The following is a 71,029-nucleotide window of genomic DNA, read 5'->3' as shown; positions in this document are numbered from 1 at the left end:
ATACCAAATCATAGTTTTAAAGGTCAAAATTAAACATTAGTAAGCATATATCTTTTTGACTTCTGGAAGAAAGTCTAGTTTTTTTTTCCCCCTAGACAATAAAAAATTAATAATTTACAAGAGAAATGTCCACTGCTTTTGTCCTGCAAATGTTTATGGAGTATTTCTATGGGCATTTCCTTCCTTACTAATATCAGATACTCTCAAAATATAGTGATTTGATATTGAGGTATGTACCCTCTATCCCTATAGTCTGAAGAGTTTTGATCAAGAAAGGATGCTGTACTTTGTCAAATGCTTTTTCTGCATCTATTGAGAGGATCATATGGTTCTTGTTCTTTCTTTTATTAATGTATTGTATCACATTGATTGATTTGTGGATGTTGAACCAACCTTGCAGCCCAGGGATAAATCCCACTTGGTCGTGGTGAATAATCCTTTTAATGTACTTTTGGATCCTATTGGCTAGTATTTTGGTGAGAATTTTTGCATCCGTGTTCATCAAGGATATTGGTCTGTAATTCTCCTTTTTGATGGGGTCTTTGTCTGGTTTTGGGATCAAGGTAATGGTGGCCTCATAAAACGAGTTTGGAAGTTTTCCTTCCATTTCTATTTTTTGGAACAGTTTCAGAAGAATAGGTATTAATTCTTTTTTAAATGTTTGGTAGAATTCCCCTGGGAAGCCATCTGGCCTTGGGCTTGGAGGGTGGTGGGAGGATGGGTTAGCCTGGTGATGGGTATTAAAGAGGGCACGTTCTGCATGGAGCACTGGGTGTTATACGCAAACAATGAATCATGGAACACTACATAAAAAACTAATGATGTAATGTATGGTGATTAAGATAACATAATAAAAACAAAGAAAAAAAATATAGTGATCTATTGGTAGTGGGAATTTTTTAATTGATTTTTTTAAGTTGAAAACTGAAGTAACAGAAGTCCTGTAATACTTTGCTTATCAATTTAACTAAAATTAATGAATATGTATCAGTGACAGAAAATTATTTTTACTGAGATTTCTTGGTTTAGTCCAGGACCAGAATATCCATTCAACAAACTTCTGAGTCTCCACATTGTTCATTTTTCTACCTCAAAAATATTGTTTACTGTATTTTAGTTTAAATTTATGTATTTAAGGTATTAGGAATTATTTTGAGAACTGAACTTCCTATTGATAGTTAGGGAGTAAAATATATGAAGGAGAGATGTGTTTTCATCCCTACCTAGAACACCAATAATTATGGTACTCGAGATGGAAGATTAGCTGTTATAGGTAAGCAACCTCTTCATGCTCTTTCCTTGATGCCCATGGGAAGTTATCCCATTTGGTTATGCTTCATTTTCCTGCTGGGCAAATGAAAATAATAACACTGAATGTTGCGCAGTTTCAATAATTAATGACTATAAAACAGTCTGAAGGGCACAAACATTTTGTAAATGTTAATTATTTAAATTATTATAATAAAGTGAACATGTCAGACAGGGTCAGGTCTCTATGACTTATAATGGTACAAATTGATTGGTTACTGATTATAGGTTTAGATTGTTTTGAAACAGTAATTTTTTTCTGAATGAGATTTTTCAATGTGGTGTGTATCACATACTTTGAAAAACACCCAACATTACTGCTCTTAAAAGATATGTAATAATGGTGGGCCAGAATGTCTGGAATTTTTTGACTAAAATATTTTAAGATAATTAATATAAAACTGTAATTCAGACCATTGCTACAGGTTTAGAATAATGTGTGATAAGAGTTGTAGCTCGCATTCAGAGACTTGTTATTGATGTTGTTGTGACCTGGTCACAATTTTAATCTTTTGTCCAAACTTCCCATGAATAAAACAAGAAAAACAGAGTATGGGGTCAGTGTAATCTTGAGTCTCTTGGATAAGAGGTATTATGAGGCTGCAAAGTATTATTAACATAATCTACTTATCTCTAGATATTTTATAAATACTAATTAACTTGTAATCTTTTGGGGAACAAGTTAAGCATATATTATTAGAATCTTCTGGGGATGAGTTGGCTGTGAAGCTAAGCGGCAACACAGATCACAAAGCATTTTTATATCCCAGCAGGACTGGAATGAATGATGCTTAACTCCTTCCAAAAACACTGTCAATCTGTTTACTCATCAGGGCAAATCTCTTGACTTTTCTTACTCATAGATTTCCTCTACACTAACAATTGTTACAGAAGTTTAGGTATACTTTAGTCCTTTCCAGAAGTGGGAGATAGACTTAATGAATTCTATCCATACATTTCTTCCTTGAGAGTGGCTATTTTATTCATAGTAAGAAACACGTATTCAGCCACATATCATTATCCTTTCTTCTATTAGGTATTATTAGAACTGTATTAGATATTAGAACATTCATTATATAACGTGCATATTTTAGGTACTCAGAAATAATTGAATTAAACTGTAAGTTATGCAGTGTAAATGTCTGCTCACCTCAGGATAAAGACATTTATCACTTTATCTTATTCTAACAATAGTAGGCTAATTTGCCCCCAGTAAATTTAGTGTTTAGTTTCAAACATTCTTAAATACCTTTTTAAAAAAATTTTATTTAAATTCAATTTAGTTAACATATTCTGTATTATTAATTTCAGGGGTAGAATTTAGTGATTCATCAGTTGCATATAACACCCAGTGCTCATTACATCAAGTACCCTTCTTAATGCCCATCACCCAGTTACCCTATACCCTCACCCACCTCCCCTCCAGCAACCTTCAGTTTGTTTTCTAGAGTTAAGAGTCTCTTATGGTTTGTCTCCCTCTCTGTTTTCATCTTATTTTATTTTCCCTTCCCTTCCCCTTTGTTCATCTGTTTTGTTTCTTAAATTCCACATATAAGTGAAATCATATGGTATTTGTCTTTCTCTGACTGACTTATTTCACTTAGCATAATACCCTCTAGTTCCATCCATGTCATTGCAAATGGCAAGATTTCATTCTTTTTGCTGGCTGAGTAATATTCCATTGTGTGTGTGTGTGTGTGTGTGTGTGTGTGTGTGTGTGTGTGTGTGTACCACGTTTTCTTTATCCATTCATCTGTCGATGGACATCTAGGCTCTTTCCATATTTTGGCTATTGTGGACATTGTTGCTATAAACATTGGGGTACATGTGCCTTGAATCACTATTTTTGTATCCTTTGGATAAATACCTAGTAATGTAATTGCTGGGTCATAGGGTAGCTCTATTTTTAACTTTTTGAGGAAGCTCCCTACTGTTTTCCAGAGTGGTTGCACCAGTTTGCATTCCCACCAACAGTGTAAGAGGGTTCCCCTTTCTTTTCATCCTCGCTAACTTCTGTTGTTTTCTGAGTTGTTAATTTTAACCATTCTGACTGGTGTGAGGTATCTCATTGTGTTTTTGATTTGTATTTCCCTGATGCTGAATGATGTTGAGAATTTTTTCATGTGTCTGTTAGACAATTTGTATGTCTTCTTTGGAGAAATGTCTATTCATGTCTTCTGCCCATTTCTTGACTGGATTTTTTGTTTTTTGGGTATTGAGTTTGATTTTGGATACTAACCCTTTATCCAATATGTCATTTGCCAGTATCTTCTCCCATTCCATAGGTTGCCTTTTAATTTTGTTGATTGTTTCCTTTGCTGTGCAAAAGCATTTTATCTTGTTGAAGTCCTAATAGTTCATTTTTGCTTTTGTTTCCCTTGCCTTTGGAGATGTGTCTAGCCAGAAGTTGCTGTGGCTGAAGTCAAAGAGGTTGCTGCTTGTGTTCTCCTCTAGGATTTTGATGGATTCCTGTATCACTTTTAGATCTTTCAATATCTTTGGCTGTTGTTTAAAATTTACATTCTACATTTCTGTTACCCAAGTTGAAATGGTATTTTTCTCGGACATGAATGAGGTTTGTTTTGTCATTAGATACCTAGTTTTTCTAAGAATCAGAATCTGGTGTGCTAACTCTTCCCACAAAATGGCTTCCCTGGTTTTGATATTCCCACTCTGCACTGAAGGGAACAGCAGACCTGAGGAATGAAATCAGATACTATCCAAAGCCACTCTGCAGGGTCCCTAACTCTGATAATGGCTTAATCTTAGATTGAGTGGAGTTTAGAATGCACTTAGTTTTTACCTCCCTTCTCTTGCTAGAAGGAAGGTGGAATCATGAGGTTCTCAATAACATGGTATTATGTTGGAGTCAAGCACAGACTATGAGCCAGAATGGCTGGATTAGCGTTCTAGCAACTCTAGTTATTAGCTGTGTGACCTTGGGATAGTTACTCAACTGCTCTATGCCTCAGTTTCCTTATGTATAAAAAGAGGATGATAATAGTATCTATCTCATAGGGTTGTTCTGAGAATTAAAATGATGCTTAGAATAGAGTTCAAAGTGCTGGGTATCATGATTATTGATTCTTTCCTGGAAGTTATATAAAAAGTCCTGCATATACTTTGGTTTTGTTGCCTTTATTTTGGTGTCACATCCAAGAAATCATTACCAAGACCAATGTCAAGGAGCTTTCTCCTATGTCTATGGCCATACCACCCTGAACACATCCAATCTCATCTTTCGTGTTTTCTTTGAGGAGTTTTACTGTTTTGGGTCTTATGTTTGGGTATTTAATCCATTCTGAGTTGATTTTTGTGTATAGTGTGTCATAGGGGCCCAATTTCACGTGGGGCCCTTTTTACATGTGGATATTCAGTTTTCCCAACACCATTTCTTGAAGAGACTATCCTTTCCTCATTACATATCCTTGGCCCCTTTGTCAAAGGTAAGTTGACTATATATATGGATTTATTTCTGGGCTCTCTATTCTTTTTACTGTGGTAAAATACACAGAACACAAAATTATTATCTTATCTATTTTAAAGTATACAATTCAGTGGTATTGAATACATTTATAATGTTGTGCAACCAACATACATCACTATACTGTTTTCATCTTGTAAAACTTAAACATACCCATTAAACAATAACTCCCCATTCTCTTCTCCCCAGCCCCTGGCAATCACCATCCTACTTTTTCTCTTTATGAATTGGTCAACTCCAGGTACCTTATATAAGTGGAATCATATACTATTTGTCTTTTTGTGACTGGCTTATTTTACTTAACATAGTGACTTCAAAGGTTCATCCATGTAATAGCATGTGTCAGAATTTCCTTCCTTTTAAAGGCTGAATAATATTCGATTGTATGTATACACCACATTTTGCTTATTCATTCTTTGTTGATGATCACTTGGGTTGCTTCTACATTTTAGTTGTTGTGAATGATAATGCTTGGAACATGGGTGTACAAATATCTTTTCAAGATCCTGCTTTCAATTCTTTTGGGTAAGTACCAGGAAGTGGAATTGCAGGAACATATGGTAATTCTATTTTCAATTTTTTGAAGAACTGCCATACTGTTTTTCATAGTGGCTGAACCAGTTTGCATTCCCACCAGCAGTGCACAAGGGTTCTAATTTCTCCATATTTTTATGTCTTCCATGCTGTTTTATTTACTGTAGTTTGAAAGGTATTTTGAAATCAGGAAGGGTGATTTGTCCTTTCTCAAAATTGCTTTAGCTATTAAAGGTCTTTTTTTGTATCTAGATGAATTTTAGGATTGTTTTTTCTATTTATGATAAAAAATGTCATTGGGATTTTGACAGGGATTGCATTAAGTCTGTAGATTGCTTTGGTCGAATGGCCCTTTAAACATTATTAATCTTTGGGTTCATGAACATGGGATGTCTTTTGATTTGTTTGTGTCTGCTTTAATTTCTTTCATCACTGTTTTGTAGCTTTCAGTGTACAATCTCTCATCTCCTTAGTTAAATTTATTCCTAAGTATTTTATTCTTTCTGATGCTATTATAAATGGGATTGTTTTCTTAATTTTCTTTTTGGATAATTTATTGTAAATGTATAAAAATGTAACTGATTTTTAATATTGATTTTGTGTCCTGCAACTTTGCTGAATGTATTTATTAGTTTTAACAGTTTTTGGGTGAAGTCTTTAGGGTTTTCTATATATAAGAGCATGCTATCTGCAAACAGACAATTTTGCTTCTTCTCTTCCAATTTGGGTGCCTTTTATTTCTTTTTCTTGCCTAATTGCTCTGGCTAGGAATTCCAGTATTGAATAAAAGTGGTGAGTGGACATCCTTGCCTTATTCCTGGTATAGAGGAAAAGCTTTCAGTTTTTCACCACTGAGTATATTAGCTGTGGTAATTTCATATATGGCCTTTTATGTTAAGTTACATTCCTTCCATACCTAATTTGCTGAGCATTTGTATCATGAAAAGGTGTCAATTTTTGTTAAATGCTTTTTCTGTATCTATTGAGATGATCATATGATTTTTACCCTTCCTTCTGTTAATGTGGTGTATCACATTTATTGCATCCCAGGGATAAATCACATTTGATCATGGTATATGATTCTTTTATGGTGCTGTTGAATTTATTTTGCTAGAGTTTTGTTGAAGATTTTTGCATCTATATTCATCAGGGATATTGGCCTGTGATTTTCTTTTCTTGTAGCATCTTTGTCTGGCTTTGGTATAAGAATAATGCTGGACTTATAAAATGAGTTTGGAAGTGTTTTCTCCTCTTATTTTTTGGAAGAGCTTGAGAAAGATTGGCATTAATTCTTCTGAAACCATCTGGTCTTAGGCTTTTTTTTGTTGAAAGGGTTTTTGATTACTGATTCAATCTCCTCACTCATCATTGGTCTGTTTAGATTTTCTATTTTTCATGATTTAGTCTTGGCAGGTTGCATGTTTCTTGGAATTTATTTCTTTTAGATTATCCAATTTGTTGGCATATAAATGTTTCAGTATTCTCTTATAATCCTTTGTATTTGTCACATCACTTGTAATGTCTCCTTTTTCACTTATAATTTTTATTTGAGTCCTTTCTCTCTCCCTCTGGCTGGTCTAGCTAAAGATTTTCAATTTTAACTTTTCAAAAAAACCAACTATCAGTTTTGTTGATCTTATCTATTTCTTTTCTAGTCTCTATTTCATTTATTTCTGTTCTAATCTTTATTATTTCTTTCCTTCTGCTAACTTTAGGCTTAATTTCTCCTTTTTCTAGTTCCTTGATATGTAAAGTTAGATTGCTTATTTGTGAACTTTCTTCTTTCTTAATATATAATTATCACTGTAAAGTTCCCTCTTAGTACTGCTCTTGCTGCATCCCATAAGTTTTGGTATATTATATTTTCATTTGTCTCAAGATTTTTTTTTTTTGATTTTCCTTTTGATTTCTTCTTTGACCCACTCATTGTTCAGGAGTGTGTTAATTTTTACATATTTTTGGATTTTCCAATTTTCCTCCTGTTATTGATTTCTAGTTTCATACTATTGTGGCCAGAAAAGATACTTGATATGATTTCAGTTTTCTTTAGCTTGTTAAGATGTGTTTTGTGGCCTAACGTTGTGGAATTTCCCTATCTTGCCCTATCTAGTTCCCATATTTCTCTCTCTTCCTTTCTACCTTCAAATATCACCATTTACAGTTTTTTCCCTTTATTTTTAGGATGTTTTTGATTCTTCTTATTTCCACTTCTATAAGCATGTTGCATTCAGGAATTAGATTTTATAGACTATTTTATTCTCATTGCTAGCACTTAGCAAGTGCGCTTAACAAGTATTTATAGAAGCCAGGAGGAAGATTTAAAATTTTACAGAGATGTGAAAAAGACTCCAACCAGTTTACCTGTTAAACTTACTCCTAACTTGTGAAGGCCACTGAATTAAACAACAACAACAAAAAAATTAAAATCAGATTCAGCTCCCCTTGTGGGTATGTTTAAAATGCAAAGATTGACCAGAACCAGTGAAGATGACTTGCAACAGGAAGAACTTTTATTGACACACCACCATAGAGAAAGTCAAAGAAATGTTACCATTCTACAAACAGCTTGTCTTAATTCATTGGAAGAAAAGCAGAAAAATAAGAGGGCTTTCATTTAGGAACCTAGCTTCAGTTTGGTATTTTAATTCGGGGGCTCTTCTTCTGGGGCTCAGGAAGGCACCCTCTGTTCACTCTTCACGTTGTTGGCTTTGGCTGCTTTCTCTTCCACAGCGTGAACTCTGGATGAGAGAACTTTGCCACGAGGATCTAGTTCTTCAACAATTGTTTTAACCATGGTGGTTTTAGATAACTCTAAAATGACACATGAATTGTTAGAATTTATCAGATCCACGAAGGGGAAATAATTAACTCATCATTTGAAACTTATACAAGTACATTTTGAATGCTCAACACAGCTTTTGTTTACCTTTGATCTGATTTCCTGGTCCTCCATAGCCTTTTGATTTAACACAAAAGCTGTAACAATATAGAGAGCTTGCATTAATTATTTCACTCTATTTTGCCGAGGAAACTGGAAAACAAGGATTTAAGATGGGAGATCTCTGGATTCTGAAATAACACTAGAAGGGGTTTAGTTATACATGATATAGGTCACAGATACTTTGTACTTGATTTCTAAAAACGTTTAATAACCTTAAAATAAAGTATAAAGTGTTTTCTCAGTAGAAGCTGTGCTTACCCATCCTCTCCATCAATCAGGCGGCAGTAGGTCTCGATTTCCTTCTCCAGGTGGACCTTGATGTCGAGCAGCTGCTCGTACTCCAGCTTCTGGCCCTCCGTCTCGGTTCTGACCTGGTGCAGCTGTTCCTCCAGGGCCCCGATCTGAGCCTGGATCTGGGCGAGCTGTGCACAGTAGTTGCCTTCGGTCTCGGTCAGGGAGCACTCCAGGGAGTGTTTCTATGGACCAGGAAGACATAGTTTAGTAGAAAGTGTCACAGTGTTGGCAGAGCACTTAAGAGATATTTAAAAGAGTTATCTTACACGATGCAAATAACCATATTTACCCCCAAAGAGTCCCCCTTGTTCAATATTAATTGTTGCCTTTATTAGATGTCATACTGTTTTTCTGTTTGAGAGTGACACAGTTGGTGGTGAATGTCACTCATAAGTCCAGGAGTGTTAGCAAAGATGAACTTGTTTCTTCATAGGGCACAGTCTAAATATGCCCCTGCCCCACCTCTGCTTCGAGAGTCTGGCACAATTTGCCACATTTCCCAGGAAGAAAAGTCCCCCTACAGTTTGCTACTTTGTTTCTAATCACATGACAGTCTTGTCTCATGGAGATTGTAGCTCTTCTATAAAAATTAATAAGCCCATAGTGAACTGGATAAACTTTCCCGAAGTAGACTGACCCAAAGAAAAGAACGACCTTTTTAAGCTTTAAATGGTTTGTGAATCCAAATGGGTTTATAAAGTGTTTCTCCTAAAGAGGGATGCTCGGTATACTTTTAGATGGAATGAAGATAAAAGTGTCTTCCTCTTTCAGCTGCAAGAATTTTTATGCCACGTCCTAATTTTATATACATTCATACCCTCTTTTGTGGATAAACTCTGAAGGTTTGTGTACTAGCCATAGCGGGAGAAGTATAGACGTGGGAGTTAGGTAATTTGGAGAGAAGTTCAGGTTCCTTCGTATTCAACTGTGGGGCTCTGGGAAAACTGCTTAACTTCTTTGAATCTCAGATTGTTCTTTTGAAAATAATGATAGGAATTATAAAGTCTGCCCTGCCCAAGCCCCAGGGTTATTGTGGACTCAAGTGGGAGAAAGTGCTGGGCAAAACCTTAATGAAAAGGTTACTATTATTATCAAGGGTGTTTAGCTTTAGAGGCAACATTCATGCCTCCGCTTTGCTTCTTGTTTATGCCACTTAAAAAGGAACTTCTAAGTGTTCTTAATTAAGTGGCCCAAAGGAATGCCAGATGAAGAAGATAGGAGGGGTGCGAACGCATTTTTGCATTCGGCGGAGAATGGTTTTTTTATCTTTTGACTTGGGAGAGAAGATTCAGGGTAGAAACTATTTTCTTTTCCGAGTACCTCAAAATAACTGTACTTGCCAATTTCCAATGTTTCATAATTATGAGCACCTAGGTCTACTTTTCAGGCCAAGAGGGTTCTGCTGTGAAAAATGCAAATGTGTCTTATGTCAAGCCCGGCAGTTAACGGATAAAAACGAAGGTAAGTAGTATCACGTGGAAGAAATGCTCTTTACATTTCTTCCCCACTTCTGAAACCAATCTTTTTTGGTACTTTTTACTGACCATTGCCAAGAGGGACTGGAGTTCGATCTCCAGGGTTTGAAGAGTACGCTTCATCTCGGTGAGCTCATTCCGAGCTGAGGTCGTGGCACCGGCATCATCAGAAATCTGCTGCTGCAGGGAAGCGCTCTGAAAGGTTGGAGAGGTGGGGGGTTAGGGTGCTGCGGGCCTTGCGTCAGCGCCCAGAGCCCCGCAGGCGCGCCCTGGCGGGGTGTTACCTTCTCATTGAACCAGGCCTCCGCGTCCCTGCGGTTCTGCTCGGCCAGGTCTTCGTACTCCGCCCGCATGTTGTTCAGCAGGACCGTGAGGTCCACCCCGGGCGCCGCGTTCATCTCCACGTTCACGTTCCCTCCGGCCGCGCACTGCAGCGCCTTCATTTCCTGAAAGAAATTTGTCCGACCACGTTAGGAGCTGAATATTTTCAGAGGAACCAGACCGACAGGATGCATGAGGTTAGAAACTTTTTTTTTTTTTAAGATTTTATTTATTTATTTGACAGAGAGAGACACAGCGAGAGAGGGAACACAAGCAGGGGGACTGGGAGAGGGAGAAGCAGGCTTCCCACGGAGCAGGGAGCCCGATGCGGGGCTCGATCCCAGGACCCTGGGATCATGACCTGAGCCGAAGGCAGACGCTTAACGACTGAGCCACGCAGGCGCCCCGAGGTTAGAAACTTTTTAAAAAAAGGTTTGCTTCTTTGGAGGCTTATGGATAGAAACATTTCCAAACAATCTAAGCCACGCAGAGAAACTGACGAGTTCCTTCTGGAATATTGGTGGCGGACATTGTTACACTTGTCACCTGAAATTCATTTTTAAGTTTTGGGAGCAAGGCGGATCGTGGAATCGGGGGAGACAGAGCACCTACCTCCTCGTGATTCTTCTTGAGGTAAGCCAGCTCCTCGCTCAGGGTTTCCAGCTGGATCTCTAGGTCGGTTCTGCAGAGAGTCAGCTCATCCAGCACCCTGCGCAAACCGCTGACGTCCGCGTCAACGCTCTGGTGAAGGGCCTGTTCATTTTCAAACCTTAGAAAATATTTGACAGTTGCATCATCTTAGTCCCATCACTTTCTGGGTCATCATAAAACGCCAACCATGTTTCAAGGTCAAACTGTTAAAATACACTCAAACCTTCAGTTACACTGCCCATAATGCAATGGGCGAATTTCTTTCACTCAAAATTCTTTCATATGATCTTGACATTCACTTGTGTCAGTTCCTAAACTTCCCAAGTAAAATATATCATTCAGCCGGTCATTCTTACATGCATTTGGTTTAAAGCAAATAAACAAAGTCAAACAATGGAGGGGACCTCCAATAGCTTAGATTAAAGGGGAAATGTTGAAATAACTTCTTTAGTTTCTCTTCAGCTCTACTTACTTTAGCCTGAAGTCATCAGCCGTAAGTCTTGCATTATCATTTTGCAGGATAACGTTGGCATTGCTGGTAGTTGCAGAAATGATCTGATAAATGGAAAGTTAGTTAGGAGTTAGGAAATGTCACATTTCCTTGAAAGAAAGTCACCTATGAAATTATAGTAATCTTTCTGGCATTCTGTCTCCAATAATAAGATGATTCTTTTGCAAATGGGAAATTAAGTATAGCCTCATTTACCCTTCACCCCACCCATAAAAAAACCCTTTCTATGGAAAAAGTTATAAATAATATAGCAGGAGATGGTGGGCAGTTTTTGATATTTTCTTATTACAAAAAGCATAAACATGCATACCTCGTACCAGCTATGGGTGAGCCATGTTCAAAGATTAGGATTTGAATAGAAATTATTTTTAATATTCATAATGCACTACGGGAAATCCGAAGCTGAGAGCAAAGCCCTGCTGTGTGTGACAGCTTACACACTTGTGGGTGCTTGTGTGGCTAAATATTCTTAGCGGTATTAACCCTCACGACATTGTGCTTCTTACCTGGTTCCTAAGGTCATCAATTATTGGGAAGTATCTGCTGTAATCATGATCAAGACCACGGCAAGAACCAGGCCCGAATTTCTCATACCAGCCCTTGATCTTCTGCTCCAGATCGGCATTGGCCTCCTCTAGCGCTCGCACATTCTCCAGGTAGGAGGCCAAGCGGTCATTGAGGTTCTGCATGGTCACCTTCTCGTTGCCCGACAGGAGGCCGTGTTCATTCCCGGTGAAGGCAGCGCAAGAAGCACTTCCCCCGCCCAGTCCCCCACCATAGCCTCCTGCAGATGAGCTGCCCCCAAAAGCGCAAGAAAAGCCACTTCCAATGCCTGGCGCACTGCATGCATTTCCAGCCCCAAAACCTACTCCCCCGCTGGAGCCAAGCCGTCTGGATGCAGAAGAAAAGCGCACAGACATGATGTCCAGACCCAGAGAGCTTGTTCCTGGAGTGAAGCTCTGATGGCAAATGTCCTGCTCAAACAGTTGAGTTTGTCTTTATATACACATTATCAGGGTGTTTCTTGATGAACCTAGCTACCCATAGCAAACTGGTGTTTGCCAGCTCATCATGAATTATTCATAATTGGGTGATTTTTTTTTTTTTTTTAATGAATGCCTTCACCCTACTGTGTCCATTTCTGTAGGTGGATAGTTACCTTGGGGTTATTTGTTATCTCCAAAATGGGATAGGGAGGAGTATTATCAAGATTATTATAGTGATGCATTTCAAATTTAGTATGAGCAATCCTTCCTGTCTTCCAGGTTTCAGGACTACAAAACTCCTATAAGAATAAAAAAGTGTGATAGACAGATTTCTCTTTCTCTTGCTCAAACCAACGACATTACATTTTCTCCAGCAAGTGAGCCATCATAGTCATGGGTCTCAGTGGATAATATGGTCTTTCTTTCAGATATATTAAAAATGATTTCAAGGCTATGGGCTCATAGTACCAGAGGAAGGAGGCATCTTAAATGAGAAATGAGGATTTAAATGGACTCTTCTTTGGAGACAGAAAGTCTTCCTTGATCCTTATCCCTCCTGAATTACCATTTCATCTTACTGGTTTTCTGTCTAAGGTATAACTAAAGGTATTGGTTAATTTCTCTGGGCCCAGTTTTCTTATCTGTAAAATAGTCTAGTCTATGGCCTGTATGTTCCCTTTCTATTTCTAGATTTCTTGTATTTTTACATTTCTTCCTTTCATTATTTCTAGAAAAATTTTCTGCGTTCACTTCCCATCCTACTCACTCCTGAATTGTGGTCCCAGCACTTTATTGAAATTAACTCACAGATTGCTAATTATCCCACATCCAATCCAGTCTTTATTTCTCATGTTTATTCTCCTACACCCTCTTGGACACATTTGACACTGACCAGGCTTACTGAATTCTGAACAATTGCCTTCTAAAAATACTTCTATTAGAATATTTCTGTTTCCTCCTCTTCTTTCTTACATTCGGTGCATCTGTGCTCTAGATCTTGTCATTCCTTATAGTTTTGTGATTCACACTCTTGTTTTCTACACATTCTCCTTTGGTCCTGTCATCCCTTCTTGTCACTTTGACTGTAGGTGAATCGTTTCTAAATATACATCTTTAACACTGACCTGTGTCCCATTCTAGACCCACGCCTCACCATGCCCACCAGACATTTCTACTGGGTGATTTCTAGCTCAACACTCAATCACCTTGTCATCAAACTTTGATCTTTTGTATCTTTTTTTCATTACCTGTTGGTGGAATTACCCTGAGTCATGCTCATGATTGCTAAGAAATATATAATTTCTATCATCTTCTACTAGCCTGCATCCAGTAAGTCATTAGGTCCAATTGAATCTACTTCTGCAGTGTCTCTTGAAGCATTTTTCTCTTTTCTATTTTTCTTCTATCATTTTTTTTTTTTTTTCAGCTCATGGATTGGATTTTTGGTTCAAGTCTTTTTCCTTTCCATCCTAGTTAGGCAGAGCAGTAAGTTAAGGTACCATTGCTATAATAATACACTACCATTCATGTAACTGAAAGAATGTGAGTTCTTGGATCAGCATTCATATCCCAGTTCTGCAACTTTCTGGCTGTGTGACCAATGCAAAGTTCCTTCTCGCTAAGCCTCCATTTCTAAGATGGAGACATGACTTGTGTTTTTGTGAGGCTATTAAATGGTAGTTACATTTGTAAAGCAACTATGCTTGTCAATAATATGTAGTCAGTAAGTATATCTTTCCTTTTCCCACTTTCCTACAGTTTAAAATCAATGGCCTATAAGCTAGATAAAGCTTCTTTGCCTGACACGTAAGTTTCTTCTTGAGGGAGGTCGTACCTACCTGACTTGTTCATTCTTTCATTTTACTGTTCTTCTCCCCTCCCTCCTTTTGGTCTTTGCCCGTGTTGTTCTCTCCAGTTGAGATTATTTGAGATCTTGCATTTGCCAAGAACAATGGACATCACTTTCAATTATATAGATTGAAAATGAAATTGCTAAAAATATAAATTTTCATGACCTAATAAGTGAATTTGCAGAAAAGCAAGCCAGAAAAATCTGTTGATCAATCAAGAAATCATAATAATAAAGCATTAGAATTTATTGTATTACATGAAATTATGACATCAAAAGTGTTATTTTTTTGCAATTTATAAGATTATATTATGTATGTATTACTACCACCTCTACTACATGTTTTAAGTAATAAGATATTTTTAAAGAAAAAAATGTATGTGTTAGTACCTCTAACTGAACTTCTTCCAGACTTTTGAACAAGGGACCTGACTTTTTCATTTTGCACTAGGCCCTACAAATTAGGTAGCCATCTCTGGTTGTTGGGTCCTTCTCTGGGGTAGCCAAAGAGTTCTAGAGAAAAGACCTGCAGATACTTGAGTGTTTCCCACAAAAGAATGCTTACTACCCTACCCATCCACCCTGGAGTGAAATACACACACACACACACACACACACACAGAGCCTCCAAATATTTTTAGGGCCTTACTCTTAAAGATGAGCAGAATTTTAAAAATCACCATACATTAAAAAACACTCCAACATGAAAGACAAAGACTCAAAGAAAGAAGCAAAAAAATGGCACTTGAGAAATAGACAATAAAGGAAGCTGAAGAAAACTTAAAAAAAAAAAAGAAACAGCCAGGGATGCCTGGGTGGCTCAGTCGGTTAAGCGTCTGCCTTTGGCTCAGGTCATGAACCCAGGGTCCTGGGATCGAGTCCCACATCGGGCTCCCTGCTCAGCAGAGAGTCTGCTCCTCCCTCTCTGCCTGCCGCTCCTCCTGCTTTGTGTTCTCTCTGACAAATAAATAAAATCTAAAAAAAAAAAAAACTACCTATGATTAATGCCCTTAGAAGTAACAAAAATACTACATATTCGAAACATGAATACAGTATCGTTAAAATTAAACAGCAGAGCACAAGAATGGGCTCTCAGAATGAAAAAAATAAGTCCTAAAATAACTTCCAAAATAACTTCAATGGCTGGGTTGGAAAATAAGCTTCAAAAAAACCCCACAAAAACCAAAACTCCCTAACAGTTGAACAAAGTTCAAAAAGATGGATAAAAGAAAGGATTAGAAAATTAGAGGCTTAGTCCAAGAAGAGCAACCTTAAGTAAATCTTTCAGAAAGAGAGAAAGGAGAAATGATGAAGAAATTATTTTATAAACATATCTTCTAGTACTACTTGGAACTAAAGGACTGAGCTTCTAAATTGAGAGAGGCCATCAAGAACTATGAGTAATAAATGAAAAAGAATCACAGCAGAGCATGTGCTCAGTTTATTTCAGAGAACCATGGAGAAAAAGAGAACCCTTAAAATGTCAGAAGAAAAGACAACACCCATTCAGTGATGGGGAAATCAGAATGGCTCTAGACTTCTCAACTACCCTGGAAGCCATGACTCCAGTGAAGAATGTTTTGAAATTCTACTTGAAAATGATGTCCAACCTAAAATTCTCTACATTGACAATTGATCATGAGTGAGGGTGGAATAAAACTATTTTCAGACACAAAAGGTCTCAAAAAATCAATTTCTCTCACACACTTTGTCAGGAAACCACTAGAGGGAAAAATGAACAAGAAAAGAGAAAGCTTAGAATCCGAGAAATGGAGTCCCAGTACAAGTGCACCAAATGCATGACCCTGATGATAGCTGGGTAGCAAGTCGGAAAATCCAATACAAGATGGGAGGATTCGGAGTGTGAGGTCTGCAGGGGATAGATGAAAATGATCGATGGTTTTGTTCATGTAGGAAAGAGGCATGAGAGATTAAGATATACAGGAAACCAAGTTAGTAAAAATGTTAGAAAAATATTGCTTGTATGAAGAACAAAAAGTTGTACAAGAAAATGTGGCATATACTGCTCAACACAACAATGAACAATATCTACCTAGTCATAATGGTGAGACGACTGAACATTGATTTAACCAAATATTGTGGTATAGCTATGTTAGGAAGAGAAGAAAAGTGGTAAAGGCAAAACTCTCAGCTTTCTTTTAAGAGCACAATATATAATATGTAAAACTGGTAAATCAAGAAATATTGAATAAAGCCTATTATTTAAAAGTCTAGAGATAAAGATGACAATGAATAGCTAAAAGAGTTGTAAATGGTTGCTTGTGGAGAGCAGGGCTTGAGGCAGAGGAAGGCAGAGAAAAAGACACTGTTGTTTTTTATTTTTACTTTTAGCATGATATAACTGTTAAAGTGCATTCATTACTTTGATAAAAAGTAAAAATTTATTTAAAACTAGCCAAGAAAAAAAAATTCCAAATGCATGTCGGAGGTTTCACTGTAAAATTTACAAATAAAGTTGATACAGAGGTGGGAGGATGGGTTAGCCTGGTGATGGGTATTAAAGAGGGCACGTTCTGCATGGAGCACTGGGTGTTATATGCAAACAACGGATCATGGAACACTACATCAAAAACTAATGATGTGGGGCGCCTGGGTGGCTCAGTCGTTAAGCGTCTGCCTTCGGCTCAGGTCATGATCCCAGTGTCCTGGGATCGAGCCCCGCATGGGGCTCCCTGCTCGGCGGGAAGCCTGCTTCTCCCTCTCCCACTCCCCCTGCTTGTGTTCCCTCTCTCGCTGTGTCTCTCTCTCTCTCAAATAAAAAAAAACAAAAAACAAAAACTAATGATGTAATGTATGGTGATTAACATAACATAATAAAAAAATAGAAAAAAAATTAAAAAATAGACACTATGGCATCTCCATGTCTAGCAGTTAAATAAGACTAGATGAAATACCCTAATGCTGGATAAATTATTGTAGAATGCCTTTTAAATTCATATCTAAGTTCAAAAGAAAATAAAGGAAGACATTAAAAAAAAAAAAAAACATAGAGCTGAAACATGAGTGGTGAGCAGACACAGAAGCTTGAGCTGCTCTAGAAATACGCTCAGAACAGAAACAGATTTTTCTGGTTAAGAGCCCCAGTGAGGAATAAGATTTGGACCTGACCAAGTGTCATAGCTGAACCTGAGACCCCACTTAAAGCTGTATACCCCAAAGTCTATGTTGTCAGTAGAAAGGATGAAGTTAGAAAAATCTCCATGCTGGCAAAGTGGAGAAATCAGCGGGTCATTCTGTTGCCAGTGGTACGGAATAAAAATTCAATACAATGAATATTATTAATATTTGATAATGACTTATAATCATGGCCTTACTCTGATACAGTCTTGCAATTTGAATTTATGCCCACTTAGTCTGAGAACCCCAATCCAAGAAATTCATTTAAGATGTTTTCAGGTTGGGGTGTCTGGCTGGCTTGGTTGGTTGTGTCCAACTCTTGATATCAGGTCAGGTCTTGATCTCAGAGTTGTGAGTTCAAGCCCTGTGTTGGGCTCCACGCTGAGTGTGGAGCTTACTTAAAAATAAAAAAAAATTGGGGCGCCTGGGTGGCTCAGTCGTTAGGCGTCTGCCTTCGGCTCAGGTCATGATCCCAGGGTCCTGGGATCGAGCCCCGCATCGGGCTCCCTGCTCAGCGGGAGGCCTGCTTCTCCCTCTCCCACTCCCCCTGCTTGTGTTTCCTCTCTCGCTGTCAAATAAATAAAATCTTAAAAAAAAAAAAAATAAAAAATAAAAAAAAATTTAAAAAGATGTTTTCAGGTTGGTACTGCTTCATAGTATCCTGGAGAAATCATCTCAGTCCTGGCCCTGCAGGACTCCCAAAGTTAAATTCTAACCACATATGCAGTCATAATAATATAAAATAAACATGTGAGGAAACAAACACATATGACTAAGAGCCAACACTAACTACAGTCTACAGAATAGAATGTCAAAGACCAATGATAATGAGATTACAAGAAATTGTATGCAAAAAAAGTGTGGTTTTTTTTTTGTGTGTGTGTTTAGAGAAGTGAAAGAGAGAACTGGAAGTGTTCCAAATGAATAACTCTTAAAAATGACTGGGTAAATTTTAAATGGGAAAGAAATGGATGAAGAGGATGAGGAGTGCACTTTTCTAGATGAGCACTGAGCATCCCAGAACTGTTGTATCACCATGTTGTACACCTGCAACTAATATAACACCGTGTGTTAATTATACTTGAATAAGAAAAAGAAATGGGAAATATAATAACTAAAATTAAAAATTTTAACTGAGGATTAAGCAACAGATAAGACACAACTAAGGAGGATAAGTAAATTTTAGGAAAAATAAAAGGTTATTATTCTAAATGAAAGAGAATGAGACAGAGGGAGGGAGTGAGGGAAGGAGGGAAAGAGAGAGAGGGAGAGAGAGGGGGATTGGAGAGAAACTCTGACATACTTTTCATTGGAGTCTCCCTAGAGACAATACTAATGGGGCAGAGGGTAAGAATTTTCTAGAATAGATTAGAAACAGTCCTCCAATTGAAGAGGCAATGTGAATTTAAGAATCTACTTCTAGTCACATCGTAGTGATGTGGAAGAACACCAAAGACAAAGAGAAGACCTTAAAGCAGCCAGAGAAAATAGCGATCACCTACAGAGGAGCCATAATTAGACTGTCAGTAGCTTCCACTAGCAACAACAGTGTCTTACTGGAATGACTTCTACAAGATATATTTTTTTAAGGATTTATTTATTTATTTTAGAGAGGGGGTAGGAGGAGCAGAGGGAGAGAAACTCAAGCAGACTCTGTGCTGAGAGCAGAGCCCAATGCAGGGCTCGATCTTACATCCCATGATATCATAACCTGAGCCAAAACCAAGAGTTGGATGCTTAACCAATGGCACCACCCAGGCGCCTCTCTACAAAATATTAAGAAAAAATAATTATCACATTAAAACTGAGCACCAAGCAAAGCGGTCTTTCAAGAATAAGGTATGGATTCTGGGAAATCATGGCAATGGTTGCAGAATTTTTGAATCCTCACAAAGAAATCACACAGAACATTTATATCACAAAACCAGAGACCTGTGTACAACTTTTATAACAAATCTAGGTGACAAGGTATTACCATGAAACCCAAAATGTAAGTTGGTAGAACAAATTACCATTAGCCATTAGACTTCTGTGGGAAGAAGAGGGAATCCAGAGGCATCTGAAGGGTCTGATTATTGGAGAATTATGGAAAGCCAACTGAAAAGGACAGCAGGTGAATTTGAGAAGATCAGGTAAAACTATAACCTGAAACAGGGTTTGCCTCTTGGTAGGTGTGGAGCCAAGACACAACCAAGCCAAAGAATAGGAAAAGAAAGGGTTTTACTTGCAATAAGTCAGGAGAACATCCTGGATATTTTCCAAAGCTGTGTCTCCCCAGACAACAAAATTAGGGAAGTTTTAAGGTAAGAGTGCATGTGTATTCACGGATGGGGCTTGGTAAGGGAGAATTCAGTAAAGAGTTGGGGCAAAAGTCATCCTAAGGGGACAGAGTCCAGGTTCTAATTGATTGAAGTCATGGCGGGGTCAGCATCACCAATTCTCTGCTCTGGTGAGTCTGGTGTTTGAGTGCTCAAAAGGGTTTAAGTCCTGTAAAAAACAACTCAAGGATGTGCATTAGGTCAATCTTTATTTTTGAAATAGCACTGGAAGCCTTATCCTTGATTTGATGTTTCTGATATGGTTAGGCTATTTCCTGGCCTGGTAGAGACTTAGTTTCTGCATTCCTGTTATTCCTTTAAAATCCTTAACTACTGAGATTTTTGCATTTTTGGTCATTCCAACGCTTCCTAGGAAGTTCTGCAAGAAATGTGCTTGGGCAAGGAGTGCTGGTAAGCATAGATCACAAAATGCCTGGTCAGGTACGGACCACAGAATGGCTGGGGACCTAAAATGACTTCTCTTACGTTAAGAAAGCTATGACTTGTTTTTCCTTTTCTGGGGATCACTAACCCTATCTACCTACAAAACTGGGAGAGTTTTGCCCATTCAGAAGTAGGTGAGTGAAAAGAGTCTTGCATGAGCTCAGACGGAAATAGTCTAGACCTTGTGAATTCTCAAAACCGACCAGCTGTGTTTCCCTTCCAGGAGAGTGCCCCACCATGAGAAGAAACCCCCGGAAGAAGAATTGAAACTGATCAGAATAAGGTCAGTAGAGACGAAGGGAAGAGAAGGTCCAGATACAGTGGAGGAGAGGAAAGGAGACAAGAAATTTGAAATCAAGCCAATATATTTTTGAACCCTAGACGAAAAATGAGAAAAGGGATCTATGTGAAGTTAGAAAAGCCATGTGGAACTATACTGATTCTACAGGTTAAGGAACATGACTTGCCTATAAAAATGAGCAGAAGAAAAGGATTGAGGTAAAATCCCATGAAATGGTAGCACACAAAAACAAAAAAAATTAGGAGCTGAATTACATCTCTATAGAAAATGAGAGTAGGCCAGAAAGACATGTCCACAAAACAGATTAAGATATAACTTACCATTTCAAAGTGATCCAAAATGCATTAAAAATGATGAAAGAAAAAACAATCAACATAAACCATAATTAGGACACTTAGAAATGAGAAGACAGAACTTAGGAAAGGATTAGAAATAAAACAAACAAGCAAACAAAATCATTACACTGAATAAGATCCAAACACAGGCAATGAAAAGTTTAGGGGAAATCAGTTCCCAGAGAAAAGACGTATTCTGGTAATACACAATCTTAAGTCAAATGTTAGCAAATACAATTCAATAGTATATTAAATAGCATATACTATTCCAAGGGAGTGATTTATAGGAAATGAGGATGGTTAAATATTACATGCATAAAATGTCATATGACAAAAATCCTATGATCATCTCAAAAGTACTAAAAGAAAAACATGGGCAATTTTACTTATCATATTGGAACGACAAAGACCTTTCTCAGCAGATGTAAAACTCCGAATCTATGATGGAAATTTATCTATATTTATGATAATGTATTATAAAATTCTGTGTGACGACAAAAAATATTAAAAGAGAAACAGCAATAGCAACACCCAACAACAAATGGTAATTCACTTCTTTTGTAATTAGCATCCACAAATCTTGGGTGTTTGTTAAAAGAAGGGATATCAGTTTGGGGCTTCTGCTTTAACAACCTCCTAAGCACAATATCTGAAGTCCTTCTCCTTCAGATGGCAACCGATTCCTTGGAAGCTCCCCACAGCAAAAAGTACCCTTCAAGGATTGGAGAAAAACATGTAATTATTAGTAGAACTCTTGAAGAACTCAGGAGCCCTAGAATTCTGCCGGGTGAAGGAAAATCATAGACCTAAAGGCCATGGTGAATTCTTACTCTCCTCTAAAGGAAGAACAGATTTAAGACTAAATTCTGAGGATGGGATTTTTGCTTTGATCCTATGAACTCAACAGAACATAAAGGAAACACACCCAGAATTTAATTTTACATCTGTTCCTTTGTTAAATACATACACAGGAATTCTGGTTTGTTCTCTTGGCAAGAAATTGTTAAAAAACAAAATTCAACGGAGTAAATCTGAAGATCTAATTGGCTTTATGAAGCGATGCATGAATTGGGCAGCATCCCATTTTACAAGCAGTGAGATGCTCTGAGGAGCTGTATAAAATGAAAGGCTTTTATAGGAAGGAGGGTGGGGCCAGAGGTTATTAGCAACAGAAAAAACAAAAGGATTGTTACTTCTTCTTTCCGGGAGGGTGGGGGGCGGGGAAGAGAAGGGCAGGGTTTTTTTAATCATGCAGAGGACCTCACCAGTGCGGATCAGGAAATTTCAGATTGACTGTTAAAATGTCACATTCCTGGAAAAGGTTGAAACTGTAGTTAAGTCTTGGTCTGCTGTTGTGGGGGGCATATGACTTCATTATAGGCTTGTAATTTCTTTCTTTTTTTTAACAAAATGATGACTTAGAGTCATCTTACCCATACCCTTACCACAAAGTGCAATGTGTGCTCCCCATACTACCTACCGTGAGAGTACAACTCTGATTTCAATTCCAGGGTGTGGGTTTTCTCCCCCCTACACCAAGCAATTCTTTGACACCAGCAACAATTCTCCCACACTCAATTCTGACACTGTCTACCTGGAGATTGGTGAAGTGTTCAGTCCTGTAAGACTGCTTACTCTACCTCCAACTAGTTCAGACCCCAATCTCAAGTCTGGAATGTCATTTATGCATCTAACCCACTGGCTGTAGATCAAAGATTTTCCCAGGATCCCCTCCGTGGGTTGATTAATTTGCGAGAGTGGTTCACAGAACTCAGAGAAACGTTTTACTCACTAGATCACTGGTTTACTGTTAAAGGATAGAACTCAGGAGCAGTCATATGGAAGAGATGCATAGGGCACGGTATGGGGAAAGGGTGTGGAGCTTCTGTGCCTTCTCTACGTGCACCATCCTTCCCAAATCTCCACATGTTCATCAACTTGGAAGCCCTGCAAACCCCGTCCTTTTGGGTTTTTATGGAAGTTTCCTTACATAGGTGAGGTTGATTAAATCATTGGCCTTTGGTGATTGAACTCAAACTCCACCCCCCTCTCCCCTCCCAGGAGGTGGGGTTGGGGGTGGGACTGAAAGTTCTAAACCTCTACTCACATGGTTGGCTCAACTGACAGCCACCCCCATCTTTAGTTTCTTTATAAGCTTTCCAAAAGTCACCTCATTAATATCACAAAAGAACCTTGATAGCTCTGGACATCTTGGCAGTTCCAAGGGTTTTAGGAACTCTGTGCCAGGAATGGGACAACAATATATTTCTTATTATAATTCACAGTATCACACCATGAAAAGCTGATCGCCATGAAGACAGTGTTTTTAAAGTCAATGTGTTATGAGCACACCTGATAAGCAGGGCTGGCTTCATCAGCGTGAAACCTGTGCAGGACACACGGTCTCCTGTTCAGAAGGACCCCACACTTGGTTTAATGCTCTTCTGTTGCCAACTTGGTATTCTTAATAATTTTATTTCCTGAGCTTGTGTCTTGTAAGTGAAGCCTGCTGGGACAAGCGTTTGAGCAAAGGAGTATGGATGGAAATAACATTTGTCTGCAGTTTTTCCTTACTGCCTCAGCAGCATGTAGCATATGCAATGCCCAGGTGCACAGCATTCTGGTGCACCCATCCTGCGGAGTTTGCTGAAACTCAAAGCAACTGCAAGGTAAGTATGTCTATGACTGAGTAAGTAAGGTTTCTGACAACCCCAGGAGGTTTTCTATTCAAATGGCATTTGTTTCAAATGCAGAAAGAAGGCAATGGTGTTCTAAGGAACAGGAACTACCAAGGAACCTTATCACATACTGTTACATTCCTGTATGAGCCAACCACTCAGGCTGAAAACAGTGCTATAGAAGAATAGGGCAACCCACAGCATCTTTTCCTGTCTTTTTTTACTCATCGGTATGCCAATGGTGGGTAGTGTTGGCAGAATGTGAGCAGATAAAGGAGTGAAAGAAAACCCATTGAGTTGGTTTGGTGCAGTGTTTCCACTGTTTTGGTAAGAACAAAATACATATGCATGTGTAGGGGCCAACCAAAGGCAGGCTGCCCCAAAATATGCCACCTTGGCATATTGACTATTTTATTTTTTTTTAATTTTTAAAAAATATTTAATTAATTTATTTGAGAAAGAGTGAGTGAGAGAGAGAGAGCACAAGAGGGGGGAGGGTCAGAGGGAGAAGCCGACTCCCCCTGCCAAGCAGGGAGCCTGATGTGGGGCTCAATCCTGGGACTCCGGGATCATGACCTGAGCTGAAGGCAGATGCTTAACCAACTGAGCCACCCAGGTGCCCCTGGCATATTGACTATTTTAAATAAAAGCTACTTAAGGGATAGCCTGTACAAGAAGGACACTCAGACCTCCTCTGTCCCCCTGAAAGCAGGAAATAAATCTCCCATGTGAAACATACCCTCCCCTCTCTATACTAAGAGGTAAAGAGACGTCCTTATTACCGAAGATGGAAAATTTAGAGCCAAGATGGTTGTATAAACAACTCTTCTTACTTTTTACTGATTTACTACCACAGCCTGAATTCTGTTTAGAATTCTTTACTAACTGAAGTTCCCAAAGCTACGTTTTCTTTCTACTGTCAATTGCTCACAGATTTATTTTCTCTTTGTCTAAAAAGTATAAAAACTGCCTGCCTTGGTCAGTCTTTGGGTCTCAAATTCATTATTGGGTCTCTGTGCACACGTACTAAGACTTCATTTTTTTCTCCAATTAATCTGACTCATGTAAATTAATTCTTAGTCTAGATGGAAGACCTTGAAGAGTCGAGGAAGAATTTTCCCTTCCCTTCACATGTATCAGCCACAAAATACGGATTGTGTTATTTTGGTGATTCTGTACACAAGTTAAATGTTCTTATATTTGAATTTAAAATGGGTATCTCCCAATATAAAAATGAATGGCAAAAATTATGCCAATAACTTAACATTTTAATTTTTATTTACTTAGAATGACATTAAATGACAAATTAAAAAAGAAAAAACAAACCATGACAAGCAGAGTGCATGACTGCAGAAGGAAGGAAAAAACTTTATATTTTAGTGCCTTTAATGACACTTTCTCCCCCTGATTTTTGAACAAGGGACTCTACATTTTCATCCTGCCCTTAGCCCTGCAAATTATACAGCTGCTCCTGTACACTGTATATTTGGGAGATTATTTCCCCATGAATTTCTAGTATTTGCTTCATTTGATACCTTTTGGCTCAAGATTTTGAAAGCATCCCATCCTTTGCCACTTCTTTGAACTCCCATGTGGCTGTTGCCTTGTTGGGTAGAAGTCCCGCCTTCACTGGAGCTTCTTATTAGAATCAGGTCACATATTACAGAAATAGGAGAGCTGCTCTCCTTTTAGGGAATTTAATGTTTGTTAGGACTCCTTACCATACATTTTGATCCAGAAACATAGAAAGACACAATAACCATAATGTTCATCAACCTCATGAGATTTTAAGTTCTAGACCAGGTGTTGGCGGGTTGAATCTGGTCTGTCACCTGTTTTTGTACAGCTCATGAGCTAAGAATGGTTTTCACATTTTTAAATGGTTGGGAAAAAAATCAAAAGAAGAATAATAGTTCATAATACATCAAACTTAGTTGCAATTCGAGTATCAGTGTCCATAAATAAAGTTTTATTGGAACACGGTCATGCTCATTCATTTACCTATTGTCTGTGCTGTTTTCTGCTACAATGTCTTAGCCAAGAAGTTGAAATAGAGACGTTATGGCCTGCTAAGCTTGAACTAGTTGCTATCTGGGGCTCGACGGAGTTTGCTCTAGGAAAAAAGTCATTCACATGAGGCTCATTGCTGTGGATCTTTCTAGAGTTAATCCTGATTATATGGGGAACAGTGTCCTGGGAAGTATGCAGATCTCCAGAAGAGTTTGGTAAGGTCATTGGTAAAATACCAGGAATGCGCCATCTAGTGATGGGATTTTTCAATCACAGAAGAATTTCTGATTTTTTTCCCAGATTATTTGCCCATGCAAAATGGTGAGATATTTAAAGATTATACCTAGTGAATATTAATATTTAAATGCCATATGGTATTGACTATTATTTAAAACTAGAGTGAAAGGCAATGAAAATAGATTCCATAAATGAATGCCCGTGAATGAGATGTAGAAAAAAAATAAATCTTAAATAATTGTTTATTAGTTATGGGTGAATGGAAATAAGTGCACATCTACTTTTTTATTTATTTGAAAACAAACGCCCAAGACCCTGTAAAAGTTAACTAAGAAAACAAGTATTTTTGCTAAGTAAATTATTGGTAAGGGTAGAAAGTTTTTTTTTTTTTTTTAAATTTCCTTGATATTTAGAATAATGCAGTTGTATAGGATCCTTTTCCCCAGATTGTTTTTTCTCGATGGCGGCTAGAATGGAACCTTTTGCTCTGTTTTGCCACTGGTCATTTTAGATGTCTTTTCTTCAATGGCGTGAACTCTCGATGAAAGAACTTTACCACGTTGATCTATCTCTTCAACCACTGTCTTTACCAATGTGGTTTTGGGTAATTCTAGAAATAAAACGCCTGTGAATACACATATTCCAGCTAAAAGATTACATGAGGAAGAATTCCAGTGCTGTTTATAACATATTATGTACACTTCGGTGAGAGAGCATGTATAGATTTATTATAATAGTTTGGGATAATTTTATCCACTTAAAATAATACTTTAAGTTCAGGGCACTTTAGTTAAAATTACTTAAATACAGATGTTGCCACAGTATATGATTGCCATTAATGTGAAAGTACAGCAGAAACAGAACTAGATTTTATTACCTTTAGGTAAATTCCCTGAGCCTCCTGATCCAAAGCCCTTTGATTTGGAGCATGAGCTGCAAAAAAACAAAAACAAAAAACAACAAACAACAAAAAACAAAAAAACCCACCCCAGTTTATTCTTTAATATTTCGGGTTATCACTTAAGAAATATTCATTGAGTCAAATGATGAACATGAACTCAAGGGAACTTTGTATGCCAAAAACAGATCTTAGTTTTCTGTAAAGGAAAATATTAAAATTTTTGTGTCTAGGAGGTGAAAATAATTAAATGTCTTCTAAAGAAAGGATATAAAACTACTTTGTTTTCATTTGATTTTTTTTAAACTCAAGAATTTAAAACCTACAGAGAATATATATACATATTCATATACATACGTAATATATTCTATATACACATATGTGAATATATACTTTTTTAAATGAAAATAATACTTTTTCCTTAGAGAGGGAGAGAGGCGGGGGAGGGGCGAAGGGAGAGGGAGAGAGAGTATCTTAAGCAGGCTCCTTGTCCAGTGGGGAGCCCAATGAGGGGCTGGATCTTACAACCCTGAGATCATGACCTGAGCCAAAATCATGAGTTGGACGCTTAACTGACTGAGCCACCCAGGCGCACCTACTTCTTTTTTTCTTTTAAGTGTTTTATTTATTTAAGTAATCTCCACACCCATGTGGGACTTGAACTCACAACCTTGAGATCAAGAGTTGCATGCTCCTGGGGGAGCATATAGATCCTGGGGGTTTGTATAGAGTACGTTTATTTCAGAACATTGATGATATTAGGAACGGAGTGAAAGATGGGTAAAGCCTGGTGGGGGGTAATCTTGAGACCTACAATGATGAACATGGATACCGAATGGGATCTTCTGCAGGGACGACTGGGGTCATCCAAAGCAGATGAGGAAGGGGCTGTGATGTATAAAATATGGAAGGGATGACTGCAGAGGGAAGAGGTAGACACACGTCTCTGCGGTGGGAATGAAGAAGAAGAGGCTTGGAGGCATGGAACATGGATGGACAGTCCATAGCTGTGGCTTAAAAGAGGTAAAAACCTATCCGGTAAAATGCCGGATTTTCAAATGGTGTTACTTACTTCCCGTCTCCATCAATCAGGCGGCAGTAGGTCTCGATTTCCTTCTCCAGGTGGACCTTGATGTCGAGCAGCTGCTCGTACTCCAGCTTCTGGCCCTCCGTCTCGGTTCTGACCTGGTGCAGCTGTTCCTCCAGGGCCCCGATCTGAGCCTGGATCTGGGCGAGCTGTGCACAGTAGCTGCCTTCGGTCTCGGTCAGGGAGCACTCCAGGGAGTGTTTCTGAGGACAGGGGATGTCACAGCAAGGATGAAGCCACTTTGAGGACTATGCAGACCAGAGCTTCTCAGCAAACGGCAGCATGGCTTCCTAGGTGAGTTTTGGAGATCTATGGGGCTCGTCACAACAACAGGGGAGGTGCAGAGGAAGGGGAGGTCACAGGCATTTCCCCGGGTGGGGGCCCGGCACGCTGGAGGACCTGATGTGGCATAAATGACCCTTGCCCACGAGACTTTTGACTGTTCCAACGGACTTTCATGATATTTAGGTAATATTTCCTATCATGGTCAACCTACACATTAAAACTCTTTTTGGGGGACAGCGCAGTAAGAAATCATATTGGAAATTTTATAGATTGAAGTTACATACTTATTTTTGGGTTTGTTTTGTTTTTCAATCTCATTCTGCTCCTGTCTCCAGAGACCTACCCCACCACTGCTCCAAGGCCTTGCACGCTGCTTTTTGTTTTTCTGATCTGTCCGGGCTTTGCTTGTTGTTATTCAGAGGCCTTTTCATGAAGCACTAGAGATAGAATGAATGCCTTACCAGGGGTGGGCTTTCAACACAACAGATATATTTCACTATGCTCCAGGTCGTTATTTCCCCACTACTCTTATGAATATTATACCTCCTCATTTCCTCTTGCACAGCCTGTCATCTGTCTCATCATGAGATGTCTACTTCAATTAAAGTAATTTTCCTCTCCCCTTATCATAGGTAAGTACCTCTGGGTGGTTATTACTTCTCCTGATATTAGTTATTATCTGAGGGTCCAGCCCCATTTGCACTCTTTCATTTTCCTGTCCTTCTTGTGTGGAGCCACTCCTGATCTTACCTTGTTTAACATAAAAATTTACTTATCAAGGGAAGGGTAAGCCTCTGTCTCTCTCATTACATGTCCTGGGGGTCGTTGGGCCCAAGTGTTTACATATTAAATAGATTTTATTTAAAAATACTTTTAGTTTTCCTTTTTATTGCAGTTATGGCATTATAGTGGTTTTTAAAATTTTTTTGTATTGACTTCATTCTAGGATAAAGAGGGAGTTATAAAATATTCATCATAACAGGCGGACATGGGGTTTGATGGGGCTAAGAACCACTGACTTAATAAATTGGCCAACTGGTGCATTACATGGGTGGTGCTGGGCTCTCCAGGGCAAAGGAGTGGAAGGTGAACAGCATGGTAATGGGGGAGGAGGAGGCACCAAGTGGCAAGACATCAGTGAGGTGTGGGCTCAGCTGTTCAAAACTTTAATTTCCCTGATGTATTCTCATACGGTATTCATTTTATTCCTTTTTTTTTTTTTTTGAGAGGAAGAGAGAGGGGGCGGGGTAAGGGGAGAGGGAGAGAGAGAATCTCAAGCCAGCTCCCCACCCAGCGCAGAGCCTGATGAGGGGCTCGATCTTACAACCCTGAGATCATGACCTGAGCCAAAATTAAGAGTCGGATGCTTAACCGACTGAGCCACCCAGGTGCCCCTGGCATCCCTTTTTAAGGTTGCTAATACTCCTCTTAATCAGAGGGCACAGCATCCCTATCTCTACAGCTGTTCCCTGTAAAGGTTAGCTTGTAGATACGGAAGGAGGACAGGATGAACTTGCAAGTTTGCATACTACAGGAAGCATAGGAAAAGTTTACATATTTAGACCAGTCCCAACTTACACGTGATTTGTGTACTAAACTACAGAAGATCCTGCTTAGAATCCATCTGTGACAAAAGAATCTCAAGCACGGTAGTTAGGTTCACTGTTATTCTAGAATTCAGTTATGTTGTGTGGATTATCTCTGGAGCCCAAACCATGGTACTCCCGGTTGCACAGAATTAACTACTTTCTAACATCATCTCCTACGTGAAAATGCTTCCATTTTGATCTGGGAACTCGGGAGTTCGTTTGCTTCAACGTAGCTCAGAAACACGAGGGCAGATTTGTGCTCAGGGATATAGCAGCAGGCACGGGTCCTCGGGGTCCTAGTCGCAGGGAAGAAGGGAACGGGGCAGAGAGCAGGGCTCCAGGAGCCCAGAGTGGCAGCGGGAGGGTTGGGTTACCAGCCAGCAGTGGTGACCAGGGTCAGGACGAGAGGGGCACCCTGGTTAAGTTGGGGGTTAGTCAGTGGTCAAAACAAGTCTCTAATCTAAACCTTATAATGGTAAGAGAGCACTGTACCTTTTTAGGGTGGCTAAATCAAAATGGTCTTCCTGTAGTTTTGAGTCATCCTTACCTGCTCTGCTCACTGCACTCATTTGTATAATAATGGCTCTTTTCTTTGGGTTACAACTTCCAGTCCTCAGGAAGCATGAAACCCCTGATGAGGATGGGAACCCTTGTTACCACAGGTATGTGGTAATTCTCAAAATCAAGCTTTTTGGGTGCTGCCAGCTCATACACCAGAAGGGAAGCCATTTTTAGTCCTGGATTATCTCCATGGTAACCTCTGAAATAATTGGCAATAGGTGCCAAGCTGGCTGAATGCCCAGCTCTGTGAGGTGGGTGGGGATGAAGGGGCTGACAGGGCTCATAGCGATTCACATATGTACCCTCTTTTCCTCTGCCTGATGACAAGCACCAAGTGGCTTTAATTGGCCTTCATCAGTACTAGGAGATGCTGATGATGCTAGGTCTACCTGTGTGGCCACCTGACATTGGCGTGACACTTAATTTTCAGGCGGGGTAATACCCCTGCTGCTTGCTCTCCGGCCTGAGGAAGGGACGGTGTGAAACGTCAGCTATTTTCATGAAAGGGACACTGAGCAGAGGCCAGGAAGGAAATCCTCAGTGACCTCAGGGAGGAAGAAATGCTTTGTCTGTCTGTCTGAGTGTCTCAGTGTCTTCTGTCTTCCCAGCTCTCTTTTGGGAGGTAAAGCTCTAACAGGAAAGAAGAGGAGGGTTTCCGCGAGAGTCACAAAATGCAGGCTGACCCGCGCTCTCTCGCCTACCATTGCCAGGAGGGACTGCAGCTCGATCTCCAGGGTCTGCAAGGTGCGCTTCGTGTCGGTCAGCTCGTTCCTGGCCGAGGTGGCCGCGCCCGCGTGGTCGGAGATCTGCTGCTGCAGGGTGGCGCTCTGCAAGGTGGGGTGCAGAGGGGTGAGCGGGCCTGCACCCACCGGGTGGGCGGGGGGGGGCGGGGGCTGGGTGGGCGGCCTCACCTTCTCGTTGAACCTGGCCTCCGCGTCCCTGCGGTTCTGCTCGGCCAGGTCTTCGTACTCCGCCCGCATGTTGTTCAGCAGGACCGTGAGGTCCACCCCGGGCGCCGCGTTCATCTCCACGTTCACGTTCCCTCCGGCCGCGCACTGCAGCGCCTTCATTTCCTGCAGGGAAACGTGAGCGGGACTCGAGGGGCAGGTTATGGTCAGTGCACAAAATCGCTCTGCCTCGTTCCTGCCTTTCCAGCTCTCTGCCCTCTTTCTCTTTTCATGTTTCCTGGCCTTTCCGTCCCCCATAATTCTCTCCTTGGGGGCAAGTAGAGCTGGTGTTTTAGGCTTTTCTAACCTGTCTTAGGGTGTTTTCCGAAAATTTTTCATCCATCGTTTTGGAGACTATTTGGGGGATAGGCATTTTTTCCCCCCCCAGGGGGTTTGAAGCGGGCTGGTATAACGTATCAGGTAATGGGTTTATTATTGTGCAGGGTTCATCATTCAAGCAAAGCCAGGCTCATGAAGTGGAGAAAACATGTTTTCCTAGTCAGAGAGGTCTTTAGGAGAAGGTGGACCTCAGGATAGGCTTTTATGAATGAAAGAAGTAATCTAGTGCAAACAAAGACGGGTGTATCAATGCAAAAGCAATGCACCAGTTTCCAAAGGATAGGCTGTTCTATCCGCCTAAAAAATGGAAGGGTACAGATCAAATGGTTAATATTTATAGCCTTGGGGGATGAGATTAGAAGGGCAGAGAGCAGGAGAAAGAAAATTCTTTCTCTGTATGCCTTGGCATTGTTTAAATGATTATAATGAGCACAAAACACTGTTATAATTTAAAGTCCCCCCCAAAGTATTTAAAATGTACAGAATCACGATTTGACTAGAAGTACAGCTTCTCCTACCTCTTCATGGTTCTTCTTGAGGTACCTCATCTCTTCGCTCAGGGATTCATACTGCAGCTCCTGGTCGGTTCTGCAGAGTGTTAGTTCATCCAGGACTCGCCGCAGCCCGTTGATGTCAGCTTCCGTGTTTTGGTGAAGGGCGAGCTCATTTTCATACCTTGGCGGGCATTAAATGAATTTCAGCACCAGTTAGACAACCTCAAGAGGCAGAAAAATAAAACCTCAGTCGCTTTAAGCAGCACATCGGAAATTGAAATGGGACTCAGAATGTTATAAAAGTATGCAGTGAATGCCTTCCTCCACTCCTTTTACCCAGTTCTGTGCAAGGAAATTGGCAGTTATTTAGTGACACAAATTCTGATAAAGGATCCCAGTTAATTAAAAATACGCCATTTTAGATTTTTTTTAAAAGATTTTATTTATTAGAGAGATTGAGAGAGATAGAGATAGTGACAGAGAGAACAAGCCAGGAAGAGGGAGAAGTGGGCTCCCAGCTGAGCAGGGAGCCTGGATCTGGGGCTCGATCCCAGGACCCCGGGATCATGACCTGAGCCGAAGGCAGATGCTTAACTGACTGAGCCACCCAGGTGCCCCCCCATTTTAGAATTTTATCTTAGTGACTATTTTTCCTTACCTGATGCATATTTATGAGCTATTACTTTGTGCTTGGCACTATTCCAGGCAGGCATAGAAATACAGTGATATTTTGTCCCAAGAATGTAATAAATATATACAAATTGTGAGTGTAGCTGATTGTAAGAACATGCCTTGTGTCATAGGGTATTGTCATATTATAACATGCATTACTTCCTTTAATCTTTTATAGTTTATTCTACTTGGGATGAAATTGAAATTTTATATAGCATATTAAAATAGACAGGAAACTTTTTCGAGAGAGTGATTGTTTTCTATCACTTACTTTAGCCGAAAATCATCAGCAGCCAGTCTGGCATTGTCAATGTGCAGAATTACATTAGCGTTAGCAGTAGTAGAAGAGATAATCTAGGAGAAACCAAAAGGGAGGACACAACAAATAAGCCCGCTCTCATAATTTATCTTGGGGAAATAAAAAATGTGACACGATTCACTTTTGCATAAAAATTTTATTTCCTTAAGTGACAACCAAAATATTTAAAGTGTTAATTTTTAAAAATTACAAATGTGGTTATTTCTTCTCGTCTACTCACTTAACTTTTAGAATGCAACATTTTCTTATCGATGAATATATTTCAAAACCAGTAACATTTAAGCTACTTGAAATTCATGCATCAAAGTGCCTATTTTTGACTAATAGAATGATTTATGAAAATAAATAATAAATAAATATGAACATAAATGACAGATAATAGTTACGAAGCATTTCCTGTTCATGTTCTGTGTCTTTTGCTAGGTCAATCTTAGTTTTAAATACTTTGAGTATCTTCAGATTTGTGATTTCTCACCTTATTCTTAAGATCCTCGATGATTAGGTGGTATCTGCTATAATCATGATCAAGTCCACGGCAAGATCCTGGTCCATATTTATCATACCAACCCTTGATTTTCCTCTCTAGTTCAGCATTTGCTTCCTCCAGAGCTCGCACATTATCCAGGTAGGATGCCAAGCGGTCATTAAGATTCTGCATGGTCACCTTCTCGTTCCCAGACAGAAGTCCCCCTTCACTTCCAGCAAAGCCAGAACAAGCAGCGTTTCCAAGGACACCACCAGCATGGCTCCCCCCAGGAAGACTGCCCAGGCCCCCTCCCAAGGCACAGGAAAATCCGCTTCCAGCAACAGAGCTGCCACATGCATTGCTGCCTGCAAAGCCCGAGCCTCCACTGGATGGTCTGACAGATCCAGTTCCAGACCATAACCAAATATGCCTGGACCCACTAGAAAATCGGAGAGACATGATAGAATGAGCAACGTTCACCTTGTCTGTAACAAGATAGCTGTAACTTCAAAGGAGAACAGAATATCATGGGCTGATGGTTTCTTTGGGCTTTTATACACAATTATTGGGGTGTTTCTATTTGAGTTATGCATGCCAGAAGAAAAATGGCATCATTCCGATTAGCATGAAATTATGTATAATTAGGTGATTTTTTTTTTTTTTTTTTTTTGTAAATTGATGTCTAACATCTCTGGCTGTTGCTTCAGGATATTTGTTATCTTAAATATAACAGGGTTCATTCTATATTAAGTTAATTATTTTAACTTCTAATTTTGGGTGAGTAATCCTTTACTTTCATCTAGACCCTAGGAATATACCATCATTATCTGGCACCAGATATTATAAAGTTTTAAAAGTTAAGTAAGATTGTGATAGGGTACCATCAGCTAGCTACAGTAGGGTCTTAATTACCAGAGAGGTATATAAAGAACCATTTACTAAAGAAACACATATTTTATCCTGCCAGGGAAAAAAAAAATTGTGTTATTTAAAAAAATATGATCCTGGTAACTTCTCTGGTCTGACCATGATTGTGACATCTATGTATTACCTTGAACAATAACAGTAAGTATTAACTGATTCCTTTGTTGAACATATATGGCCACTATGGCTGGTGTTCAAAGCTAAATGCAAAAATGAAGACATGATGGTAAATAAATGCAAAGATGAAAAAGATATGGGTCCAGTCTTTAAGAAATGTATGGTCAGGATCAGGCAGAAGCTGGATCATGTTTAGCCTTCTGTGTCAAAGAGTTTGGAATGACTGGGTATGTGTGTGGAAGGGAGCGGGGTGGGGGTGGGGGGTCCCAGCTGAGAGGGCAGGAGAGGTGAGCTGGAAGTGACCTGAGGAGCCTCCTTGTGAGGCAGTGGCCAGGAAGGTGGGGGTGAAGAAGGTGGAGAGGACAGGAAAAAGAGAGATAGGAGGGATTTGGTTGGGCTTGACTGGTTCCTGGTTCTGTGGAGAAGACAGGTATAAAATTGTTTTGCCTCCAGATCAGTCAGGTGTCTCCTGGAACTGGGCTGGCACAAGCATTCTGAAGCCTGGCTAGCTGGCTCTGTGGCTGTCATCCGCATGGTCTTTAAATGCATTTTCTGGGCAAAGTTGTAGGATTTTTTTTTTTTAGAGCAGCAAAGGGCCTTAGACATTACCTAATTCAGCCTCTTTGTCAGATGAGGCCACCGAGACCCACAAATGTTAAATGATTTGTACAGAGTCACCAGGAACATGCTGGGTGAAGACTTGGCATATGTTCTAGATAGCCTAGAGATTCTGTCACCATGAGTGTATTTTAGATACAAATAATTTCTCTAAATGATCCATGCCCATACAAATACCTATTTTATATATTGCCCTTAGTAGTCTTAACATGTTATATTAATTGTGAAATTATTCTCTTAAGTTATTGAATTATTGAAATTGAAATAGGAATTAGAATATTAAAATATCTGAAGAATTGTAAATTGTCAGTGCCTGATTAACTGTAAATAGTAATTAGACAAGTTATTGGTGTAATGTGTATGCATCCTGCATATGTAAAAAAAATTTTCCAAAGGACATTTTGTGACAAAAAAAGGGAAAGAAGGTGTTTTTAAAAAAAACTTAAATTGAAATAACTTGTTTCCCTGGTTAGCATCGCCCCTGGTGATCCCACACTGTTCACCGCCATTGTCCCTGCCCTTCTATTTCCACCAGGGGGCAGGACTCGCCTGCAAATGGATGTTGCTTGGGGCTGACTCGCCACTTCAGCCTGGGTTCTGCAAGCCCGCAGCTGGAAATTACTAAGCCCCTAGTAAGAAGCAACCTCAACATTTATCTTCTCAACGTTCCAGAGCACAATGAGTATGAAGACAAGATTTCCTTACGTTTATATGGTGCTTTACAGCTTCCAAAGGGATTTCTTGTACATTATCTCGTTTGAAGCTTACAAAGAATCTGGGAATTTGGAAGAAAGATTTCCTTCTTCTGATTTAAGGATGAGAAAACGGAGGACAAGCACTGTTCAGGGACACACAGCATGAAGCAGGGTGAGTCAGGCCAGAATGGGCCTTGGGATTCAGTGTGGCGGTCCTTTTGTTAAATACAGTTATCTTAAAGTCAGATAGAAAAGCAACTTCAATGATGCCAAAATCTCTCTTTAATGAAAAACATAAACATATTTCTTACAAAATTCTTTTCAGAATTTCTAGTTAGTAGCAAAATGAAACTTTTGACTACAGTTATGCTGCCTATGAGGTGTCATTCATTCGTTTTTTGTTCGTTCAAGAAGTATTTAATGAGCACCTACTATGCACAGGGCACTGTTTTAGTAGCGGGGCATACAGAGGGGAAGAAAACAAATGCCTTCAAGTTTTTACTGTGGAAAATGCTGCTGTGAACATGGCACATACAAATATCGCTTCGAGACCTTAGTATCAGAAGTGAAACTTCTGGATCATATGGGACTTTTGTTTTTAATTTTCTGAGGAATCATCATACTGGTTTCTGCAGCATATGTACCATTTATCTCCACCAAGAGAGCACAGAGATTCCAGTTTCTCCACAACCTTTCCAAAACTTGCTGTTTTCTTTTATTATTATTATTATTATTATTATTATTATTATTATTATTAATGGTAGCTTTCCTAATGGGTGTGAGGTGGTATCTCACAGTAGTTTTGATTTGCATTTCCCTAATGATTAGTGATGTTGAGCATCCTTTTATGTGCTTATTAGCATACCCCTTGCTTTTATCTTTACAACTGTTTTCAATCTACTGAGATGCATTTGGTACCATTTTGTTTTCTAGTCTTCTCTTCAAATTTCTTACTTTAGAAAACCTTCCAGAGGCTCTATAGATCAAAACTTGAATGAGAGTTCTTCTTCCAAAAAGGTCATTAGCTTTGTCATGGCTCAGCTAGCCTGTGAACCTATTTATTCATGCTTTTTAAGCCTTTCTCCTGAGGTAACTTATTCAGAGTAGGAAATTAGAAGCTTAAGTATGAGATTTTTTTTCTTTGCTAAAATCCTGAAGGACAAACCTATTTTCAGAGCACTACTCAAATTCTTCCCCTAGGTAATGTCTAATATTTGTACTAACTCACAATAATTCCCTTTCTAACTGGTACTAGGCTGCAAAGATCTTTTATTCAGTGTTGGGGTGTGAGATGATGTTTTATTTTTAGAGACACTGAAAAGCAATGTGACAACTCAGAGTCCTTCCTCCTTTGGCCAGAATTTCTGTGGGACAATCTGGTTCAAAAAGTGTCCTTAAAAAAAAATATATATATATATATATATATACACTTCATACCTGGTTTCCAGACTGGATTTATTTTTGTTGTGATAACTTGTTTCTCTTTGTCACTCAAAGATGCAGCATGGGTCATTTGCCTCATGATGAGGGTGACCACAGCTGTAGCTTTTAGGGATGGTCAATTCTCTCAAACCTTTGGGACAATTATCTGGTCCTTCCCACTTACCTCCACCTCTGGCTCTGTTTTATTGAACCTCAGGTTCGTAGGACTACATTTGTCCTAATCCTTTGTGACACACTCTCGCCACTATTCCTGCTGTCTGGAATTTTGTTTTGCAGCCCCAGGACAGCAACCTGACCTTGATCTCTACCCTGTGGCAGACCATGTTAATGATCACCTACTCTGACAACCTATTGTGATGCTCATGTCCATCTTTGGAGAAACTAGATTATTTAGTCAATAAACATATTTCTCTGAGGATGAACAGAATACTGTTGGTTTTTTTTTTTCTTTATAAAACCCTCATTTATTTGGATTTATTTAATACATACCAGAAGCACACATTATAAAGGCAGAATAAAAGCAGATACATTGAAGGAACACAATTAAAAATTTATAGCAATTACCAAATTTCAGGACTGTCTTTTTCAGTTTTTTTGATAATATTTTGAAAATATTTTTCAAAATATATAGTATTTTTTGTTTTTTAATTGAAGTATAGTTGGCACACAATATTATGTTAGTTTCAAGTATACAACGTAGCAATTTGACAACTCAATACTTAGGCTGTGCTCGTAAGTGTAGCTACCATCTGACACCATGCCATGCCATTACAATAGCATTGACTATATTCCCTATGCTGTACCTTTCATCCCTGTGACTTATTCATTCCATAACTGGGAAGCCTGTATCTCCTATTCCCCTTCACTCAGTATACCCATCTCCCCACTGCCCTCCCCTCTGGCAACCATCAATTTGTTCTCTGTATTTATGGGTGTGTTTCTGCTTTTTGTTTTTTAGATTCCACATATAAGTGAAACCATATGGTATTTGTATTTCTGTCTGACTTATTCACTTAGCATAATACCCTCTAGGTCCATCAATGTTGTTGCAAATGGCAAGGTAGCTCATCCTTTTTTATGGCCAAGTAATATTCCAGTAGTGGAATTACGGGATCATATGGTTTTCCTATTTTTTATTTTTTGAGGAAACTCCATACTGTTTTCCACAGTGATTGTACCAATTTACATTCCTGCAAATGGTGCACAAGGGTTCTTTTTCCCCACACCCTTGCCAACACTGATTATTTCTCTTTGTCATTCTAGCCATTCTGTCAGGTGTAAAATGCTATCTCACTATGGTTTTGATTTGTATTTCCTTGATAATTAGTGATGTCAAGCATCTTCTTATATGTCTTTGGAGAACGGTCTATTCATGTCTTCTCTCACTTTTAGTTGGATTTTTTGTGTTTTGAGTTGTGTAAGTTCTTTATCTATTTTGGACATTAGCTCCCATTAGATATATCATTTGCAAATATCTTCTCCACTTGGTAGGTTGCCTTTTCATTTTGTTGATGGTTTTCTTCGCTGTGGAAAATAGCATACTGTTTCTTCAGTGTCTACTCCATGGTGAGCATTTTTTAAGGGTTTTATAGGCATTAACTCATTTTATCCCCACAATAATCTCTAAGTAGCTGTTGTCCCTATTGTATAGATAAGAAAACTGAGACTCAGAAGGGTTGAAGTAACTTGTCCAAACATTACATGATTTGTAAATGCCAGTGCCAGGATATGAAGAACAGGAACCGTTGATTTTGAAATGGATGCTTAAAGCCAGAAATGACCTCTTTCCCTAATTCTCACTCTCCAGATGCAATGTAGATGGGATACTAGGTGGACCTTATTTAGTTAACCTTACTCAAGCTATTTCCCTTATAAACCTGACCGTAACTAAGTTACTTCGCCATGCCCTAGCAAAATTGAGCCATCACAGACATCAGACTCATTGTGCAAAGCTTTAAGCAGCATGATGCAAATCCTTCTGGTGAGACAAACTTTTGCTGTTTAGTAGGATTCCACATGAGTACCAGAATTGGCTCTGCTAGTCTCACTGGACGCTGTCCTGCTTAAACAGCGGGACTCTGTAACAACTTTAGAATTTGTAAGAATGTGTACAGGATTTTTTAAGCAGCTACATGATAAATCCATGTTGTAAGAATAGTGATCTGTATAGTTATAACAATAATTTTTTTAAACTATAAATACCAATGTCCTTGTTAAAATTAAACTTGTTTAGACAGACTGTCTTTATTAAACTATAGTTTGAGTCCAGTTCAGAAAGTTCTATTTAAAATTTTTTTCAGTTCTATTGAGATATAATTGACATATCACACTAAGGTGTATAATGACTTACCTATACAGAGAAATGATTACTGCAATAAGTTTACATTCATATAGTAGTTCTTCTTCTTCTTTTTTTTTTTAAAAGATTTTATTTATTTACTTGAGAGAGTGAGAGAAAGCATGAGAGGGAAAGGGTCAGAGGGAGAAGCAGACTCCCCGCTGAGCAGGGAGCCTGTTGTAGGACTTGATCCTGGGACTCCGGGATCATGACCTGAGCCAAAGGCAGTTGCTTAACCAACTGAGCCACCCAGGTGCCCCAAAAGTAGTTCTTTATCAGAGAAAATGTAATATAAATAATTGTTTAAGAAGGTATTGGAAGACGGAAAGGTAAGAAGCAGGACTACCATGATTTAGACCTTTCAGAAATGAAGGTTTGGGTTACCACCCAACAGATGAAAAACTGTGACCAGCTGAGATCGTGGCTTGGGGTGGGGGGCTAGGCAGGTGGTGGTGGTGGGAATGGGTGAAAAAAGACAAAGTTTAATAACAAACACAACTATCTCACAGTAACATATTTATATTTATCATTGAATATGTAACTACTTATTTCTTCAGAATAAGGAGAATGGCCATCTCAGATTATTAATGCTACTCTAAATCCTAGGACTTGGCTAACTTTGTTAGATATTTTGAAAAGGTAGTGTTTCTGAAGAGCAGTCAGTATATACACAGTGGCAGCCCAGAGGCCTTACCCAGCATCATCTCTGTTTTAGGGTTTTGCAGTGTGGCATGTTGGGACTTCCAACAGTGAAGCTTAGGAGACTGGCTCCCAAGAAGGGAGGCTGGTATCCACATAAAAAGACATGCCAACTACAGTGGACAGTTTCTAAACTACGGTAATATTTGGTGCTAGACAGGTCATGGAGCCTTGACTATACGGAAGTCCATTCATTTTGAAATATGGCTCTGGTCATCAGTCTGGAGTAGAGGGTAGGGTTTACCCAGCGGGAGTCCCAAGTAAATGACCTGGGGACCAAGGCTCAGGTCTTGGGGGAAACAAGCTCAAATCAGTAAGGATACAGAGGAAGGCTGCTATTTGGTAGACATGGGTAATCTAGGAATTTACCAGGGAACACAAGGTAATCTTAGGGGCAACAAATAAATCCAGCCTTTAATAAATCCATCTACTCCATATACTAGCAGAGTACTAAGTAATGTCAGTTGGGTTCTTAGTGGCTGAAGGATGTGATTGGGTTGACAAGTACCAGGTCTTTAGCCCTTATCACTAGACAGAGTTTGGCGAAGGCAGGGACCTTAGTTGTCCCTTTGGTAAAACTAGCATCATCATGTCTTGACAGTGTTTCTCCTGCTCATCTGATATACACCAAATAATTTTGTTGGGGTGATACGATTTTACTGGCCTGGTAAGTGGTGGATGATATCTCTTAAGCTATATAGCCATTGGGCAGAAATGAATGGGAAGAAAATGAGGGTAGGTAAATGTGAGAAGCCAAGTAATCAGAAAATGTGAAACTTCCGATAACTGCCTTTGGGGTCTGAGATATTTTAGAATTTTCAGGATTGAAATAATTCAAAGCCAGAGCACTGGGAGTTTTCCATATATTGTGTATCTTTAAGAAACAGTAAGACTGTCTCAGAGACTTTCCACTCTGTGAGATTACTGACATTGATCCAACATACCCACAAGATTAAAACATTTAATAGAGAAATCATAATGATAATAATTCTGTCTTCAGAATTTCTGGATAAGTCAAATTTCAAAGGCTATAGCTCATCAATCTTTAAGGTTAAAAATATCAATTAATTTAAATAAAGACAATTCTGACCAGATTGGATAGCTTGCATCAGTAAGAAAGTTTATTGAAATTCATTAGTGAATGAGAATAGGAAAGTTTTTTTTTTTTTTTCATTAAAGAACACTTTCTGGTAAAGAGAAAAGAAGAAATACAGAAACCACAAAACACCTTTTAGACACCTTATTTTCAAGGAGTGAACCTATTTCCATAGACCATTAAGACTGAAGTGTTTTGGTGATTTTTTCATGCATCTGTACATAATGATCTGTGTAAAGGGAGACTCTTTCCTCTTGATGCGGCTTAATAGTAGTGTTTCCTGGTTTCCGATTCAACCATAGATGAAAGGACTCTACCATCAGGTGCCACCTCTTCAATAATTGTCTTGATTATTCTGGGTTTGTTAGTATCTGTATGTGAGTCATGAAAAAAAAAGAATTTACACTAAGCGATTTGTGGGGTCCTTACTAATTAGTCAAAATTTCTAAAAAAAAAACAAAACAACTACATTAAAAAAAAGAAAGTTCATTTTTTACGTTCTTAAAAAAAAATTCCGAACCACGTTTAAGCAACAGCATCTTGGACTATGACATTTTTCCTTCAAGATGGATGTCAAGAGTACAGTTTGCTAAAAAATGCAAGTGGGAATCTTCTTTGAGATTTTAATTTTTTAGAAAGCTCTAGAGCGTAAAAAAGCAACAAAACCATCACCGAAAGTTAAAACTAATTCTGATTACCCCAGCTAGTTTCTGCTGACCTTGGTGCCTTAGAAGAGAATTCTCCAACCGACCCAGAAGACGAGGATTTGTAACTTCCGTTGGCGATGCCGCCGCCGTAGTTCTGGCCGCCGCCGGAGCCCTTGCTGCCGCCGGGGCTCTGGCCGCCGCCGGGGCTCTGGCCGCCGCCGTGGCCTCCGTGGCCGCCGTGGCCGCCGTGACCGCCGTGGCCGGGGCCCTTGCCGCCGCCGGGGATCTGGCCGCCGGGCATCTGACCGCCGGGGATCTGACCGCCGGGGAACTGGCCGCCGGGGAACTGGCCGCCGGGGAACTGGCCGCCGTGACCGCCGGGGATCTGGCCGCCGTGACCGCCTTTGCCGCCGTGCCCAGAACTACCAGGAGGAAGGGTCCCGTTCGGTTAACTAACTTTTTGAAAAAGGGTGGGTCGCTTTCCATGTTATTGTTACTTTAAAAATAAGCAAAACGTGTTTCGAGAGGGAAAAAAACCCCAAAACCCTGTCAAGTATGGATTCTAAAACCCATTACTTAAAAACAGTTTTATGTTGCACATGACCCTAAGAATCATATCCATGGGGGGTGGAAGCTGTGGCTTCATACGCCCTTTTCTTGCTTTCTCCCTTCTCCTCCCTTTCTCCCATCCTCTGGCACTTCTTTGGGTCTTGGAAAAACCTGGCGATTTAGAACATTCAATAAAACCAATTGGGATAATTTAAACATGTTAATGATTCACCTTCCTTCTCCTTCTAGCAGGCTGCGGTAGGTTTGAATTTCATTCTCCAGTCGGATCTTAATGTCCAGGAGTTGTTGGTACTCAGCATTCTGGCACTCGGTTTCACCTCGAATCTGTTGGAGTTGTTCCTCCAGAGAGGAGATCTGGCACTGAATCTGGGCGAGCTGCGCACAGTAGCGACCTTCTGTTTCTGCCAAGGAGGATTCCAGGGATTGTTTCTGAAAAAGAGGAGAGCATAGATGGTGACTTAGCGACCTCACTCTTCAGTTAAATACAGTGAAGATTATTTAATCATTTAATAAGACATCAAATAGAAGAATAAAGAAAATTAATAGAATTTGTGTTTTATGTTCAATGGCAACATTTTAACTTAAGCATGTTTAGAGCAGGGCCGCTAAGACTTCTCTCCTGTTAACAAAGAGCTCCAATTTTATTTCTACTTTCTTACCCTCTCTTTTCTCTTGAGTTGCATAGAAGTTATTTCAAGAGAGAGAATTATTAACATACCAGGGCTAGTTGGGACTGTAGTTCGATTTCCAGACCTTGAACCGTTCGTCTCAATTCAGTAATCTCAGATTTGTAGCTGGACATTTGTTCAATGTTACTATTGATTTCTGTAGTCAGTTCCTTGCTCTAGAGTATTAAAAACAGGGGAAAAGATGAGAAAAATCTGAAATGATAACCAAACGTCCACTGGCCTCATTATGAAGGAAGATGAATTACCTTTTCATTGAACCAGGCTTCAGCATCTTTGCGATTTTGTTCAGCAAGTTGTTCATATTGGTTTCTCATGTTATTCAGAAGTTCAGTCAGATCAATACCTGGGGCAGCATTCATTTCTACGTTTACATCACCAGTGGACACATATTGAAGGTCTTTCATTTCCTGTTTGAGGAACAGAAAAATTTAATGACTGCACCATGACCACAATGAACCCTTTTCTTGGCTGGGGGAAGTATAACTTTTTGCATTACCTCTTCATGGTTCTTCTTCAGGTAGGCCAGCTCTTCAGTCAGGCTCTCGATCTGCATCTCCAGGTCGGTCTTGGACAGGGTCAGCTCGTCCAGCACCCTGCGCAGGCCGTTGATGTCGGCCTCCACGCTCTGGCGCAGGGCTACCTCGTTCTCATACCTGAAAAACGCATAGTACAAATACTGGATATAACTTACATATGGGAGGTATACTTGGGCTGAGACTGTTTAAGAAGCAAATATAGAGTTGAGTTCCTATCATGGCAACATTTATTGTATACCAATTCACATAGGGATATTAGTGGTTTAATGCAAAGAAGCTTAGCAGTTACTTTAAAATGCATTTTTTTCTTTTAATATTGCCCAAAAGGTAATATTGAGATTGAAACATTTTCTGACGACTCCAGTACCGTTTAACTTTGCATGAACTCAAGAAAATGTAAATGCTGTTGTGGGCGTCCAAAGTCATTGTTAAAAGCAACTCATGTATCTGTTACAGCAGTGTTGTGCCGTGTTCACTTAGCTTACTTTAATCGGAAGTCATCAGCTGCCAGCCTGGCGTTGTCGATCTGAAGCAGGATATTGGCATTATCATTTGTTAGCTGGAAGATCTGGAGGGAGAGGCAAAGAAATCAGATACAGATATGGCTTTTATGGTGGCAGAGATGACCTGCATTTTTATGTTCTCTTACAAAATCTTACAAAATATAAAATATTGCAGGATTACCCAGATACTTAAATTTGAGTCATTCGTTCTCTTGAAGTTTCTATACTTTGCTATTTCTGTATTGTCCTTTTCTGAAAACTAACTGCAATTATAAGCTGTGTTCCTGCATGTGTGTTCCCCTACTTTTATCCTGGGTGATTTCCATGTATTTCAGCCAACTTTTGACTGACTCATACCTTTCGGTTTAATTTGTTTTAAATACATATTCTAAAGGAATACACTCTGGGCTGGCTCACAGTAGGTACAACTCACAAATTCTCTAGGGGCAAACTATCCCATTTCCATCCTGGAGAATTCATGTTACTTGTCATTGGTAATGAATATTTTTTTTGTTATCAATCTGAATAATATTTTGTTTTGATTCACTTAATAATTCTTTTAGTTCCTGAATTTGTAAATGATCTAGTATTTTAGCTATGGACTCATATACTCATTAAAACCTAAAAAATTCTCAGTAATCCGCCATCCTGTAAGATATGCAACACATGTGCTGAAGATTTCAATGACCATCTCATCACAAATATTTACCTTTGATAAGACTGGATTGTTTTTGGAAGCAAGAAAGTAACATAGGCAAACACAGTGAATAGCTACATTGTGGTTAATTTAGATTCATCTGTTTGAATTACATGGATAAAAAATAGGCTTAAAATTGGATTTTTAATATGAACCTTACCTGATGTCTAAGATCTTCCATGATTTGGTAGTATTTGCTGTAGTCACGGCGCTCTCTCTGGCTTGAGTTGCCATACTTTTCATACCACTCCTTGATTTTGCGTTCTAGCTCGTAGTTTGATTCTTCCAGAGCCCGAACTTTGTCCAAGTAGGAAGCCAGGCGGTCATTCAGATTCTGCATGGTTACTTTTTCATTTCCGGAGAGAAGTCCACCATCTCCTCCAAATCCACCCCCATAGCCTCCAAAGCTGCCTCCACCGAAGCCGCCTCCACCGAAGCCGCCCCCACCAAAACTGCCCCCACCAAAGCTGCCACCTCCAAAGCTGCCACCTCCAAAGCTGCCCCCTCCAAAGCTGCCTCCTCCACAGCCCCCACCAAAGCTGCTGCTTCCATAGCCTCCACCAAAGTTACCTCCACCATAACCTCCTCCTAATCCTCCATAGCCACCAAAGCAGCCTCCACCAGAGCTCCCATGACTAAAAGAGCCACCGCTGAACCCCCCTGAGCTAAATCCTCCACCAATGGAGCCTTTGCTGCTCGAAATTTTGTGGGATGATCCTCCTCCTCCACCTCCTCCTCCCCCACTGTGGGAGGAAGAGTATTGCTTGCTTGAGCTGTATCGAACAGACATGGTGATGCTGTTTAGCCCAGGGAATGCTTGCTACCAAGGACAGTGACAAGCCTTTATATACTGAGAGGGTGTGTCCCACATGTTGTTAGGGTTTGCTTACTTGCATGGTTTTCTTTTTGCCAATTTAGCATCTTTACTTATGATTGCATACATTATCTTCAGTAATAACCAATTCCAATATGTATGGTTTTGAATTTGCCCTAAGAACAAACAGGAGTTTTACTATGTTGAAATTGAAAATGGGTGTTGTTCAGATGAGCTTATGTTTCATTATGCTTTTTCACCTTTTGAAGAACATTGAGCAACTTAAATCCAGTTTTTTTCTCAGCACTAACCTAGATTGCACAGAATGTTTGCAAAGTTTAGAAAAAGAATTTTAGCTACAGAATTATAGTTGAAATAAGATTTTTTTTTTCAAATTCATGTTTTAAACAGTTTTCATGAATTGGAACAGCAATTAACATAAAGTCTGCCAGAATCATGCTCTAATGGAGATCTTGTAGAAAATTGCAAGCAACCAAAAAGAAAAGAAAAAAACGTATGCTAAACAATTTCAAAAGTTCAAAAGTTGCCACATATAAAAAGTTAAAGCCATAAAAACACAATTAGGAAATGTGTGTGTATATATTTATAAGGAATCTTTTAATTTATTTGGAGAATGGAAGTATATTGATACTTTGCTTAGGGAGTTGGAAGTGAGTAATGATTTAGGAATCCGCTAATTTAATGGTGCTATTCTTTTTAACCTTAAAAAAAAATCTAAAATCATGAAGTTATTCCGGATTTTTTTTAACTTTTAAGTTCATCATAGTGAAGGCTTATTTGAAGACCATAATGCAGAAATTCTTAGCATGAAAAACTAACCTCCAGTACTTTCTTTACTCTAAGTTTGATTGATCCCAGAAGGGAGAGTTTAGGTATGTTATGATTGTGATTAAAAATTTGCTTGCAAGAATGTAAATCCAGATTTTTAAAAATTTAAATTAGTGTGTTAGTTTCAGGGGTCGAGTTTAGTGATTTATCAGTTGCAGATAACACCCAGTGCTCATTACATCAAGTGCCCTCCTCAATGCCCATCAGATTGGAGAATGATACTATGATACTTGCTCCAACAATTATGATCTGGACTGTGAACATATATATCCAAGCTAGATTCTGTTTCTCAAAAAAAAAAAAAAAATTTCCTTGGATGCACCGTATGTAGAATTTGGTGTAACAGTTTGTCTAGTGAAGTATTTAATTAGGACTTTAATACATGATATAAAATTATTTTTTATCTACCCATAGGCTATGACATTGCTATTATTCAAAAATATGTTCATGTATATCATATACACATTTTATAATTACACAGTGCCATTTGTGATCCTGTGATTTTATAATCTCTGAAACAAGCTGCTGAAATAGGGATGGTGATTATTATCTCTAGTATATAAAAGAGGTTGTTGAAGCTGCGAGAGGTTATGGTTTTGCCTAATAATATAAAATAGGTGGTTGAACTGAGATTAGAAACTTGGTCTTTTGATGCCTGGCTTTTGGCTCTTTCCTCCTCTACCAAAGTGTCTATATACTCTACTCTGGTGGATTTGATCTGATGGAATTGAATGCCTCCGTTTCTTATCATAAGCTTCTCCATAGGGCAAAAAACAAAACAAAACAAAAAGTACTTGGAAGCAAGAAAATATTGAAATTGTGTAGTATTTGGCACATGCTCTTCTCTTACTAATTGCTTTTTTGTATTAGATTTATAGTTGCACAGTCTATGAAAACTGTAGAAATAGTTTCTTCAGGGAAAGGGAATGTGGTTGGGAGTGTTAATGAAGAGCCGATTGTTAGAGGTTACTACCCAGCACACTGCAGCTCTTCCAACTTGTTAGCACATGCAAGTGGGGCAGTGGTTAAAAGAAATAATGAAACCCAACCATGGGAATTGATGCCTGTCGAAGATAGCATGTAGTAGAGGAAGAATCAGGATAGAAAAAAAAGCATTCCAGTAAGTTCAGAAAGGATGTTGAAGCCTTGATATTAATGAAAGCAATTCAGAAAGAAACCATTTTAATTAAAGAGAGATTTTGATAGATTTTACCTGCAATTATCACAAATTTTGGATCTTGATCTTACCAGTTTTGCTTGAGTATTAGCTTTTACTTTTTTTTTTTTTAACCTTGGTAGGACAGAATTTCAATCTATTTTCAGTTATTTAACAAGTGGTATGAAGAAATCTGTTACAATCATATTAAAGAGTATGTAAAAGGAAACAGTTGCATGAAAGTACATGGGGATAAATACATGTATAGAGACTCTTTTAATACTGACTGTAATATTTAATTTAAATCACCTTTAAGGTTATTATCGAAGATTACTTACTAACCTGCATACTCTAGAAAATGATCTGTTTTAATTTGTACCGTCATTTGTTGAAATCTGCCCTTGGCAGGAGTGAAAATTACAGAGGTGCCATGTAACAATTCTACAGCTAAATTGGGTGAAAATTTATGACTGTCAGTTCTAGTCTTGGCACCATTTATACTTGATTGCCATAATCCACTGTAACTGTAATTTTGTTGCTGTTGATTTTTATTTTGTCTCTGTAAGGCACATTGATAGGTAGTTAGAAGACAGAGAGATGAGTGAGATTCAGCTCTTACCCTTAAGGATTTTGCTAATCCTTACAATCTAATTGAGGAGACAAAACATACATTATCAACCTAAACACCATGTGAATGGTAAATGAAGTGAAAGGGAGGTGGGGTGGAGAAAAGGAGTTAACATTTCCTGAACATCTCCTGTGTTCGAGATGGTTTACTCTTCTTTAATCCTCCCCAAATTCTCTATGATAGGTATCATTTACCTCATTTTATAGCTGAAAAAAATTAAGCTTTAGAAAGCTTTAGGAATTTGCCCAGAGTAGCATATGCTAGAGGCTGGTTTTGAACCAGACCTATGTAGCTTCAAAGATCCTGTTTTCATGACACTGAGCTGTCGTTTTAAGACTGATGAGCAAGGAGTCTTACTGGAATAGGGTCATCTGATGAGATTTCATGGTGCCAGTGGAATTTAAGCTGAGTCTTGTAAAGGATTGATAGGATTTTTCCATGGGTGCAGCAGCAGAGAGAGGACACTTCTGGGGAGTGGGGACTATGAAAATGCCAAACAGGTGGAGACTCTTAATGGACCAGTTTGGCCGGAACAGATCATCTATATTTATTAATTTCTCTTAACAGATTTTATTGAGCACCTGCAATATTCCCTGGGGATACACAGGTGATTAAGATACATTTCCTGCCCCTTAAGGAGTTTGCAGTCTACTTGGAGAGGGAAGCAAACATACCCACAAATCAGAGATTATAATCTAGGGTAATCTGGGCTACACTTGAGGCATGGACAGGATGTTGAAGTAGTGTAAGGAGGGGTTCCAGCAGTCTTGTGGGGTGTGTGTGTGTGTGTGTGTGTGTGTGTGTGTGTGATGTGTGATGTATGTGAGGGCATAATGAAAGAAGAGTGAAGTTTGAGAAGTTAGTTTTAAGATGGGAATTTGAATTAATACCAGGATATTCATGTAAAAATGTCTTTCAGCAGTTAGGCTCATAGGACTACAGTTCAGGAGAGAGATCAGAGCAGACTTCAGGATAGGTAGGAAGGAATTTAGAAAGAAATGAGCAGAAGGTCTAAGCCTGAACTTTGAGGGATGGCCACTTTAGGGGCTGGGAAGAAGAGCTAGAGAATAATACTGAGAAGGAGGGCACCTGTAATAGGGAAAGAGGAAGAAGGATCATGGAAGCCAAGGGAGGAGGGAACCCAGATAAGTGGGCTGGTCTGCAGAGTGGTCAAGGAGAAAGGAGATTGAAGAAAGACTTGATTTGGCAGTTAGGAACTACTGGCATCCTTCCATGGGGGAGGTTTAGTGGAGTTTGGTGGGGGTAGTCCACAATGTATACCCAATGTTAGAATTGACCACTTTGCTTATTGTATTTTGTTTTCATGTAATCCAGTGTATTAATTTCTTCTTTAATTGCTTCTGGATTTGGGATCATGGTTACGGCGGGTATAAATGCTATGCTCATGGGGTTAATTTGGTTGGGGCTCTTAAAGCATGTTGTTGATTCAGCTTTGTTACCAGCTTGACTTGTCTCACTGTTGGGATTTGGATCTTTCCTGTTTCTTCCTTATTTTGCTTCAAGTAAAATTCTCTTTAGAAGTTTCTAGTTGAAAATTCGATTTGCAAGTTTCTTTCTCTGATTAATTGAGATATAATGAGTAATTTAGGTAGTTACAGAAAGATGACTCTGGTAATGCAGGTTATGTCTCAAGATGGCAGGATTGATGACCTAAATGTTTAGAATTTTCTACTGTTTATCACATAAAGTTTGAAAGTTAGACATATTTTGCTTGAATGATCTGTGACTTTGTGTAAATTGCTGAATGTGCCTTTGTGATTACCACCCACAGAGTCAAAGCCAAGTGGAAAGTTGTACAACTGTCTGGTGGATTTGGTACCCTCCTCCCAGAGAGCCAAGTAACTAGGCAGTAATTAGTAATTAGCTAAGATATTGGTAAAGCCCATGGCTTCTCATTGGAAAACATCTGAAATTCAGGGCTCTAAAATCTGCAGACACTCCCATGTCACACAATTTTCCTGAAACTTCTGGGACTGCACTGTGATGGAAGCCACAAAAATATGGCCACTGCATGCAGGCTTTTCAGTGAATGTAGCAGAGTGGTTAAGTGGGTGGGCTCTGGAGCCAGACTGCTGGGGTTATAACCCACGCCCCACAACTCACTGTGTGGCTTTATGTCGGTTTCTTCATTTCTAAAGAAGGAATGATAATTTTGCTTACCCTGCAGTGTTGTAGTGGGAGTTAAATGAGTTAAAAAATGTAAAGCATTTAGAACAGTGTTTGATAGACATAGAATAAGTGCTTAAGACATGTGTGTTTTGATTACTGTTACTGTGATCTGCTTCTCAGAGCCTAAGCTGCTGTCTAACCCACAGTAGGCCAGCAAAACATGAGAGAATGAAAGGATGGTTAGAAGTTGGAAAATGTATACCGAAGAGGAAAAAAATGGCCAGGGAGGGTGTGGACAAAGGAAAGGTGTTTTTTTGTTTGTTTTTTGTTTTTTATTATGTTATGTTAGTCATCATACAATACATCATTAGTTTTTGATGTGGTGATCCACGATCCATTGTTTTCGTATAACACCCAGTGCTCCATGCAGTACATGCCCTCCCTAATACGTGCTCTCCTTAATACCCATCACCGGGCTAACCCATGCCCCCACTCCCCTCCCCTCTAAAACCCTCTTTGTTTCTCAGAGTCCATAGTCTCTCATGGTTCATCTCCCTCCGATTTCCCCCCCTTCATTTTTCCCTTCCTTCTCCTAATGTCCTCCATGCTATTCCTTATGTTCCACAAGTAAGTGAAACCATATGATAATTGACTTTCTCTGCTTGACTTCTTTCATTTTATTTTTTTTTAAATTTTTTTTATTGTTGTTAATCCCCATACATTACATCATTAGTTTTAGATATAGTGTTCCCTGATTCATTGTTTGTGCATAACACCCAGTGCTCCATGCAGAACATGCCCTCCTCAATACCCATCACCAGGCTAACCCATCCTCCCACCCCCCTCCCCTCTAGAACCCTCAGTTTGTTTTTCAGAGTCCATCGTCTCTCATGGTTCTTCTCCCCCTCCGATTTCCCCCCCTTCGTTCTTCCCCTCCTGCTACTTTCTTCTTCTTCTTTTTTTCTTTCTTAACATATATTGCATTATTTGTTTCAGAGGTACAGATCTGAGATTCAACAGTCTTGCACAATTCACAGCGCTTACCAGAGCACATACCCTCCCCAGTGTCCATCACCCAGTCACCCCATCCCTCCCACCCCACCCCCACTCCAACAACCCTCAGTTTGTTTCCTGAGATTAAGAATTCCTCATATCAGTGAGGTCATATGATACATGTCTTTCTCTGTTTGACTTATTTCGCTCAGCATAATACCCTTCAGTTCCATCCACGTCGTTGCAAATGGCAAGATCTCATTCCTTTTTGATGGCTGCATAATATTCCATTGTATATATATACCACCTCTTCTTTATCCATTCATCTGTTGATGGACATCTTGGCTCTTTCCACAGTTTGGCTATTGTGGACATTGCTGCTATAAACATCGGGGTGCACGTAGCCTTTCGGGTCCCTACTTTTGTATCTTTGGGGTAAATACCCAGTAGTGCAATTGCTGGATCATATGGTAGCTCTATTTTCAACTTTTTGAGGAACCTCCATACTGTTTTCCAGAGTGGCTGCACCAGCTTGCATTCCCACCAACAGTGTAGGAGGGTTCCCCTTTCTCCGCATCCCCGCCAACATCTGTCATTTCCTGACTTGTTAATTTTAGCCATTCTGACTGGTGTGAGGTGGTATCTCATTGAGGTTTCGATTTGGATTTCCCTGATGCTGAGCGATATTGAACACTTTTTCATGTGTCTGTTGGCCATTTGGATGTCTGCTTGACTTTTTTCACTTAGCATATTCTCCTCCAGTCCCATCCATGTTGATGTAAAAGTTGGTTATTCATCCTTTCTGATGGCTGAGTAATATTCCATTGTATATATGGACCACATCTTCTTCTTTTTTTTTTTTTTTAAAGATTTTATTTATTTATTTGACAGAGAGAGAGAGACAGCGAGAGAGGGGAAGTGGGAGAAGGAGAAGCAGGCTTCCCGCCGAGCAGGGAGCCCGATGCAGGGCTCGATCCCAGGACCCTGGGATCATGACCTGAGCCGAAGGCAGACGCTTAACGACTGAGCCACCCAGGCGCCCCTGGACCACATCTTCTTTATCCATTCATCTATTGAAGGGCATCTCAGCTCTTTCCACACTTTGGCTATTGTGGACATAGCTGCTATGAACATTGGGGTACATATGGCCCTTCTTTTCACTACATCTGTGTCTTTGGGTTAAATACCCAGGAGTACAATTGCTGGGTCATAGGGTAGCTCTATTTTTAATTTTTTGAGGAACCTCCACACTGTTTTCCAAAATGGCTGTACCAACTTGCATTCCCACCAACAGTGTAAGAGGGTTCCCCTTTCTCCACAACCTCTCCAACATTTGTTGTTTCTTGCCCTGTCCATTTTTGCCATTCTAACTGGTGTAAGGTGGTATCTCAATGTAGTTTTGATTTGAATTTCCCTGATGGCTAATGATGATGTACATTTTTTCATGTGTCTGTTAGCCATTTGTATGTCTTCTTCAGAGAAGTGTCTTTTCATGTCTTCTGCCCATTTTTTGACTTATTTGTTTTTTGGGTGTTGAGTTTGAGAAGTTCTTTGTAGATGTTGGATACCAGCCCTTTATCTGTAGTGTCATTTGCAAATATCTTCTCCCATTCTGTGGGTGGCCTCTTTGTTTTGTTGCCTGTTTTCTTTGCTGTGCAGAAGCTTTTTATCTTGATGAAGTCCCAAATGTTCATTTTTGCTTTTGTTTCACTAGCTTTTGGAGATGTATCTTGAAAGAAGTTGATGTGGCCGATGTCAAAGAGGTTACTGCCTATGTTCTCCTCTAGGATTTTGATGGATTCCTGTCTCACATTGAGGTCTTTCATCCATTTTAAAAAAATTTTTATTGTTATGTTAATCACCATACATTACATCACTAGTTTTAGATGTAGTGTTCCATGATTCATTGTTTGTGCATAACACCCAGTGCTCCATGCAGAACATGCCCTCTTTAATACCCATCACCAGGCTAACCCATCCTCCCACCCCCCTCCCCTCTAGAACCCTCAGTTTGTTTTTCAGAGTCCATTGTCTCTCACGGTTCGTCTCCCCCTCCGATTTCCCCCCCTTCATTATTCCCCTCCTGCTATCTTCTTCTTTTTTTTTTTTCTTAACATATGTTGCATTATTTGTTTCAGAGGTACAGATCTGAGATTCAACAGTCTTGCACAATTCACAGCGCTTACCAGAGCACATACCCTCCCCAGTGTCTATCACCCAGTCACCCCATCCCTCCCACCCCACCCCCCACTCCAGCAACCCTCAGTTTGTTTCCTGAGATTAAGAATTCCTCATATCAGTGAGGTCATATGATACATGTCTTTCTCTGTTTGACTTATTTCGCTCAGCATAATACCCTCCAGTTCCATCCACATCGTTGCAAATGGCAAGATCTCATTCCTTTTGATGGCTGCATAATATTCCATTATATATATATACCACCTCTTCTTTATCCATTCATCTGTCAGTGGACATCTTGGCTCTTTCCACAGTTTGGCTATTGTGGACATTGGTGCTATAGACATCGGGGTGCAGGTACCCCTTTGGATCCCTACATTTGTATCTTTGGGGTAAATACCCAGTAGTGCAATTGCTGGATCGTATGGTAGCTCTATTTTCAGCTTTTTGAGGAACCTCCATACTGTTTTCCAGAGTGGTTGCACCAGCTTGCATTCCCACCAACAGTGTAGGAGGGTTCCCCTTTCTCCACATCCCCGCCAACATCTGTCGTTTCCTGACTTGTTAATTTTAGCCATTCTGACTGGTTTGAGGTGGTATCTCATTGAGGTTTTGATTTGGATTTCCCTGAGGCTGAGCGATGTTGAGCACTTTTTCATGTGTCTGTTGGCCCTTTGGATGTCTTCTTTGGAAAAATGTCTGTTCATGTCTTCTGCCCATTTCTTGATTGGATTCTTTGTTCTTTGGGTGTTGAGTTTGATAAGTTCTTTATAGATTTTGGATACTAGCCCTTTATCTGATATGTCATTTGCAAATATCTTCTCCCATTCTGTCGGTTGTCTTTTGGTTTTGTTGACTGTTTCATTTGCTGTGCAAAAGCTTTTTATCTTGATGAAGTCCCGATAGTTCATTTTTGCCCTTGCTTCCTTTGCCTTTGGCGATATTTCTAGGAAGAAGTTGCTGCGGCTGAGGTCGAAGAGGTTGCTGCCTGTGTTCTCCTTTAGGATTTTGATGGACTCCTGTCTCACATTGAGGTCTTTCAACCATCTTGAGTCTATTTTTGTGTGTGGTGTAAGGAAACGGTCCAGTTTCATTCTTCTGCATGTGGCTGTCCAATTTTGCCAACATCATTTGTTGAAGAGACTGTCTTTTTTCCATTGGACATTCTTTCCTGCTTTGTCAAAGATTAGTTGACCATAGAGTTGAGGGTCCATTTCTGGGCTCTCTATTCTGTTCCATTGATCTATGTGTCTGTTTTTGTGCCAGTACCATACTGTCTTGATGATGACAGCTTTGTAATAGAGCTGGAAGTCCAGAATTGTGATGCCGCCAGCTTTGCTTTTCTTTTTCAACATTCCTCTGTCTATTCGGGTTCTTTTCTGGTTCCATACAAATTTTAGGATTATTTGTTCCATTTCTTTGAAGAAAGTGGATGGTATTTTGATGGGGATTGCATTGAATGTGTAGATTGCTCTCGGTAGCATTGACATCTTCACAATATTTGTTCTTCCAATCCATGAGCATGGAACGTTTTTCCATTTCTTTGTGTCTTCCTCAGTTTCTTTCATGAGTATTTTATAGTTTTCTGAGTACAGGTCCTTTGCTTCTTTGATTAAATTTATTCCTAGGTATCTTATGGTTTTGGGTGCAATTGTAAATGGGATCGACTCCTTAATTTCTCTTTCTTCTGTCTTGTTGTTGGTGTATAGGAATGCCACTGATTTCTGTGCATTGATTTTATATCCTGCCACTTTACTGAATTCCTGTATGAGTTCTAGCAGTTTTGGGTGGAGTCTTTTGGGTTTTCCACATAAAGTATCATATCATCTGCAAAGAGTGAGAGTTTGACTTCTTTTTGCCGATTTGGATGCCTTTGATTTCTTTTTGTTGTCTGATTCCTGTGGCTAGGACTTCTAATACTATGTTGAATAGCAGTGGTGATGGTGGACATCCCTGCCGCGTTCCTGACCTTAGGGGGAAAGCTCTCAGTTTTTCCCCATTGAGAATGATATTCGCTGTAGGTTTTTCATAGATGGCTTTTATGATATTGAGGTATGCACCCTCTATCCCTATACTCTGAAGAGTTTTGATCAAGAAAGGGTGCTGTACTTTGTCAAATGCTTTTTCTACATCTATTGAGAGGATCATTTGATTCTTGTTCTTTCTTTTGTTAATGTATTGTATCACATTGATTGATTTGCGGATGTTGAACCAACCTTGCAGCCCAGGGATAAATCCCACTTGGTCGTGGTGAATAATCCTTTTAATGTACTGTTGGATCCTATTGGCTGTATATTGGTGAGAATTTTTGCATCCATGTTCATCAAGGATATTGGTCTGTAATTCTCCTTTTTGATGGGGTCTTTGTCTGGTTTTGGGATCAAGGTAATGGTGGCCTCATAAAACGAGTTTGGAAGTTTTCCTTCCATTTCTATTTTTTGGAACAGTTTCAGAAGAATAGGTATTAATTCTTCTTGAAATGTTTGGTAGAATTCCCCTGGGAAGCCATCTGGCCGTGGGCTTTTGTTTGATGGGAGATTTTTGATGACTGCTTCAATTTCCTTAGTGGTTATAGGTCTGTTCAGGTTTTCTATTTCTTCCTGGTTCAGTTTTGGTTGTTGATACATCTCTAGGAATGCATCCATTTCTTCCAGGTTATCCAATTTGCTGGCATAGAGTTGCTCATAATATGTTCTTATAATTGTTTGTATTTCTTTGGTGTTGGTTGTGATCTCTCCTCTTTCATTCATGATTTTGTTGATTTGGGTCATTTCTCTTTTCTTTTTGATAAGTCTGGCCAGGGGTTTATCAATCTTGTTAATTCTTCCAAAGAACCAGCTCCTAGTTTCATTGATCTGTTCTACTGTTCTTTTGGTTTCTATTTCATTGATTTCTGCTCTGATCTTTATTATTTCTCTTCTCCTGCTGGGTTTAGGCTTTATTTGCTGTTCTTTCTCCAGCTCCTTTAGGTGTAGGGTTAGGTTGTGTACTTGAGACCTTTCTTGTTTCTTGGGAAAGGCTTGTATTGCTATATACTTTCCTCTTAGGACTGCCTTTGCTGCATCCCAAAGATTTTGAACAGTTGTGTTTTCATTTTCATTGGTTTCCATGAATTTTTAAAATTCTTCTTTAATTTCCTGGTTGACCCATTCATGCTTTAGTAGGATGCTCTTTAGCCTCCATGTATTTGAGTTCTTTCTGACTTTCCTCTTGTGATTGAGTTCTAGTTTCAAAGCATTGTGGTCTGAAAATAGGCAGGGAATGATCCCAATCTTTTGCTACCGATTGAGACCTGATTTGTGACCTAGGATGTGATCTGTTCTGGAGAATGTTCCACGGGCACTAGAGAAGAATGTGTATTCCGTTGCTTTGGGATGGAATGTTCTGAATATGTCTGTGAAGTCCATTTGGTCCAGTGTGTCATTTAAAGTCTTTATTTCCTTGTTGATCTTTTGCTTAGACGATCTGTCCATTTCAGTGAGGGGGGTGTTAAAGTCCCCCACTATTATTGTATTGTTGTCAATGTGTTTCTTTGCTTTTGTTATTAATTGCCTTATATAATTGGCTGCTCCCATGTTAGGGGCATAGATATTTACAATTGTTAGATCTTCTTGTTGGATAGACCCTTTAAGTAGGATATAGTGTCCTTCCTCATCTCTTATTACAGTCTTTGGTTTAAAATCTAATTTGTCTGATATAAGGATTGCCACCCCAGCTTTCTTTTGGTGTCCATTAGCATGGTAAATGGTTTTCCACCCTCTCACTTTCAATCTGGGGGTGTCTTTGGGTCTAAAATGAGTCTCTTGCAGACAGCATATCGATGGGTCTTGTTTTTTATCCAATCTGATAGTTTGTGTCTTTTGATTGGGGCATTTAGCCCATTTACATTCAGGGTAACTATTGAAAGATAGGAATTTAGTGCCATTGTATTGCCTGTAAGGTGACTGTTACTGTATATTGTCTGTGTTCCTTTCTGGTCTATGTTGCTTTTAGGCTCTGTCTTTGCTTAGAGGACCCCTTTCAATATTTCTTGTAGGGCTGGTTTCGTGTTTGCAAATTCCTTTAGTTTTTGTTTGTCCTGGAAGCTTTTTATCTCTCCTTCTATTTTCAATGACAGCCTAGCTGGATATAGTATTCTTGGCTGCATATTTTTCTCGTTTAGTGCTCTGAATATATCATGCCAGTCCTTTCTGGCCTGCCAGGTCTCTGTGGATAGGTCTGTTGCCAATCTAATGTTTCTACCATTGTAGGTTACATATCTCTTCTCCCGAGCTGCTTTCAGGATTTTCTCTTTGTCTCTGAGACTCGTAAGTTTTACTATTAGATGTCGGGGTGTTGACCTATTTTTATTGATTTTGAGAGGGGTTCTCTGTGCTTCCTGGATTTTGATGCCTGTTTCCTTCCCCAAATTAAGGAAGTTCTCTGCTATAATTTGCTCCAATATACAGTCTGCCCCTCTCTCAAGAGAGAGATCTTGAGAGAGGGGCAGACTTCTTCTTCTGGGATCCCAATTATTCTAATGTTGTTTTGTCTTATGGTATCGCTTATCTCTTGAATTCTGCCCTCGTGATCCAGTAGTTGTTTATCTCTCTTTTTCTCAGCTTCTTTATTTTCCATCATTTGGTGTTCTATATCACTGATTCTCTCTTCTGCCTCATTTATCCTAGCAGTTAGCGCCCCCATATTTGATTGCACCTCATTAATAGCCTTTTTGATTTCGACTTGGTTAGATTTTAGTTCTTTTATTTCTCCAGAAAGGGTTTCTCTAATAACTTCCATGCTTTTTTCAAGCCCAGCTAGTATTTTTAAAGTGATGATTCTGAACTCTAGATCCGACATTGTACTAATGTCCGTATTGAGTAGGTCCCTGGCAGTTGGTACTACCTCTTGTTCTTTTTGTTGAGGGGATTTTTTTCCATCTTGTCATTTTGTCCAGAGGAGAATAGATTAATGAGAGAACAAAATGCTAACAGGGTAACAACCTCCCCAGAAAATATACTCTAAACAAATCAGAAAAGACCTTCCAGAAAGTGGTCGCTTTTCTGTTCAGAGAGTTGTTGCCATTCTTTTCTTCGATCTCCTGTTAAGTTTGTAGGTGTTCAGAATGGTTTGATCCCTATCCAGCTGAATTCCTGAGACCAGACGAAATCCAGGTCTCCTACTCCTCTGCCATCTTGCTCCGCCCCCCCCCATCTCTTACATCCATTTTGAGTTTATCTTTGTGTATGGTGTTAGAGAATGGTCAAGTTTCATTCTTCTGCATGTGGCTGTCCAATTTTCCCAGCACCATTTATTGAAGAGACTGTCTTTTTTCCATTGCATATTTTTTCCTGCTTTGTCAAAGACTATTTGGAAAGGTGTGTTTTATTGATAACTTCGTGATAAACTATGTCATCTGTTTTTCTCTACAGGATACATGCTTTCGTCTTTAACTTCGTTCTTTTCTTTACTTCCTACACCCACCATATCACGTTTTGTCACTCTTTCTTTTATCATAGCTGATGTATTTGTTTCTTTCTGTCTGGTCCCACTGCAGCTGCCCTTGTCCAGGCTTTCAGCACTTCTGTCATGGATATTACATCACCAGCTTTTGATGACATTTTCTTGGCTTAGTGCTGTGTCACTTAAGATCTTTCCTGTTTACTGCTGCAGGATTAATGTTCTTGAAAAAGTATTGTCATGACTTCATCAACATACTCAAGCACCTATGATGGATTTCTCTTGTGGATGGATTAAGTCTTCTCAACAGCCTTGCCTGACTCTGTCCAACTTCATGCTCCCTGTGGTGAGTAAGGATGGTGGCGTGGAAGGAGAGCTGCATTCTCCTCATGATGTAATTATGTGGTCTTGGGCAAGACACTCAGCCTCTCTGTGTCTCATTTTACTACCCTATAAAATATGGGTAATAATGTAGGTTTCCCTGCTATTTGAAAGTAGAGTGTTCCTGTGAAGCGAAGAAGCAATTACTGTTAATTTATATGAAAAAAAATTTGAGCATCCCCAGATCCCCAAAATAATCTCTCATAGACTTTTCTGATACTGGGGGACACATCTTGCTAATGGGTACACAAAACAGATTGAGATAAAGCACAGGTGCTCATAGATCCAGTTCAAAACTATGGCGGCTTGATGCTGAGATGCTGAAATGCTGAATGTAGTTCTCAGGGAAGGAGCTTGGTGGTACCATTCTTGCTACCACAATAATGGCTCACTGCAGGAAACACTGACTGCTATTTTTACTTTGTGCCTTTTTTTGTAAAAGTGAAAATCCTCTTCGGATTTTTGTCAGTTAAGGAAAACGGGTACTAATGTAGATCTTTTGTAAAAGCAAAATCACAGAGAGCTGCCTGGGTGGTCAGTTGGTTAAGTGTCTGAGTCTTGGTTTCAGCTCAGGTCATGATCTCAGGGTTGTGAGATTAAGCCCCCAGTCAGGCTCTGCACTCAGTGTAGAGTCTGCTTGAGATTCACTCTCCCTCTCTCTCCTCCTCTTCTCCTCCCCCTGTTCTCTCTCTCTCTAAAATAAATAAGTAAGTAAATAAATAAGACCTTAAAAAAAAGGCAAAATTGCATAAAGGTGAACTTTCAAAAAGCAGGGGATGCCTGTACTAGTAAATATTAAAATAGTTATAATAATCCATGATCCAATGAAAAGCATTTCCATTAAAAAATTCTTTAATTATAAGCAAGCCTTTCTTTTTAATCTTGGCCAAGATACCATGCTTTAATCCATAAATTGAAGGCCTTCCTTTCTTGCTCTTGGTTTGGAATGTCTTTCTTCCACTTGACTGCTTATTCAAACATTCTACCTCAACTCTAAGCTCTGACTTAAATGCCCTCTCTTTCATGAGGTTTCTCACCATTAATATAGTCATGCCTGTCTCTTTCATTTCCTGTGTGTGTAACCTAGTATTTTATAATATGCTATGTTATTATTGTTCCCAATGAGATAAGGCATTTAAGTCCCTTTAGAGAAGGTCGGTACCTGGCAGATACTTACTGTTCTCTGAATGTTTTCATATCACCCCAGTGCCTTTTTCTGCTTTCTTTTCTTTGACTTCATTTTGTTCTCTAAACTCTTTCCGTATGTTTTGGCAATGGTGCAAGTTCACAATAAAATAAAGGCTAGTTGAAGACAACTAATTTTTCTTTAAAGTAATTTATAATACTTTTAGATGTGAGAATGTTGCATAAGAATGATAAGAACTTCAATATTCTGCATAGGAATTTTAAGATATCTTAAAACATATAAAGATATATATCTTAGATTGTATATATATTTAATATATATTAAGAAAACATTTTGGTCCTCACTTTTTCCTCTTCATTAAAGAGCCCCTTTTTGGTTTTGGATCTGTTGAGATGATCTTGACATTGGCAAACTGCTAAAAATATATTTGTACTTTTAGTCTAAAATTTCAAACTTTTTATGAGGAGAATTGGCTATTTTAGTTGGTTTTCTAGTTAGATAGCCCATGAATTTGATGTTATGTAAGGATTAAATGTTATGTGACTTAGCTTTTATGTTTTGTTAGCATGGCATAGGTTTCTTCCTTTTGACTTCATTCCATGAAAGACAATTGGTCACTATGAATTACCTGCATTAGGAGGAGAATTTACCAATGTAGAACAGAAAACAGAAACATAATATCCCTTTTGGTTTTCATAAAAAGTAGTAAAGATGAAAGTACCAAGCCAACCAACAAACCAACCAACCTCTACAGGCTCCAGTCTGAAGATATCGAAACTGAACACTGTAAAAAATACAGTGGCTGTTTTTTTCCTCATTCCTAAATCCAAGAAAATTCCTTTAGGTCCAGTTGTGGTAGTTTATCAAAATTGATCATCTCAAAGATGGCTGGTAATGAGGGAAAGTAACTTTATTATCAAATCTTGTTAATTTTTACTTAGGGAATCTGGGCAGATCCTGAAAAAATAGAGAACATTTTGAATTCAAAATGGTACACAAAGAGGTTAAAAATATAATAAGCAGTAATCCCCCACTCTAGTAATTTTAAATGAATATATGTAGTGTGCTTAAATTTAAAAAATCTTATGAAGTTAATCTCTTAATTTTATTGCTTAGAGATTTTAAAAATACTTTATTTTTTTAAAAGATTTTATTTATTTATTTGACAGAGAGAGCGAGAGCACAAGCAGGGGGAACAGTAGAGGGAGAGGGAGAAGCAGGCTCCCCGCCAAGCAGGGAGCCGGATGCGGGGAGCCCGATGTGGGGAGCCCGATGCGGGGCTCGATCCCAGAACCTGGAGATCATGACCTGAGCGGAAGGCAGACGCTTAACCATCTGAGCCACCCAGGTGCCCCTAAAATACTTTAAAGAATCGAACAGTTTGGGGCGTCTGGGTGGCTCAGTCGTTAAGCATCTGCCTTCGGCTCAGGTCATAATCCCGGGGTCCTGGGATCGAGCCCCGCATTGGGCTCCCTGCTCAGTGGGAAGCCTGCTTCTCCCTCTCCCACTCCCCCTGCTTGTGTTCCTTCTCTCGCTTTGTCTCTCTCTGTCAAATAAATAAATAAAATCTTTAAAAAAAAAAAATCGAACAGTTTGTCAGTTTCATAACAAATTGAGAATAGCTCTTTGTCCAAATCACTTGTGTGTGTGTGTGTGTGGTGGGAATGGTAAGGGATAGATTTAAATTATTATTTAAATGTAACACATAATAGCAATGGAGAAAATTTACCATGACCACTCTGTGGCCTCCCTCTACAAGGTTGATGAGAGATAACGCCCAAAGAACTTTTAATTTCTTGGATTAAACTTATTAAATAAATATGTAAGTAACATTTGTAAAGTCAGTCCTCAGATAATTAAAGCTTATTGAGACTTACTCTAGGTTCCAGAACCCATGCCAAGCACTTGACCTGAATTTTTGTCTCATCAAATCCTGACAGCAATTGTATGAGGTAGCTTTTATTTTAACTGAAAAATTAAGTAGCTTGCCCAAAATTGTTCAGTGAAAGGACTCAGCTGGGATTTGAATACAGATCTATCTTTAGAGCTTTTACTTTAACGTAGCATGTAACTTAAAACTCTGGAGGTGACCTAGAATTGTATTTTCCAGTCTTGTAACTTAGAAAATTAACAAGAATATAGGGATTCTATTTTCTTTCTCAGATTAGATAAGCCTTCTTTAATATCATTTCATTTGTGATGGAAAAAACAGACTAATAAAGAATTAATGGGGCAAGAATTCTGCTCTTGAAGGGTCAGACTTGTCTTGTACCCTGGCTAGACTCAGCCTTAACTTTCTGAGGGTCCTTCCTCTTGGGTTTCTGGAGGTTCCTACTTCTTTTGCAGGATTGTCCTCAGCGCCAGACCAGTCATTAAAATAACAAATCAGAGCAATTAGCTACCATGCATAATTGCAGTGCTAATCCTTTTATTACGCTGGCTTTTCTGGACAGCTAACACCCATTATGGAGATTAACTGCTTTTAATAAGGTTTTTACTCTAAGTCTTGAGCAAGTGGTGTATTATCTAAATTAATTTGAAAGTAAACTGTGCCATGAAGGGATTCTGTTGCTTTGGGATTTTCCAACTTCCATAATCCAAAAGGTACCAAATTTTTTGGTGACTCACTAATATTTCCTATATTGATCATTTTGATTAAAATGTGGAGCTAAGGTTAGAATTTTTTTAGTCCTAGAGCTTACATATAAATGAGTGGATATTTATAGAACCATAAGATGTATTTTTTTTTTCTTTGACATTTGGAATATAAATGCTACAATCTAAATATAATCTAGTAGAATTGCTTTAAAAAAACAAAAACAAAAACATACATGAACTATCCAGTGACATGGACTCTGTAACCCTATGGGGATAACTGCTATAATAGTCAGTCACACTGATAGCCATTAAGCTGCTAAGCATAAGAATATTATGAATAGCAAGAACTTTCATCACTAACATTTATTTAACATTTACTCTGTGCCAGACACTGTTAAGTGCTCTATGTACATTTTCTCATGGAACAGCCCTGTATGGCAGATACTATTTTTAGACCCTTTTTAACAGAGGAGGAAACTGAAACATATGTATAGTGCTTACATGTTCGGGCACAGGGTGATACAGTTATTAGTATCTGAGCCAGATTTGAAATCAACTCTGTCTTCTCTAGATCCTACACTCTTTTTTTTTTTTTAATTTTTTAATTTAATTTTTATTTTTTTAAAGATTTTATTTATTTATTGACAGAGAGAGACACTGCGAGAGCGGGAACACAAGCAGGGGGAGTGCGTGAGGGAGAAGCAGGCTTTCCGCGGGGCAGGGAGCCCAATGTGGGGCTCGATCCCAGGACCCTGGGATCACGACCTGAGCCGAAGGCAGATGCTTAACGACTGAGCCACCCAGGCGCCCCGAGGCAATGATTTTTATTTTTATTTATTTATTTATTTATTTATTTTTTGATGTAGTGTTCCATGATTCATTGTTTGTGCATAACACTCAGTGCTCCATGCAGAATGTGCCCTCCTTAATACCCGTCACCAAGCTAACCCATCCTCCCACCCCCCTCCCCTCTAGAACCCTCAGTTTGTTTTTCAGAGTCCATCGTCTCTCATGGTTCGTCTCTCCCTCCGATTTCCCCCCCTTCATTCTTCCCCTCCTGCTATCTTCTTCTTTTTTTTTTTTTCTTAACATATATTGCATTATTTGTTTCAGAGGTACAGATCTGTGATTCAACAGTCTAGATCCTACACTCTTAACCCCTACCTTTCACTGTCAGATATTCAATTAAACTTTGCTTTGTGGTTTCAAAGACCGTCCCAGAAACAGTGGTGAGGAGGGGACCTTTTTATTATAAGCAGGCCTGTTTTAGGATGGGCTTACATTTCCTACTTGTAAATGAGCTAAATGGAATTTTTAAAAAGTAAGCAGATTTGAAGAATATTCCTTTTTGTTTAGGTGATTTTAAAATATTATTTTCACAGGTGTTCTGCAAACACCTTGTGATGTGGGTATGTTTTGAGGGTAATGGATTTGATTATGTAGGAGTGGGTCAGTCACAGTGGTTAATTATTTCATGGCAAGGGCTGTTTGGCCTGATATTTTAGGTTTTAGCATATATACACAAGCAATTTAAGAACTGAGTATTTAATAGAGGGCTAGGGTTTTAGTGGATTATTTTATCACTTACCTAGACATTCCATTCATTAGTTTATGGTACTTTTCAATCTCATTCACCAGTCAAATCTCAGGAGTTGTTCATAGTCAACATCTGGCTCTCTACTCGAGTCCTGATTTGTTGAACTCGACCCTCCAGATTGCTCATCAGTTCTTGCATTTGTGAAAGTTGACCATGGTAGTTGGTTACTTTCAGTTTTTGTCAAACTGGATTCAAAAGATTGGTCCTGCAGGAATGGACAATAAAAGTGAAAAGATGATTCACTAAAAATTACAGTGGAGAAAAACAGAGCATTGTAGAAAAACAGAGCAATGTAGAAAAACAGAACATAATCTAAAACTACTACCAGACAGAACTTGATTTGTAATTTTAAATAAACTGTTCTTGGCACCGTGCCTTCCTCTCTTTTTCTGATTTACTGTTCCTCTATTGTTTAACCTTAAACAGAATCGCTGTTAGTTTTTACAGTGAAGAGATTATTCTATGGAGACCTAAAATGGTTTGAGAAATCTGTGATCAGTCTTGTAACTGTCATATGTGGAGAACAATTTGGACTTTCGGAACACATTGCAACATTCTTACTAGGGATGGTTGGGCCTGAAGCTTTAATTCCAGTGTCTGGAGAGTTTGCTGCAACTCAGCCATCTTATTCCTGCTGGTACTTGTCAGCAGAAGCAAATGCATGCCCATTCAGTTCTTTACTCTGAAGCCTGAGAGTGGAATAAAAAGATAAACACTTGGTATCAGCTTAGTGCTGGATTATTTTTTTTTCATGTTGATTGGCTAACCTTTCCATAAACCAGGCCTCAGCCTTTCTATGGCTTTGTCCTGCCAAGACCTCATACTGCCTCATCATCTGGTCCAGCAGGGCAGTCATGTCCACTCCTGGGACACACTGATTTCTACATTAACTTCAACATGAGGTACTTTTCATGGTACCCTTCATGTACTGATCCAAAATAAAATAATTTGAAATGTCACAGGTTACTTGTTTTTTTTTTAAAGATTTTATTTATTTGACAGAGAGAGACACAGCGAGAGAGGGAACACAAGCAGGGGGAGTGGGAGAGGGAGAAGCAGGCTTCCCGCGGAGCAGGGAGCCCGATGCGGGGCTCGATCCCAGAACCCTGGGATCATGACCTGAGCCGAAGGCAGACACTTAACGACTGAGCCACCCAGGCGCCCCAGGTTACTTGGTTTTTGCATCTGGAATATGATAATGCAAATAGATTAAAAAGATAAAACTGGAAATGTAGATTTTAGAAATCATTGTTAAGGTTTTAAAAAATTTCCAGGAGATTACAAAATTACCAGTGTCATCAGATTTAGTAAATAAAGATACAGAATGCCTAAGTAAATTTAAATTTCAGATAAACAATGAATACTTTTTTAAAAAAAGATTTTATTTATTTATTTGAGAGAGAGAGAGCACAGTGAGAGAGGGAGAAGCAGACTCCCTGCTGAAAAGAGAGCCTACTGCCCTCTAATTCTCTGAGCCCCCTACAATGTCATAGCTTCCCCCAAGGCCTTAACAGATCCATAGCCACTTCCAGCACTGCTATGCTGTCAGAACCCGGAGCCTTAAGCCATTGCGTGCAAATGTAGCAGAGGTCTAAGGTCGAAGTATATAGCCTCCAAGTCAGTGCTCGGTGGAGATGTTGTAGAGCTTTATATATGTAACGGTGTAACATTGCATCATCTTTACAGAACAGTTTGTAAAAAATATCTAGTTTTAGGCATCAGCTTAATTTCTCTACTTAATTTAGAGATTGATGGGCCATATATGCTCAAATGATGCCTCCCCAGGGTGTTGGTTATGTATGACGGGAAACTATGTGAGGCTGGGAAAAACAGAGATCATTTCATGACTTTGGTTTTGAACCATGATAAATGATCATTTTTTATTGAAACCCTGCAGGCCTGCCTCTCACAGAAACACTTTGTTTCCTTCTGACCCCTGTATTCATAACATTCTCATGCTCTTGAGCCTGGCTCAGTTTTCTTTCTTCTTTGTGTAGCTTTGCAAGCCAACTACCAGTCTCTTTCCAGGGAGTCTGTGCGGGGTAGTGTATATACTTAGGAATCAAACAGATGTGTGTTCACTGTTTTCCAGCCTGGATAAAAGTTACTTATGAGTTTGTCTCAGTTTCCTCATCTGTATAACTGCTAAAAGATGTTGGGAAAACAAATGAGAAACAAGTATTAATGCCTGGCACATGGTAGGCACTCAGTAAGTGCTTGTTCTCTCCCTTACCCTCTTCTCCCTACTCCCCCACTTTAATCCAGAGTGGTCTTTAAAACTCATAACCCTAATTATATCATACATTTACTCAAGACATACTTATTGAATGCTGAAGTATGTGCCAGGGGCCCTCACGGGACAGTTATGGGCCTTAGATTTTTGACAGTTGTTGTGCATGCCTCTTGACCAGAGTTCCTCCTAAGTTCAGCAACTGAGCATGTGCTGATTCCAGATATCCATGCATATCTCAAACTCCTTTGGACAGAACTGTGGAGTTGTTAAATTTTGTCATTGGCTCTCTTTCTTCTTCACCCTTTCTTCTCTGGGTTGAAATCTCTCTGCCCTTCATCTGAAGCCAAGGGCTTTCTTTCTTTCTTTTAAAAAAATTTTAAAAAGATGTTATTTATTTATTTCAGAGAGAGAGAGAGAGAGAGAGAGCACACAAGCAGGGGGAGCGGCAGGCAGAGGAGAAGCAGGCTTCCCGCCGAGCAGGGAACCCGACACGGGGCTCCATCCCAGGGCCCTGGGATCATGACCTGAGCCAAAGGCAGATGCTTAACGGATTGAGCCACCCAGGCGCCCAGCCATGGGCTTTCTTGTGTTTTAACCCCCTTTTCTGTCTAAGGAAAAGATATGATAGTGTTCATTTACACAAGTAGAAATAGAGCCTTATTCACTGTGCTATTCCAGATACCCAAGCATTTGCATTTTGAGCTTGTTCTTCAATTGAGAAATGAGAAATTGTTCCCCATGATAGGATTTTCAGTTCTTGCTAAGGAGAAGAGAGGTTATTTTGGCAGAAATCTGTTGAAAGCACAGTTTTGCACTTAAAAGGGCAGCCTTAAGCAAAAATGTGATTTAATCTGTCAAGATGTGTGTGGGGGAATAGGCTGATGAGAAGGCACAAACTTTCTTATTTCTTAATCTATGCACAGGTCTCTTCCTGCTTCCATGCCCATTTCTCAGAGTTCTGTTCCAGATGTCTGCTCCTAATTTCTGGAAGTCACCTCTTCTTCCGACTTTCTCTCTGGCACTTCTTCCTTCCTTATCTCCTGGTCTGTCCTAAGCATCCCAAATGTCAGCAAGGGGCAGCTCTGTGCCAGCCCACTCCCTCATGCCGTGATCTCCACGTCTGTCTATTGCACCCCCTCCCCAGAGCATGGGGATTGTTCTGCCTTCTCATGTCTTCCCCTAAGGGCCCGTGATTTTGTTACACTTAGGTGCACAGGAGGGAGGGGGTGAGAATGCAGGGAAAGACAGAAGAGTCTGAGCCTTCATCAGGGTTTCAAGAATGGATGCTGATTATTGGGAAGTTAGATTCAAGGCAATTGTCTTTTTTTTTTTTTACAATTGTCTTTTTAATGTAGGTATATATATTTCTGTAGCAGGGAGGAAGAAGAGAATTAAACTTGTGTGTATCAGGAAAACTGTCAAGTAAGACACTAATGTAGCTACTTGAGAACTAATAAGAGAAAAGCGAACCTAGAAACTGTCTGCATATATGTAGTAGTAATCATCTAATTCAGCAAACGTGTACCGAGTGCCAGCCCTGCAAAGCCATTTGCCTCTCTGGATCCGCCTTCTCCCTTTTTCCTCCTGCTCTCCTGCTCCAGGAAGATAGCTGCTCTCAGGCTTTCATTAGGTTTGCCCAGTGGGGACCCAATCAGTAAATGGGAGGAAGAGAGGGAGGAGAATGAGTTTGGGGTCTTTATTCCCCTGGCCCCTACCAGTTGGGTGTGGCCCTTCATTAAGAGCCACAGCTCCTTTCGAGATGACCCTCTTTATTTGACTTTCCCATTCTGAATGCCTTTCCTTTGTCTTTTTGGGCATGGGGGTAATAATAGCTTAATAATAGCTACTGGTGGTTTCCCTACACCATGCCCACACTTTTGCAAACAGTCCATGTATTAGAGTCTCCTTAGTTTTTCCTAACGCCAGTGTGCCTGCTGTTTCCTTCTTGGGTTCTACTGTATGTCAGGCCAGGAGGTTAATAGGAAAGTGAATGATTGCAATACCATGAAATACACGCTTATCAGAGTATAGGCTCTTTGAAGGCAGAGACCCTATATTATTCATGTTTCTTTCCTGACACTTAGCATAATTCTAGGTAGAGAACAGGGTGGTAGATTTACGCCTAGAGTATGGGGAACGGAGGATGGAGCTGAGCATCTGTTCCAGGAGGATCCAGGTAGGCTTCACAGTGTAGCTAATTGTGGCAATCAGAAACAGACTGGTCGCATCAAGCAAGGGAATTCACTGGAAGAATATCAATGGCTTCTAGAATCAAAGGAAGGCAGAGAACAGGGCTTGGAGGATAGGAACTGGGGTGCTCTGGAAGGCTAGTTTACTGAAACCCCAACATAAGTCATACATTCAGTATGAATTGGGCATCCTCCCAGACAGCTCTTGACTTCTAGTTTCTTTAAGGTATGTTGCCACATGTTACACAGGACTGAAAATGGTCCTGGTTACTTGTTACGTTTGCTGTATGGAAACATTCTGGGCTTCATCCTTCCAACCTTCCTCTCAGAAACCCTGCTTGGTGCTGCAGGTAAGGGAGGAACAAAGAGAAGGTCTCAGGTCAGAGAATCAGATGAGATCGGATCCCCTGTGGCAGCCTATGTCCTGGGACTACAGAAACCGGCTCACCCCTCTCTTCCTCTCCTCCTCCCTAGATGAAAGGCAAGATAAGGCGGGCAGTAGGTGGGAATAATACTGCGGTTACAAGAGTTAGCAGGAGTGAAGTAACAATGGAAGGTGAGTTCTTTCCCTGAAGAGCCAAACCTGCATTCAGAGGTGGGGCTGCTTTTGCTGAGTGTGAGAGAGGGTGTTTCCCCCATCTCTGGGGAGGAGTAGAAGAACGAGTACCTACCAAAGTTTCCATCACTGAATTCGAATTTTTGTTTTGCTGCTCTCTTCTTCTCAGCAGCCCTCCGCCTCCAGCTCTCCAGTGTCCCATGCTTTGGAGGGGCTCCCCAGCATGCTAAAGCCATGTCCCAGTTTAGTTTGTCCTCCCCTGATATGCTCCATTTCCCTGTTTTCTTCTTCTCTTTGAGACTTTTCAGCCTGCTCTGGGAATAGGTACTAGGAGAATGACCATCTGGTTAGTCTAATTCATCTAAGGTGTGACTTACTGACAAAGGTGGGTAGGGGCGGAGAGGTGTTCACCAAAGCTATTTACGTTTAAAAAATGTATCTTTTACCTAAGTGGAATTTCAGGCGTTGTGGTGATAAAAATTTTGCAGGAAGGACTTTTCTGTATTCTTTCAGTTAGTACAACTGACTATTATATCAGGTGAAGCAGAAAAGAGGGTAAAGAGAGTTCTTTTTTTGTCTCTAGGCCTTTCCCTTCACCTTCTGTGGGGAAAGGTCAGGCACTTTGGCTCTGATTTCCCCATTTTTATACAAGTCACTCACTGAATATATATTATATACCAGAAACCCTTTATGGGGTTCTGAAGATGCAAAGATAAGTAAGATGTGGTCCTTGCTTTCAAAGAAACCATATCTTAGGGGGTAGAGGGTAGGGGATAAGACACAAATAATTACAGAATAGGATGATTTTAATAATACAGATTTATGTAAGTATATGAAACACCAAGAAAGAGAAACCAGTCTCTGGAGGACATAGGAGATGCCATTTGAATGATATCTTAAAAAAATGAGTGGGGAGAAAATTTCGAGGCAGAGGGACCGGTGTGTATAAAGGAGGTGTGAATATGCATGTCATATTTGAAGAACTGAAAAGTTTGGTTTGGCTGAGGTATAAAGTTTGTATGAGTGACTTCCAAGAGATAAGACTGGAAAAATAGGTTGGAACAAGTTGGGGAAGGGCCTTTAATACCATCTTAAGG

The 71,029-nt window shown here is 39.5% G+C and overlaps 3 protein-coding genes across 5 annotated transcripts; all 3 read right to left on the bottom strand.

The window, feature by feature from the left end:
• Window positions 1–7,814: 7,814 nt before the first annotated feature.
• Window positions 7,815–12,483, bottom strand: KRT27 (keratin 27). 2 transcript variants are annotated; one of them, XM_032428841.1, is made up of 8 exons: window positions 12,026–12,483; window positions 11,481–11,563; window positions 10,970–11,126; window positions 10,321–10,482; window positions 10,106–10,231; window positions 8,526–8,743; window positions 8,253–8,302; window positions 7,815–8,137 (listed from the first exon to the last, which is right to left on the bottom strand). In XM_032428841.1, exons 1-8 carry the CDS (start codon window positions 12,437–12,439, stop codon window positions 7,995–7,997), a joined length of 1,353 nt encoding a protein of 450 aa, XP_032284732.1. In that variant the 5' UTR covers window positions 12,440–12,483; the 3' UTR covers window positions 7,815–7,994. The 2 variants fall into 2 exon arrangements, with proteins under 2 accessions (XP_032284732.1, XP_032284733.1); XM_032428842.1 differs by having other exon boundaries at window positions 7,988–8,137; window positions 8,253–8,320; window positions 12,026–12,480.
• A 13,537-nt stretch (window positions 12,484–26,020) lies between these two features.
• On the bottom strand, window positions 26,021–34,012 carry KRT28 (keratin 28). The gene is made up of 8 exons (XM_032428840.1): window positions 33,482–34,012; window positions 32,959–33,041; window positions 32,040–32,196; window positions 31,147–31,308; window positions 30,937–31,062; window positions 27,786–28,003; window positions 26,693–26,748; window positions 26,021–26,425 (listed from the first exon to the last, which is right to left on the bottom strand). Exons 1-8 carry the CDS (start codon window positions 33,929–33,931, stop codon window positions 26,283–26,285), a joined length of 1,395 nt encoding a protein of 464 aa, XP_032284731.1. The 5' UTR covers window positions 33,932–34,012; the 3' UTR covers window positions 26,021–26,282.
• Window positions 34,013–42,826: 8,814 nt separating this feature from the next.
• Window positions 42,827–45,834, bottom strand: KRT10 (keratin 10). 2 transcript variants are annotated; one of them, XM_032429025.1, is made up of 7 exons: window positions 45,693–45,834; window positions 45,205–45,629; window positions 44,330–44,412; window positions 43,805–43,961; window positions 43,554–43,715; window positions 43,338–43,463; window positions 42,827–43,048 (listed from the first exon to the last, which is right to left on the bottom strand). In XM_032429025.1, the coding sequence occupies exons 1-7, from the start codon at window positions 45,832–45,834 to the stop codon at window positions 42,827–42,829; spliced, it is 1,317 nt and encodes a 438-aa protein (XP_032284916.1). The 2 variants fall into 2 exon arrangements, with proteins under 2 accessions (XP_032284916.1, XP_032284915.1); XM_032429024.1 differs by having other exon boundaries at window positions 45,205–45,834.
• Window positions 45,835–71,029: the final 25,195 nt, after the last annotated feature.

Source organism: Phoca vitulina, unplaced genomic scaffold (genome assembly GCF_004348235.1).
Source record: "Phoca vitulina isolate PV1807 unplaced genomic scaffold, GSC_HSeal_1.0 scaffold40, whole genome shotgun sequence".
Taxonomy (NCBI): domain Eukaryota; kingdom Metazoa; phylum Chordata; class Mammalia; order Carnivora; family Phocidae; genus Phoca; species Phoca vitulina.
Note: the sequence above shows the minus strand (reverse complement) of the source record. Positions and strands in the feature narration are given on the sequence as shown.

Coding starts and splice junctions, on each gene's coding strand:
- KRT10 (XM_032429024.1), bottom strand. CDS start 45,834: ATGTCTGTTCGATACAGCTCAAGCAAGCAATACTCTTCCTCCCACAGT. Junction 44,413..45,204: donor TGGAAGATCTTAGACATCAG/GTAAGGTTCATA, acceptor CTCTCCCTCCAG/ATCTTCCAGCTAACAAATGA. Junction 43,716..43,804: donor TGAAGAAGAACCATGAAGAG/GTAATGCAAAAA, acceptor TTCCTCAAACAG/GAAATGAAAGACCTTCAATA.
- KRT28 (XM_032428840.1), bottom strand. CDS start 33,931: ATGTCTCTCCGATTTTCTAGTGGGTCCAGGCATATTTGGTTATGGTCT. Junction 31,309..32,039: donor TCAAGAAGAACCATGAAGAG/GTAGGAGAAGCT, acceptor GTTTCCCTGCAG/GAAATGAAGGCGCTGCAGTG. Junction 26,426..26,692: donor CTCAGGGAATTTACCTAAAG/GTAATAAAATCT, acceptor TTTTATTTCTAG/AATTACCCAAAACCACATTG.
- KRT27 (XM_032428842.1), bottom strand. CDS start 12,439: ATGTCTGTGCGCTTTTCTTCTGCATCCAGACGGCTTGGCTCCAGCGGG. Junction 10,483..10,969: donor TCAAGAAGAATCACGAGGAG/GTAGGTGCTCTG, acceptor AATTTCTTTCAG/GAAATGAAGGCGCTGCAGTG. Junction 8,321..8,525: donor CTGATTGATGGAGAGGATGG/GTAAGCACAGCT, acceptor AATTAATGCAAG/CTCTCTATATTGTTACAGCT.